This window comes from Manacus vitellinus, unplaced genomic scaffold, assembly GCF_001715985.3.
Source record: "Manacus vitellinus isolate BGI_N305 unplaced genomic scaffold, ASM171598v3 scaffold_0_pilon, whole genome shotgun sequence".
Classification (NCBI taxonomy): Eukaryota; Metazoa; Chordata; class Aves; order Passeriformes; family Pipridae; genus Manacus; species Manacus vitellinus.
Genome location: NW_021938789.1, coordinates 38,673,678 through 38,745,611, shown reverse-complemented (window position 1 = coordinate 38,745,611; position 71,934 = coordinate 38,673,678). Strand labels below are relative to the sequence as shown.

The following is a 71,934-nucleotide window of genomic DNA, read 5'->3' as shown; positions in this document are numbered from 1 at the left end:
GCTGCTCTGCCCAGACCCCACGTCATCTCTGGGCCAGAGGCTGACTGCACTAAAAGCCTTCTGACTGACCACTAGATTTTTCCTGTCTGCTGTTCAGTTTTAATTCTGCCTATTCTTCTCTATCATCTTATGCCTGGTGTTTCTTTGCCCTTTCCTGTTACCTCGTTTACCTGATTTTTCTCTTCCTGTGTATAGAAAATAGATGTTTGAGCTCGCTTGAGTCTCCAAACCTCTCCCTTGTCCCCACTGTGACAACGTAGCAGAGGAGCACTCTCACTCTTCAGAGCTACAGGCAGGTCCCTTCCTCACCAGCTGAAGCTCCACACCTCCATTCCTGCCTAGCTTATGCTTTTTGTCACAAATTGGCATGGAGTGCTTCTGCAGACAGCAGCTTCCTTCACTAACAAGCCCTGCTTTCCCACAGAACAACATTCATACAGTTTCCCACAGAATGACAATGGAGCCCTGTAATAAATATATAAGTAAATATGTAATCAAGTAATTAAACTTTTCATTCCTGGAGCAGACAGGAATCAAGTTTGCATGAATAATATTTTCATTTTGGCAAGGTATTTTTCCGCCCAAGTTTACAAAAACATGTGCAGTTTTTGCCCTCTACAAAGGAAATAGCAACACTATAACTTTCGTATCTGCAGTATGGTTCTCTGTCCCTTGAGCTAAGAGAACAGAGGTCTCTCCCCTCAGACCCTATTCATGTCATGGGGTTACTAGTTCTTATTTCTTGGACCTATTTCTTGCTCTTCTGGCTTTCCATTAATTGTGGTGCTCTCTCTCTGCCAGTTGAATAATAGATTTAGAGATAGTTCAGACGTATCTGGGACACTAATACTGAGTACATAGGAAAAAGTTGGCTGTCTAATCACCATAGATCACTGACAATGGCAGATGCATCACTCAAGAAACAGAAAATCACTACTCTGCCAGCACTGATGATAGTGCCGAGACTGGCTGTGGATTTAATGAAAATGTTACAATTTTTTTATTAGTCACAGATTAAAATGGTTCAGCGCCTAGTCTTTAATGGGAATGTGGTCATGACTGACTGTACTTCAAACGGTAAGGATAAAAATAGGAATTGTACTGCAAATCAATGCATTGGCAGAACTAATCACACTGTCATATGCCAGACTTGAATGACACCACAGAGACAGTTTCAATAAAACTTATTTTAAAAATAAAACATAGAACAGTTTTATTTAAACAGTATTGTTTTCAACATACAATCCAGTGAGAATGCAAAAAACCTTGCCAGAGGTTATTACTGGGCATGAAACAGTGACAGAGCTAGAGAAACAGCGGGCTTTTTGAGCACTCTGCCTAGAGGCTAAAGGGATACCTGCTCTCTGTCTGGATGTATTTTCTTCTCATGGTGTTTTTAATCTTGATGGATTACCATCTGTAGCAGAAGTTGGTATTAAGCTTAATAGCAAAACTGCATTCTGTCATTTTTCTTTATTACACTTTAAATGCATGTATAAGAAAAACTGCACTGAAGTACGTGAACACCACAACTTTGGTAACTAATGAGATGATGATTTGATAACATGAGTTAGCCTGAAGAGAGAGGGCACATGCATTAGGAACAAGCCTACAACAGAATTGTTATTGTAGAGGAAAGCTGTGTTGTACTATGTCACATTTAAAATGCCACAAATAATAAGGTGAAATAACCAAACTGAAGGAGCAAATTCAAATGCTAAACCACCATTTTAAAAATCTGCTTAACTTGCCCATATTTCTGCTAAATTTTATAAGCTTGAAGAGATATTTGAAGACAAAGGGAAGAATAAAGGATTTCTTTGTGTGAGAGAACATGGACCCAAACAACGTTAATGCTGAAGGAGGCCTTCTGTGCAAGGTTTAGTCCATTTTGACTAATGCAATTTAAATTTTAATCCTTACTATTTTAAGACTATTTACCCCAAGTATTTACAGGTAGATATATCCTAATGGCTGGCAGTGCTGTGCATCCCACTGCTTGAAGGAATGAGAATGGAAACTGAGCATTTTCTTGGGCAGATTTTTCAGCTTTTCTAACCTGTCCATACCCAAGGCTCCACATGTCAGAGTTTGGGATGGGAGAGGCAGAAGCCCATGTATTGGGGTCACCAGTGGTGCACATACATGGGGGTCCTGGACTGGGGAGGGTTTCTGAGGCAGGATTGCTGCCTGAGAAAGAGACCCTTTAGCAAGAGAAAGGAGTTACACTAGACACGAAGTCCTGGCTTGCAGCGTAGTGCTTATCCATGTTTCGTATTGTCCCTGCCACACAAAGGCCGGAGCTGTGGGGAAGCTGTGCTGTTGCACTGCAGGTGTAGGAGAAGGCTGGCAATGGAGCAGGGGACACTGGATCAGCAGCTGTCTTAGTCACAGCATGTTCTCCCAGAAATCTCAGGAGCAGACATAAGATAGAAAAATGGGCAAGATAAGCAAGCCACAAGGAAGTAGAGCCATGCTTTTTGTTGTTAGTGAAATATAGATTGGTTCATCTGTCTCAAACTTCATCCTAGGAGCTGCAGTGCTTAGGTTGCACGTGGACTGTCAAAACCTTACTTAATACTAAATCTACCAATTCAGACCACCTGCTGCCTCTTCCTAAATGGTATGAAACATCCTCTCTCTCTGCTTCATGTAAGGATATGGCAGACTTGAAGTAAAGAGCTCCTTTTTTTGATAGGCAATCTTCCGAGCAAAGGCATGGTTAGTTCTGTCTTTACTTCTCAACAAATGAAACTGCTGTCCTAGCTGACCTTGTGCAGGTCATTTTAAATACCCTGCATGATGGAACTGAAACCTTCTCTCTCCCAGCAGCCAGACATTTGGTTCATTTCTCTTTTCTTACTATTATTTTCAAGAATGTTTTTAGAGTCACTGGTAAGGCATAATTCACATTTCTCCCATGGTATTACTGAGTACTATAAAGCTGTGTGTAAGCACATCACACCAAGTTGGACAATGAAATCACAATTGTAGATAAAATCTATTGCATTTAAGCAAAATAGAGAAGCTACAACAGAAGTGACAACGAGAAAACAAGAATGAAAATCTTCTTTCATCTTCATTCCTGTAGGAAACAGGTCTCATGGACATACTAAGCTCAAGCAGAGTTATAATGTAAATACTCTGTTCAAATAAAAGGAACAGATTAAAAAAAAAAAAAAAGAGCTAACCAAGATGTCATCCTCAAGAGCTGTAAAGGTCTAATACTTCCCAGTTGCAGATAAAAAGCCTGGGAAAGAGAGACAAAATTTCCAAGATAGATAAGGCAAATTTCCATGGATGTAGTCAAAGAACTGGAGCCTATTTCCCAAGCCTCCTCCCTGCTTGGGAGACAAAGGGAATAAATTTACTGCAACCAACACTGTTGAAAGCTTAGCCAGACATAACTACAGCAAGGCTAGGATCTGACTGCAAGTAAAGATAAAGGACAATGCTGCCACAGCATCAGCTCAGAAAGCTGATAGCACAGATGATCTCATTAACAGGGAATTTCAGTCTCAAACCTTAGGTCTTGGTGACGACACCATCCTTTGCTATGAACATCTACATACAAGTTTCATAACAGTAATACCATATCAGAGAGGGTTTGTGAGTTATTACCCTGACTCAGGAAAATGGCCTAATTTTTGATACTTACAGAGATTATACAGTGCAAAACTTTTTGGGTTGATTTTTTTCCCTTATTCCATTGCTCCATTTCTGCTCATTTCTATTATAGGTACTGTAATGGTTTTGGCAGGAATAACTTATAAAAGAAGAGAAATAGTACAATCAGTGAGAAGGCTGGCAAAAGATTGTGTATCCAAATATACTAGTTTTAATGACAGAGTTAATTACCTTTGCATGTCTGGCTATAGCTTAATGCAAATATAAATAGTTAAAGCAGGTCTGGCCTAAGTGTGTCACATACTGGTATATTAATTTGCTTTTAATGCAAGAGTGTTGCTGGAGTTTTTCATTAAAGCACTGTTGAACAGTGAATGCAAAATTGTTCTGCTAAAGGACATGGCTTTAAGCAGAAACACTAGGTTTGGTGAAATGTTTGAAACTGAACACCAGTTTGACCTGTGCAACATTGCAGGCTCAATATTTCCAGTCTTAGAAACCTTACAGGCAGGTATTTCACTCCATCCCTACTACTAAAACACATGATAATGCACTCAAGGGAACCAATTTATGAATGTTCTTCAAATCCATACCAAAACACAAAGTTTGTTGGGTCCACCAAGGCCGTGATTACAGCAGAACTAAGCCAGCACTGGAACTAGAATTAACTGTACCCTGGAAAAGTCAAAGCAGACATAGCAAAGGTTATAATGTGCAGATCAATGTATTGGCAAAACTATATCAGGCAGCTTGCCTGAGAGCTCACTATTCGCAAGCTTTGTCAGTCTTTTGCTGCTGTCAGACTTGAAATTCATAGTAATAAAAAGAGAGCTCGGGTATCTAAGAGCAGATACTTTTCTCATAAAAGCAACAGAGGGAAAAAACTCACCCAGGAAAGCATATAGTCCACGCCTCTGGCAAGTACTAGTTTACAAAACATCAGCCTATTTATAGTATTTGTCTAAGTGTGTGCTTGAAGTTGAAAGTGTTAGCAACTTTCTTCTATAACCTATATTTAGCCATGGCAGCCTGACAGTCACAGTAAGCAAAGCAGGTTTGGTAGGAGCAAATCCTAATAAGGTATCCCCCTGTACTGAAAATAACTGAGTCACAGTTGTAATATTTAAACTATTTATAATTCCATTAAACAACAGTTAATAGGAAGCGACCATGGAAACCTGGTGGTAACATGGCTGTTTTCTGCTAGATTGATCTTAGTGCTGAAAAATCCCACTCCATAGGAGAGCTCTTTTTTGGTTTTTTTCAGAAATTTCATCAATTTCTTGTTCATGTCTCCAGAGGTAGGTCTACAAAATTTAAGATTCATTTCTTGACATAAATATGAATACTTACATTTTGTATTTATTTCAAATACTATCTGACACTGTCCTGGTCTCCAGTATAATTAATATTTTGTTCAGCCATCTTCCTTTGGTCATCAACAGCTCCCCCTCAACAGCTGCAGTTTATAAAACAATTATTCAGTACATCAGCTTCTGCAAAAAGGTTTACACAGATGTTAAAAAGACAATCTTAGGGAAAAAAAGGACATTGGACTCATGTACTCAGCTAACTCAGAGAATACTCACTAACTGTAACAGACAACACAAAATTCTCATCAATTAAAGTTTCTGAAGCCATTTATACTTTTGATTTTAATTGTGTGGCTGTAAAATGGGACACTGAAGTTTTAACCAACCACTTGGTCCTCCAAACTAATAGTGTCAGTGGAATGGGGTTAAAGGAACTTTCCCAAAGCATATCTGAGAGAGACAGATCTCAATTTATCTGAATTAGGCTATTAGTACTGCTGTGGAGTGACAGCAGTATCTCATAAAATTCTAGGCTTTGAGTCTTTTCTGCTGTTACATTTTGCAATCAAAAATACTGGCAAATTAATATAAGCCTGGAACTTTATTTTCATTACTTTTCATGCTCTCCAGTTGTTTCCTGTGTTGTTTTCTTTTCCATGGTAGTTAATTCCTACTTCTCCCATATCTAAGCAAATCAAACTCTCCTGTGACTGAATAAAATGCAATCAAGTTTCTGTAGTTGTGCTGCTCCAGAATAAACAGACTTTAATTCAACTGCTTATATTTCAGTAATGATATTTTAATCACATATATACATAGAGAAAGAAAGAGAAAGCAGAAGAGCAACTTTTAAAGTACTTAGCTGTGTACTAGAAAAATCAAGAAATAGCTGTTACACAGAAATGTACAATACATTCTGAAAACTAAAGATTTCACAAGCCATGTGAAAAAGGAATAATCTTGCTCTCTTCATGATGTAATCCAAAATAATAGTTTTGGTTAGCCAGTCACGATGCTACCATTTTTATTTAGCTTCAGCTAGGTCCCTAGGAAGAATGGAAAGACAACAAGGTTTAACATTTTATATTTCCTCAATACTCTTTGAGACATTTTTTCAATAAATTAGCAACAATTTAACAGAAAATTATTAAATTATATAATGAAGAGTGGCTTCTGCATGGTAGGGTTAAAGCTCAGTGCTACACTCTGGTTTTCTCTAGAAAATGCCTTTTCTCATCAAGTAGACCTGTATCACATCAAGTCCAACAGCAACCAAATGCATTAAGAAATAGAGACATTAAGCAGGTAGGGAGTGCTAAACATCAAAAATATCTGCATCCAAGAGCTCAACTACACAGACAGAATTCCCAGACTTGCTTTTCAAAGGCAGAACCAACAGACATTACCTGAGGAACCAAGCAGATAGCTGTGGGTTTGTTCTTCGTAGCACAGCTTTGCTGTAGGCAGGTGACACAAAACTTTCCAGAAGACATTGGTGTAGAGAGCTAAATAGGCTCCTAGGGATGACCCCAGTTTGAGGGAGAAGACAAAAATGATACCATAAATTTGTATTGAATACTTTCTTTTTCCCTGGAAAAAGGAAATCCTGAAGAGAGGTGTTACCACCCTGGCAATTGCTATGATGAGTGATCCTTTCAGGTTATTATCCTTCATCTATCTCACATATACAAGTTAGTAGTGCAGTAAAAAGCCTCTTTCCAGAAGGGAAAAAAGCTAGAGTTCTCCAAGTATCGTCAGGAAAGATGGTCCTGAAATACCAAAAAAACCCCACCAAAAAAACCCACCACAACCATTTTTGATTCCCGAGTGTTTCAGGAGTTATTCTGAGGGTCATCAGCACTGCTTCTGTGAAGGCTATATGACTGAAAGCAGTTCCTTATTAGAAGTAAAAAGTATTTTCAGATGCCTGAGAGGGAAAGCTGAAGGCAATTCCAGGATGTTCAGAGGCAGTCCAACTAAGTCTCTAAAAATTTCCAGCATTCTTATATAGTTAGACCCTTTTACTGACCCTGTTATTATACAAGCAAAATTATTTTTTTTTTAAATTAATGTGTTTATGGGAAGCAAACTATTAGTCTGAGTATCCTCAAATATGGTTCTCATTAGCAAGGTGTTACCACAGCTTTCTTGACTAGTAGCTGGTATTCCTTCGGGTAATATTAACAGCTGCAATCAGAGACTGTTAACTATTACCCAGATTAAATAGCTTGTCGTTCAGATTTATGTAACTGGGGGGAGGAAATAAGGATGAATTCCCTTCTAGCACTCACAGGTCAAATATTTATCGTTGCTTAGCTAGTATAATGGGCTTGAACCACGTCATAAGCTTGAACAAAAGCAAGATAACATAATATCTCTTTTGCAGCTCTGCTCAATTCAAGTTCTTCACTGTTTCTATTAAGCAAAGCAATGAGCCTACACACTATTTTGCAGAATTACCCTTCAGCTGAAGCAATACTAGAAAACAACTTAAAACCAAAAATTCCTCAGCCAGAACATCTTCTCAATTGTCATCTTCACTGGTGCTCAGAAGGCTACTGCCATGCAATAAAACTTCTCCTAATTTAGCAGGAAACATCAAGCCCCTTGTTATTTGTAGAAAAAAATGCCTAAAGTTATAATAGTCAGTCGCATATTAATAGTGCTGAGAGCCTTAATCTAGATAGTTTGCAAACTTTGCAAGTCTTGTTCGGCATTACACTCATCAGGCCTCCCAGGGGCATACTTCAGTGACACAGAACTGAAAATCCTGCTGGAGCTCAGGAAAAAGTCCTACCGGTTCATGACACTGCTTGCAGTGCCTCTGTGCCTCTGTGCACGCTTTTATCAGTAGAATTTGGAATAGAAGGGGTTAGGAAAAACCACAAACTCCCACACACAAGGCTATAGACGAAAAGCAGCACGCTAAAGCCTAGCAGACAGCATCACTGCCTTCCCCTGGGAGTCTGGGCTGCAGCGGGAACTGCTCCTTCAGCCTCTGATTTGGTGTGTTAGTGATGCTGTACACACAGTCTGATGCTCCCTAGTAACTGCTGCTAGACAGGTGTGGCTTTCTGGATTCTTGTTAATGCTGCTGCCACCAATCAAAAACCATGATTTCATTGTCTGATTAACTGCGCTAGCCAACCTGAAAAAGTAAAAACAATCACAGGGGGCTGGCTTTTCACTCAAGGATAGAAGAGTAGTAAAAAATGCTTTGAAATCTCAGACTCTGTTTAGGATCTCTTTATAAAAAGTGAGATCTTTACTAGTTTTGCCCCCTGATTTGGCAGCAGCTTTAGAAACACAGGCTGGGCTTTCCCCCATGTGATTGAAGACGACAAGGCACTGAATGTCGTGCCATAGTTTTGCTGCGTGCCAGCCCTGGGGGCCACTCTCACCTCCCTGCTGCACAGCCCTGTCCCCACCTTGACTGTGATACCAGCTTTTTGTACAGCCTTAATAAAAACCAGATCAGCGATAACCCCTTCTTAGGAGGTTTATTTTGGAGCTCAGTCAGCTGACTGCTCTTATTCTTCTATGACATGGTGATGCTGATGTGCTGAGCTCACCTGAGAACAAGTGGCCGAGGAAGCAGGAACTTGCCAAACCCAGCCCACAGTCGAACCTAGCGTAGGGCAGGTTGTGTTTCATACAGTCTCCCAAAGGCTTCACTTAGTTCTTTTAAATGGTCGTTAAAGCAAACATAAAATAGAGGCTCCTGAGCAGCTGGCAGAAGTCACATTGACCTTACTAGGGCTAGGACTTCACCCATTTAAATAAAAGAGTAATCAAATATGTTGTGGGGTGTCATCATAAACTTACCTGTCCAATGGCTGCCACAAAGCCTTCCAAGCTGGATATATCCTGATCTTCTAATGCAGAAGCTGAAAGACCAGGAACACACATTTCTTAACTTTTACTTTCAGCCAGAAGGAAAATATGAAACTCCTGTTGGTCACTTGGATTTTAAGCATTTGATATTCAGGGCTGAGCCTCTGAGTGGAGCAGGGGGAAGCTTGTGCCATGAAATTCCAGTCTGTTCCATGTCCTTTGTATCTGAGTTTTAGTTTCACCTCCGCTTTCCTTTCAGAGTTCGTATTCCATACACAGTGTTAGCTGCTTTTTTGTTGTTATACTTCCAGGAAAGTCATTGAATATGTTCTGATAAATGCTGAATTATGTACTTACATTTGTGTTTGTGCTTATTTCAGAGATCTGTAGCTGTAGTTCCTAAAAGCTCAACTACACCAACGGCATTGCAGGTACAGCTCTCTGATCCCTGAAGGCATTTACCAAGTCAGAGGGAGAGATTTATAACTCTGACTTCAATGGTACTACACTGATTTACTTCAGCCAAGGAGCCTCTGTGTGCTTTTTAGAGTTATCTGCTTGATGACTTTTCCATCTTCTCATGTGACTCAGCTGTTTTCTGTTCTTGGGCTCTAACCTTCTGCACATTAGTGGGTGTCACGGTAAATGAGAAGCAACCATATTGTAGTAGGTTAGCAAAAAACCCAGAACTGCAGGAGGTTAAAAAGTAACTCGAAGAAATATTTCAGTAATGTTAAAAAAAAAAAGAAGAAGAAAACCCAACAAAAAACCCACAAAACATGAAAGACACTTCAAACTGATCTTTGTGGGTTTTTTGTAAAGTAACCCCGTGGCAGTAAATGAATAGCACAGCTGAAATGTCCAACAGCAATGTGATGGTTCAGTTAGGCATGTTGGCAAGCAGCAGAGTATGGGTTCAAATCTGGGCAGTTTCTTTTGCCTACATAGGAAGGAGGCTAAAGGCAGCAAACTCTGGGAATGTTTAGGTTCATGTTTTGGCAGGTGTTTGTGACCAAAGAAGTAAAGATGATACTTGCCTTTGAACAGCTAGTAGGCAGATAAAATCCTTTTACAGTACTTATTCCCAACAGGAATGTAGGAAGTGCAGTGGGAGCTTGCTGTGGTGTGAGGTTGAGAAGGAGCTGTACGGTGGGATGTGCCACAGTATGACCACAGTATGGGGTGGAGTTTGGTGATGGGGGTTGCCTCAGCAAAGAGAATATCCAGTGGTGTGTGCCGAGGGATTGCAAGTCTGAAAAACACCAATTCAAAAAAAACTGGGCTCGAAATTCAAATCCTCTTAATGTACTGACTTCTAGATAGTCTAAAGATAACTGGAAGACAAGGAATGAACTTGGCCTATAACTCCCAGAGCTTGGACTTTCACCTGTACTCGTATCCTCTGGCCATACCCATGTGTCTTTGAGAAACAGACTTTTTCCATGTGCATAGCAGATGGTGCATCTTCATAACTGCAGGACCTTGGGGATGCTATAAACAATTCTAACCATGTCTCAGCAAACAAATGTCTCTGCGTTAGCCAGCTGCTGAAGGTAATTCAGAGTTCCCAGATCATAGAGGGGAAGTGAGGTTTCTTGAGAAGAAGTGTTAAAATAACAAATGTGTACTGGTCCTAGGTTACTTATCCTTTCTTATTAGAAAATGTTATTCCTGCTTTGCATTTGTCTAGCTCAAGAGTTCATCCATTGAATATTATAATACAGACTATAGATTCAGTAACTCACTATGGCAAAAATCTCCCAGTGTTGACACATATAAAATGCTATATATATAAAATTTCAACTAGAATGTGTCATGTGACAAAACAATACAGAATTATTTTTTAATATATAGATCATTCTTCCCCCGGGCAGATTTGAACTTGGAGAGCTACAGGCCTTGCCTAAAGCACGTATCTGGAAATATCTTTTTCTGATGGTATCCTAACAAAGCACTCTAGAGCTGTAGGCACATTCAACGCTGAAAGAACATTTACAGGTGTGATGAGGGTGAAGAGCTTCTCGCAAGTGCTGTAATCAGAAGCCCTTTTCTCTTTCTCCGTTAGTCACTTATAAACTGGACAATTTGAAATCACTGTGTTGTTCTGGTTTTCTTTCACAATAAAATTAGCAAATGCTCTGCTTATTTTCTTTCTATCAGTCACCAGAAACTACATTCCTGTATATAAAGAAAGCTATCATGATGTGTAGATGTCATCTAATTTCAGTGTCTTTTTTGTGGAATAAGAATTTACTGAGACAGCAGCTGCATTCTTTGGCTCTTGCTTTCCCCATCTCTTTTCTCCTGGGGTCTTTCTTGCACATTGACTTTTGGAAGTGTACTCAGACAGCCTTATCTTCCCACTCATCCCCATCCCAGGATTTCCATTGGGTTAACTGCCAACTGCCTTCAAGAGTACAGGTGGACATATTTGCCTCTACCTAAAGCACATTGGTTTAGTCATGATCTTGGGATTGAGAATGTATATATTTAACTGGAAAAAGAATAACAACCTTGTTGGCTTTATCTTAAAACTAAGGAGCAATACAGGCCTAACCGTGCTTGTGCAATCTGCTTATAAAGATCTTCTTCGGCCACCCTTTGCTTATAGACGTCCGGTGGCTCTGTCTTTCAAATGCTACTGGTGCTGCAATTTTGAAATGCTCTCTCTGCCACTCTTAACTGCTCTATTCAGTGTGAATCCTGTCAGTAATACCCAGCACTGACAGATCAGGCGCTGAAGCTGTTGGGTCGGGTGAGGTGTGTAGCTCTGCTGAGGAAGTTGTGTGACTGCCCACCCTGGCTGCCTAGGAGGGCAGGGGTGCAGCTGGAAAAATCACCACACTGCAGCTGTGGGAGGTGACCCTGCCTTGGAGAAAGGGGCAGTATAATATCTCAATTGCCTTTGTCTCAGAAAAAATGAAGAATTGAATTAACAGATGGGTAGTGGTTTCAGTATCCTTTGTACTGGTGGAGTGAAAGAGCTCTAAGCCATATTTCTGCTTCTTCCCAGTTCAAACCTAGCAGCAGTAAAACTTGGCCCCAGTATAGCCAGGCACAGGCTCCATCTTGTTTTGAGTCTCTGCTGCCAGCAGAGACAGCCAAAACTCCCTGCTGCAGCCCTGTGCTACTGCCCTATGGATAATCTGGGTGCAGAGTGAGGTGAAAGGGGAAGAAAAAGAGAGAAGCAAATTATACCAGGAAGAAAGACTTGCTATATTTACAAGGCAGCTAGGTTGGGGGCCAGGGAGTGAGATACTTATGTGGTAATGGAATAAATTCTATAAATGTAATTTAGAATGAACGGGAGGATGGAAGCAATTAATTTGTTTTATTATTTTTAATTTCATCTTTATTTTCAAGTGTAAAACATTTTATATGCACAAATGCAAGAATATGCAGACTGAAAGTAAAAACAATATATGTGAATTTTTGTATTAATCTGAAAGAGGTTAGAGGTTTATTGCTGGAAGGATCACTAGGGGAAGAGATTTTTTTGAAGCAAAAAGATGCAGGCCATATCTGTCTAGGATCAAGGACTCTGTTAAGAAGGCAGGCAGAGAAACACGGGGGAAACAAATAAGGCACAGAATTGCATGCAAGAAAGCAGCAAACAAAACCATAAATTTGGGGTCCAAGGTAAGACAAGGGTAGAGAGACTAACAGCTACTGGCGATAAAATGCTTATGTGTGTGGATGTGGTCAAAACTCTGAAAAAGACTTCTAGAAGAGAGGAAGAAATCATTAGGCTTTTGTGCTTGGCATTGCATTTTTAATAGACTGGGAGGAGGAAAAACATAGATACTAGGTAAGGCCAAAGAGCTGAAGGCTATAAAACTACAAACTACTTTGAGTCAGCTCTCCAATGTAACATGGAAAAGACCCTAATAATGAAACTGTAGATGTCCAACCAGTGTGTCCCCTGTGGGGACAAACTCCCCACTGCTCCATGCCTTTGTGAGGTTTAATGAATGAGGGCAGGCAGAGAACAGATGCAGTGAGCTGGGCAGGGAGTGTGCCAAGACTTGCTTGTCAAATCATATTTGCTACAGTGCTGCAGGGTTGGAGCCCAAGGGGATCTGGGACTGACTAGGGTGTAGAGGCACTTGCCAAAGCTCCCCAGGCTGCTGAGCCCTTGGAGCAGCCCTGCCTGAGCATGAGGAGGGGACAAGGTGGCTGTTGCTGGGGCACTTCTTGGTGCACAGGGGGACAAATTGACTCCAGAGCTGGCTTAGCTGAAGTGTCAAGTGTCACTGGTTTTAAACCAGTTTTAGTTGATTTGGTTATTTTTGGTGTGGAGTCTGGGTTTTTTGGCTTAGGTTTTCTGTAGCTACACAAGCATAGTTGACTTTCCCAGTTGAGAGTTAATGATGGGGATGGGAGGGAAATGAATCACCAAGACTACAGGAAAATTATTTTCAGGAGAACAATAATTCCATATATCATTTTTTTTTTGTTCTGTCACTTGATAGCTCATTGGCCATAAGGCACCAGCTTGGAATCTTTGTAGACTGAGAGCAATGGCCTGTCTACACCTGAGTTAGTTCAAGATAAAAAAAGGTTTCATGATACTTGTATGGGAGTCATAAAAAGAGTCCTATAGAGATGAATGGTAGCTGGATTGAGGCCAAAACCATCACATGCCTCTTTGTAGTAGTTGCATAAACAGAGGATGAGTAGATAATTTCCTGCTCTCTTCTGCTCTTGTCTAAGATCTTTCTTGTCATAGATAATTATAAATCAAAAATAATGAACTTCCCCTTTAATGCATTTGAAGCTTTGGCATGAAATGGCGTAAACAAGTTCTGAGATCTAGCATATGGGGGCATTAAACTTAATTATTAATAGATAAATAACATAATCAAAAACTGAAGGAGCGGTTTAGGGCTAGTAGTGTTTTATGCTAATATGTATATCCATAAATAGTAATAATTTGAGTGTCCTGTGACTAATTTTGTATTCACAGAATAGATGCACTCTGTGCAAAATGAATAGAACAGAGAGGAGCTAGTTTAGTGTGCTGCCTGCCTGGACCTACGAGTCCTCCCCCAGACCTCGGCTCTTCCTGTGCTCCTGGAATGCACAAGGATAATACTTCAATTCATGCCTCCTTCTGGTTTTTGCTTTCAGTTCAGTGATTTGGCTCAAGCGAGGTAACACAAGGATCTGTCCTTTTTAGACTATGGTCTTTTATGAGTGGACAAGTTCTGCTCTTATATTTTTAAGTTTTCCTACAAATCTGTTTGAACACTGAAAACCGGAAAGAACTATCTATGGCTAAATTAAGTGTTAGCAATATGTTTAACCCGAAGTATTTAAATTAGAGCAAAGAGGCCTTTCATTGTCCATGTGTTTTTTAAAAATAAATCTCTTCTGCAAATCAAACTAATGCATAGCTATACAAATTCCTAGTTTTCCTCTAGGGTTATAAACTCATTATTATATATCCACTTAATTATTTCTCCTTCGTTACCCCTTTTATCTGTGTACTCTGGCAGTCACAGCTCCACAGGCAGTGATGCTCAGTGCGTGTACCCCTATAGCACAGTCATTCAAACACTGGGTGAACCACTCTCAGAAAGATTTCTACTTTGCTGTCTCCATGAGTCCTATTTTTCCTCTGAATAAAGCATTAAACCCTTTGATAGGTCTGACTATATAGTGACTGAAAGAAACAAGGTTTCTTAAATAAATATGCTCATGGAAGTTGCTGAGTGATTTCTTCTCCTTTAACTTTGTATAAGTACACCACACAGTCTAGTGGATATGAAGTATTTATTTTTCCTAAAGAAAATGCTTGTATTTGTTCCAGGGGCAAAAAGGTTTATATGGTTTTGTTCTTTCTTTGACTGCTTCTATTTTTCTACAAAATATTATTAGGATTTATTTAAATTAATTGAATATAGGAAGAAAATAAATGCTGCTGTTAAACAGTCAGAGCCAAACTTGCAGTCTGGACTTGAGAAAAGTCCTGTTTGAGGAAAATGATCAAAATACAAACTCTAAGTATAATTTTCAACGCTTTGACAAAAATATTCTTGTGTAATTTGGACTGGTCTGCATGACTAGCATTGGGTAAGATTGAAAAGGTCAGGTTGAAGATCATATAGCTGTAGTGTGCTGTGGGAGTCAAACCCACATGCTCCCAGGGAAGTTTGGTCTGTGGGTGACCCTCTCTTGGGAAGAGTTTTCCTCTGGCTGTGGCACTGACCGGCACAGCTTCATCCCCTGGGGTGATCACCCTTGCAGCTGCACAGCCCCACAACTGCAGCGAGCCCCCAGGCTGATGGGCAGACGAGGGTCAGTGGTGCTGCCCTCACAGTGCCGGGCACCCCTTTGCTTAGGAGGCCACAGTCAGTTTGTAACCAACCTGGGCCAAAAACTGGGGAGCAAAGCTGATAGGCCAGTGTGTCCTGAGAAAAGAGTATTTCCCCTCTCTTGCCCCTGTGCTGCAGGCACTGCTTCCTAGGCAAACTGCCCCAACCCTGGGCTCCTTCTCTCAGTAGCAGGAGTTACAGCTGATGTAGGATATGCATTATGGGAAAAAGCAGTTCTGCAGCTGCAGGTCAGGATTGCCTCCTGGGGGTGGCAGTCAGAGTATCCTTTTGGACCAGAGCTGGATGCATCCAGGCAGAGAAAAGCGGGTGCCCTAAGCCAGGGTACAGCCACAAGAGATCCCAGCAAACCAAAAATGCTCCCTTACTGACAGCAAGGCTCCAGCCACTGCCTGAGAAGACAACAGTTTTGATTGATTGCAATACTATGCCCAAATATATATAAATAAAGGAAATCTGGACAAGAGCTTTTTGATAATATTATTTCACCTTCTGCATAATTCATCTGTTTCTAATAGTTTACTGGACTTTTTCTCTGCAGTCAGTACTGATAGCTGTATTCTGCAAGAAAAAAATGTAAAGTAGGACAAGCAGTTACTTTAAACTAGAACTTACTTTTGATAGCTACAATCTGACTATGCTAAACTGAATAGTAAAAGTTACAGCTGATTTGTGGCAAATGGTAACCTCAGGGGTCTGAGACGGGTTAATTATTGCTACAGTTACATCTACTGCCTGCAATGCATTTGCTACAGAGGTTGGAGAGACTGTAAAGTTTATTTTTCCAGGTATTATTTGAACCTGTTGCAAAAGAAAAAAAAAGGTTTCCATTGAAATTAAACACTATGTTTATTATTAAAAAAAAAGTGGGGGTGAATCTGCTTGAATTACTTGATTAAGGAATTAACAAAACGGCTTCCGGTGGGGAAACCTGCTAGTTTTGGTGATTTGTTGTACAAATCCCAATGATGGCAGCAGATCGTATACCATTTCCTCTCTATTTTAATTTGTTAATAGAAGAGAATAGAAGTCTGATTACAACAAGCAAATCCCATGAAACCTCTAAAATCTGGTAAACATCAGAGATGATAAAGCAAATCTTCAACTTCTACTCCATGTGTACGCACAGTATACAAATGTATAAATCTCTTCAACTTGTGAAGAAAATAAAAATTGAGATAATGCTGCCTTCCTGGTGCTACACTACTACAGTAGTGTGGGCATCTGCACTGGGTTTCTCTTCCCAAAATTAAATATGTAAATTCAAATGCAGACTTGGGTTTAGTTTTCTGTGCTGGTACTTTAAGCAGTAATATCCTCTCATGTATTTCTGTAGTGATAGGTTTGCTTTCCTATGTTTTTAAAATGATAAGTCTCAAACATTAGCCTCTCCTTTGAAATGAAGTTAGAATAAATGAAATTTGAGTTTATTGGAAATGAGGTGAAGTTAATTGAATTAATGAGTTTTGCTCCACTTCTGGACTTTATGTTAGTCTTCTATATAGAGAAAATACTTCTGTTTCAAACTTTTCTTCCAAAATACATTGAGAAGTCTCTTTTCAGTAACCTTAAAAACTTTGTTGAAGTTGAAAACTACCAAAACATCTATATTTAGAAATGTTCAGGTTTTGAGAAAAGTCATCCTTCTCATGAAAGCAGTTAACCAAAAGATGTCCTGATCCTTCTAGTGAGATATCTTTTTAAAAATCAAAATTAGCTGAATAAGAGCTAGATATATTTTTTGTTCCTCTTTTCTTTGAAGGTTGTAGCACATCTAATATCTTAAAAAATAAGGAAGGAAAAAAACCTTATCTCTGTGCCAAAATGCTCTTAGTGTGTATCAAGTGGCTTCCTGTGTCTTTCAGGTGATCAAATTAGCAATTTTTATTTCTCCAGTTGCCAGAACTAATCTGACAATCCTCAAACTACAGTTAATCGTTGCTGGTAGAAAAATAACCATTGAAAATCTGGCAACAAAAAAGAGGCAATTTAATATACAAACAGAACATGTAGGAGAGTGTACATTGAGCTGTAATAATGCACTTTAATAATCCCCAGCTTATGAGCGTGTCAGTGAGACTGTGGCATTCCACTGCGTTGCTGCTGCTGGAGGGCCTGGCCATGGGGATGAGGTGCAGTCTGATCCCAGAGACATGCTGTCTTCATAGCCTTTCTTCCTTCAGTGTTATATTTCAGGTAAGCTTTTAGCTTTCTCTAGCAGAAAAGGATGAGTTCTCATAGAGCAGATAGTGGCAATAGCACTAACACACTTATAAAATACCCTATGTTTATGACCACTTCTATGATTGCACAAACCAACTTCCCCAGGGCTCTGTTTTGCATTGTGGAGGGGAGTGGTGATGTTGCCTGTTCCCCCATGCCCCCCTCTGCAGTATCTGCTTGCGTGCTTGGAGGTTGTGCAGTAGCAGAGCAGCACTCCCAGTCCTTAGATTGTGGGATCCCACCCAAAATCAGGGCAGAGAACTGATCCAGTACAAAACCAGACCTGAAGCAACCTGATTGGAAGTGCATGGGAGTCTGTAACCAGTGCTGCGCTTTGCTGTCATGTCAGACCATGCTGATACTACTTCTTGTCACTGACATTCACAGAAAGTATGAGTTAAACCATTCTTAAAGCCTAAGCAAATACTAAGTGCTCAGGATGCATTTCCATGTATGTTGCTAATAGTTTTGGTGCAGCATATGTTCTTTGCTCACCCCTCATCTTGTCTTCCTTTGCCAAAGCAGTTCCCCATGACCCCTTCCAGCCTTCTTTTATTGCACATTTGAGGAGCCCCTGATCTGTGGGGCAGCACAATGGTACTAAGGGGCAGAGTGAGATAAGAGCAAGTGCCTGGAGATAGGGGAGTAACTCTGTGGTACTTCCCAAGGTGTAAAAATACTCTCTTGGGCTCTGTAGCCAAGTCCTCTTTTGCACCTCCCTTGAGAACTAGACAAGCATTGTGCCAAAATGCAGATTTTCAAGTCTGTACCTTAGAAAAGTGTCTTGCTGATGTGATGTTTAGGAGAGACAGGTAACTCATTTCTGCCTGGTCACTGCTATGATGCTTTCAAATTGAGGTTGGTTGAACACTAAAAACATCAAATAGAATAAAAACTGACTTGAGCTTTCTGGTTACCCCCAGGCCATTACAATCCTCTCTAATGAAACTATCTGTTGCAAAAATGGATGAAAGTAATGCTCTTCTTTATTAATCTTTTCTAAATCTCTATCTGGAAATACTTGTCTCCTTTTCATCTTTTTTTTTTCTTCCTTTCCCCTTAAATCCACTGACAATTATTTTAGCAGCTCTATCAATTTGGAGACTCCTTTTAGTGTTTAACTGAAATAACCTGAGAAATGATTGATCGTTAAGGAAAGATGGCAACAATCACCCAAGAACAAATCATGGGGGTGTTCATCAGTTTCTGTGGAGTCAGAATCAGTCTATTGATACAGACAATCTGAAACTCCCTAACAAAAACATAATGAAATATAAAGCAGCTTTTTTTTTTTTTTTTTTACATTTAGGTAAAATGAATTTCAAAGCACTTCTGTAATTTGAAAAGACTAGTGCACTAGCCTTTAGGCTTTTTTTGCCTGAATTTTGGAGAACTGATGACAGTAAGATATCTATGTACCACATACAGCTGTGTAGGTCTTCTGAGGCCGGAGTAATCTTGACATCGATAACAAGTAATTAGCACCCATTGACTTGAGTGGATTAGCAGGGTTATGGGAAAAAGAGAACCTAAAAGAGAACACTAAAAACTCTATAAACCTTTATTAGAACAAGTTCTTTAAAATCTCAAACTCTTATATACAATTAAGTAATGTTGTGACTTTCAAATATTTACATTACAAAATAATTTGGAACAGCTATTTGATAAAATAGTTGAATATACAGTAATTTCATACCAGAAAGTTAACCAAAGTTGATTTTATAGCCTTCCAATGGGTTTAGCATTACAAAAAATATTTTTTTAATCTCAGAGCAAGAGTTATCTATGAATCTATAACTTATGACTGCATAGAAACGAAAAAGAATGTTCCTTTTTGCTGAGGTTACTGTTAGGGTTATGTTCTTTACAAGTCCAGGACTCTTATGGAATTAATTAACTGCTGGCAATGTCAGTAACCTTATGTTTGTAATATTATGGAGGAGTTATTTCTATTTTGTTAAGATACCGATTTTTAACATATGTAGGAGAGATGTTGCCTAATTACCCTTCTTATTATCCATGTATTTCTCAAAAAAATCCTCCTTTGGATCTGTAGCTTTTCCGCCTTCTGCAGAACAAAAAGGCCTCACACTGTAAATTAGATGTCAAATTGCCTTGAAGTGCTGGATAAGTACTGAAATAATTGAGGAAAATGGAAGAAGAGGTAACAGTTCCTTAGGGATCATCACATTTGCTAAACACTGTAGAACAATATACAGTGGAAGAGATTTTCTGTTTGCACGTGTTTTCCTAATTTCTACTGAGGGATGATAATTTGAGTTATAAGTTGCCAGTAGATGTTGCAAGAGGATGGGTTGGCTCAGATCAGGCTGACGATGAGGACATTTTAGAGAGGGTAAATGACATACCCTGGATAATCATAGAGCTCTAACTGAGACATAAGTTCTGGGCAAAATTTATTTTAAAGTTTGATATAGAGATTGATTAATCATGAACACCAGAATAAGAATTAATGCTTATTGGCATGAGTTTACAGAATATAATTCACTCAAGGTAAACTTGACTTGGAACTGTGCAGCATTTTATGTGGCAGAAGGACCACCTAGAATTAACATTAATCCCAAACCATCAACATGCACAACACAGGCTCTTATCAAATGCCACAGCAGAGTGAGGTAGTGCACTGTGCTGTCATTGATGTGTGGCTAGGACAGGATGATGGATCATCATCGTGTCAGAACTGAGTTATAACAAACAATGTCACCTTTGGGCGTTGGTTAATTTTCAAAAGCAAAAAAAATAAAATACAAAAGCAAAGACTCCTTTTTGTCCCAGCTGTGCATCAGCTCTCTTCAGGGAGAAGGTGGTGGATGTTGGACATGGGGCTGTGTGGGCTGGAGCAAGGTAGAGTGAGAGTCACAGGTGGACACTGGGGAACTGCTGACTGCCCTCCAACTGACTGCCCTCCCACTGACTGCCCTCCAACCACGCAGCTGGTAATGGTCCCAAAATACATCTTTTTGTCTTGTACCATTAAAGAAATGTTCTCTGTTTTGGGCATCCTCAGGTTACTGCTTTGCAGACTGTAGGAAGGCTGAGCATAACATATTTTTCTGTTGGAAAGAAGTTGCTAACAAAGCTGCTACTGAAAAATATCTACTACTGTTTTTTAAAATTTTCTGAATTTAAATATTCCACTTTTTTCCCCCCTGCATTATTTTAAACCAATATTCTACAGAATGGGTTTGCTGTCAGGAAACAGTGGAAATGTTTGTAAAAGAAAAAAGTTGACTGAGCTTAAAACACTTTTTTCAAAGTTAAAAACCATCCCAGCAGGGAAAATCTATTTACCATTACTCATCAATTAAATCCAATATTTGTAATAAATAGTTTTGGACAATGATGAAGTGAAGTCTTTTATTCTTTGGGGAAATAACTAATCAAGTCATATTCAATAATGAATGAATGTTGTTAGCTGTAAACATTCTTTCCTTCTATATTGTGACACATCCTTTATTATTCACAAAGGTGAACCATCCTCTGTATTTGTCAGCTGTTAGTGACACTTAGAAGCCATCCCAGAGGCTTGGGGCATTTGTTTTCTCTCTTTAACCAAGATATGCATGATAACTTATTAGTGAGTTATTTGCAGGCAAACTAAAACTGATCATATTAAACATGTATTGAGTGGGAAGGCACTCTATATTTAAATAGAAGGTGAGGATAGGTAGGATATGATAGGGTAGGATATAAGATATGGTAGGATGTGAATTCGCTTTTTTAAATAAGGCAAAGGAAGCTTTGCACGGACATGGATCCGCTTTTACGTGTGTTACATATTTAAACTACATCCCTAAGAGACTTGCTTTAGAAAACCAATGGACACAGTTGTAACATTTATATTCCCACCCTGAGGTATCCCAAGAGTCTCATTTTTTTCAGTGTAATTAAAGGTGACCAGGCACACTTAGAAGTCTATGTCTTTCAAATATTGCAAGCTCAATATTCAACAACAGAAGCAGCAGAAAATGTACTGCATCTGAAAACCTTGACGGAGTAGTCACACATAACACATACTCATCTAAACCTATGTTTGGTGTGAGTACTGAACTGTTCCATTTTTCAAGCTCGCTTATTTAAAAAAAAAGTTTTCAAGTTGAATATTCCTGAAGTAGGTGGTTAGAGAACAGCCCTCGGCAGGGAGGAGACTTACATGGAGAGAGCTAGCCCAGGGCGCTCATCTATGGAGATAATGAACTGAAAGGCAATCTCAAAATAATAGTTTTCACTTCTCCAAAGCCTTTAATTTGAAAACCAAAAAACACACTACAGACAGAGTCCATGCCCTTGCCAGGCTGCAGTCACTTCTGGCTATTCCTCTGAGAGGCTTCTCAGCTGCTCTCTCTCTGTCCTCAGAGGTGGTCTGTCAGTCCTAGCCTGGTACCTCCCCAGCAGATGCTCTGTGCAAATCAGTGCACCATTCAGAAAAAGCAAATTGAAAAATAAACATTGCATAGGCATGAGCTTCACATCCACAAAGCCAGGGCTGTCCAGAATTATGGACATGGAAACAAACACCCTCGAAAAACAAAACAAAGAAACCCGCCGAACTTTGAACAGAAGTGGTTTTAAGTGCTGCACAATACAAAACTGCAGAATGAGATAGAATCATGAACTATTTTGAGAACTTGGGGGGGGGTGGGAAGAGGTTTCTCTTGATTTGTGAGGAATGTAATTGCAGAAAGAATTTAAATCAGTCTCTAATCTTGCTACTGTGCTTTTCTTTTTTTCTTTTCTTTTTTTTTTCCTTCCCCTTGGTGATGTTTCCTTTCTGAAGACCATATATAGCAGGACACAACCAAAGCATTTGCTTGTCTGGCCTTTTGAGGTGAATTATATTTAAATCCAGTTCTTCCAATATCTGGGGGATGGTTAGCTTGTGTGCTGCTTCCCTTTGTCCAGTTCTTTGCTGTTCTGACTTCATGATTCACCATCACTGTGAACACACAGGAAAGAAAAAAACACACCAGTGTCATGCTGTTGGGTTAGTTGTCTCAGCAGGAAATAATATGAAAAAGTATCTCTGGAGTCCCCGTGAAGGTGTTACCAGAAAATAAATCTGTCAGTCATGCAACAGATGAACAGACTCCATCTGCAGTGTTGGATGCTGGCAGCAAGGGCTGCTCTGATTTCTCTGATGGTTAGTGGCTGCCCAGCACAGCCTGTCTCCTGCTCCGAGGCCTCTTTCCACAGGTGAGGATAACTTTCTATAAATAGAATTTTTGTATTACATCTGACCTCGTAACAGGTGCATTTTCTCGTTGTCCCACTCGTTTCTGCCCAGCTAGTTTGTTCCCTAGCTCTTTCTTAATAATATTCTTAATTATGTTCATGCCAACATTAAAAATGAGACATCTTTTATCAGCTGACTGGATTTCAGTCAGCATTAACAGCATTAAACCACTTTTGAAGTTAAAGAGCCACTCATAATATTTTACCTGTTTTTTTAAGTCCCTTGTCAAACTGAGGCACATCCTGAGAAGGCAGTACTTCTTTCTGTACTAACTTATTACCCACCCAGAACATCTCTCCATAAGAAAGACTCACCCTTTTCAGACAGAAAGACTAGGAGGGTGCCCAGCAGCACCCAAGGCAAACCAAATCTCTCAGGAGGTGTGATAAAGCGTAAGGGGATTGCTTGTACTCCACATCCTACAGCAATCCATGCTGTGACGGGGACAGGCTGTGCTGATTTTGCTGGGGGAAGTAAAGGTCCCTGGAGTAGAGATTGGTTTTGTACCCTCTTGTGCACCACAGGAGAATCAGCCCTTGCCTGCTGGCCCTGCTTCCACTGCCTGCTCCCTCCTGCATGGACAGGATGGGAGCCCCGGCCCCAAGGAGGCTGGGGATGTTTCTGTGCCCAGGCACAATCAGGATTTTAGCAATAGGTTTCAAAGCCGAGACATATTATTTCAAATATATATTTTGAAAAATGTATATAATTTTTGAAAATGTATACATATATTTGTAACTTAGCTTACATGCAAAGTAGGTGACCTCCACCTACCAAGGAGCCTGAACTGTCATATATTGCCTCCTGTGCACAAATGTGCAGCCTTGATGCTCCTGAGTACAAATTTTATTATAATAATAGCTTTGTTTCATTTTACTTCATAGTCTTTCACTTTCCTTGCTCAAAATAGCTGCTGAAAACATCTATTTATCTGTATGTGGTTCTCTTTCTAACATTATTTATTCATCTAAGCGTTTGATCAGGAAAACCAGCAGATATTGGTCTGATTGGGTTCAATTGCAGGAATAAACAGAAATCAGGTTTTTTTCATTGTTTACCCAGAAATCCCACCACTTCAGATACCTTTTCTCATTGAAATAAAGCATATTTTGAAATTTCTTGTGTAACGAAATTTGCAGAATTAGATCAGACTTAAGGGAAACACTCAACTTAGAAATATTTTACCACCATGGGGTTCTGTTCTTTAAACTTATAAAAACTTTTATATTAAAAAGTCACTTACTCTGAAAGATAGTTTTGGAACAACTTTCATTCTGAAAACATCAAAATGTCACTATTGAAATGGTTAGTCTCATATAGTTTCAAAATTATATCACAATCATTCATAGTTCAAAACATTTTGGTCTTGATGAATTTCCCCCCAGCATCTTTATGAAGCACAGAAACAACATAGCCATCTCTGTTCAGTGAGGCCTTGAGATGTTTCCTGTACTGAAATATCGTCAGTAAAATCTAAAAGAGAAATTACCATAATTTGAGAAGAATTTTGCCCAAACAAAGCAGTTTTTCAGAATCCAAAATTGAATCTAATAATCTCACACTTTATATTCAGCTAATATCCTTTGTCTGAGCAGCTCTGAATGTTTTAGAGATATATTTCCTATTTTTATTTGCATTTTTTTGCCTTTCCACAATTTCTCTATTGTCTGATTCTAAGGTACCAGTCACAAGAAAATATGTGTGTGCCTTTGCTCTGACTGAAGCATATATGTCTGAACAGGGTTGCTTTTTTGCATCAAGGCTTAAGCCTCACTATATTATTCTGAAGTGGCAATAACTCTGTTTGACAGGTTGAAGAACTTGAGGTAAGGTGTAGCCTAAAGATGCCTTTTGACAGCCAAGAGCAAAAACACCTCATTCTGATGGGGTTAATGCAAATCCAGTACAAAAGCACTTTAGCAAGGATGATATTTAAAATGTCAGCTCAAGCTGGTATCTCATGATGATTTTTTTTCTGAAAATGAATTGTTTAAGTTTTGGAAAGTAAACTTAATGCTAAGGTTGGTGTGCCTAAAAAGCCTTGTAGAGTATGACTGACGTTTGCTGGTGTTAGCATATGACTCAAGCATGCTTTGTCCTATACTCCCTGCTATAGTCAGTGGAATGCTCAGCAAATCTGCTTTTAGAGAACCATTGTACAGCTGCCTCTCCTTAACAATTTCCCCCCTCTGAGTTACTGTTTAGAGGCAGGAAGGGAAGACACAGATGGCTAGCAAATCCAGGATCTTTTCCAGCTGCTCAGGGTAAAATTAATGTGCTTGCTTGCATTTGGAACCTAGGATCTAAGTCTTTTTTTAAGCAAAACTAAACTAAAGCAAAAACCTCACAGCACAATGATGATTTCTCTTGCAATAGGTATAGGCAGAAACCTTTTAAATACAAATGGCTGCACTGGACAAGCCCCATCCAAAAGGTCCCCTGAAACTGCAGCTTTGGAGCAACTGAGTTGCAAACTCTCCAGCGGTGGTGATTTAACATCCCTACTATTTCATTCCTGAGCAAGAAAACTCAGGAAAGAGGACTAGGATATTATGAGAGTCCACAGTGGGAGGTGCAGTTCTGCCAGAGAGACATATTCATCTGAATTATCTGGTGCCATGGGGAGCAGAAGACCCAGGTTCCCTTCCTGCCACCTGTCCCTGCTCCTAGCCTTGCCTGATTGCATCACTGCTTCCACTGCACCGGGGATTTTCTTGGCACATAGGATAGTTTACTTGTTTGTTATCATAACCTGGCACAGAGGAGCTGCTTTGCCCACTACCCAAAACGCAGCTGCAACACAAGGGTGAGGGTAAGGGCAATGTACAGCCTCTTGTTTCCAGCTGGAAATAGAATTTTTAATTAGGGAAAATGGGAGTTTGAGAGGGGTTTAGGATTTCTGGCCAAAATACTGAGGAAACCAGCCAGGAAGATTTTAAGTTTACAAGCTGTCAGGATTGCGGTTTTGCATCCCTCTGGGATCTCTGCTTGTACTATGAGCTAGTGCCAGCTTGGGGGGAGTGCTGCACCAGGGCACCGGGAAGGTCCTTTAGGTTTCTCTGGGGTCAGACAAGTCCCTGTCTGGCAAGTCACAGCTCCAGCCAAAACATCTGGCAGTAGTTCTCAGGGACCTCTAGGCACCAGACGGCAGAGGGGAACTGGGTGCCTGCACTGGTGAAGAGTGCCAAGGAAGCTATGCTGAATGCTTGTATTAACACCTTGGGAAACTGTGATTAAAGTCTGATCAGCAAGTGTTGTCTGTCTTGCACCAGTTTACAACTGCAAGATTATTTAGGGTTGCAATTTACTGGCAGAGACCTTTTTAGAAATAAGAGCGTCAAGCCTTTTGTTTAAGTTGAAGTCAAAGTTCCTATATATAAAAACTTTAAAATTTATATAGACCAAAGAATCACTCTGTAATTACATACAAAAAATTGATTATTTTAGAGTGACATTGACTGTATTTCTTCAAATAATATAATGAATTAAAGTACCTTGGGTTGGCAATTGATTCTTTTTCTTCTTCTCTTACAGTAGGCAAACATTCACAGTCAGCTGAAAAAGGATAAGAAACAAGACCATAGTTACTCTTGGCAATTCTTCTACATGTTTCAAAAAAGCATCAATTTTTATCATGCAGTCTCTCTAAAATATAGATCTGTGGATACACTTCTGCACTGTTTTATCTGCACAGACCCCATAGCATAAATGTTACACATTTTAAATCCTCCTTCCTTTTGATAAGTGTTGCCAGAATTTTTTTATTACATATATTTCAGTTATTTATGTACACCTATACAAATTAACTATTTTTGACAACTGCTTCTCCACAAACTGCCATGGGTAGGGTTGTTTGTTAATCTTCCATTGCTTATAGTTGCACCTATGCTTTATAGTAGAGCTGGGAATTTGGGGCTGGAGTTTAGGAAACACTAGCACACACACACACAAGTATGTGAAATATTTGTTCCCTTCTCTCCACAAAATTTTTAAAAATATTTTACAACACTATTGTCCTGTATAGTACACTTAATGTGTCTCTTTCACTATTGCCACTTAGCACATGTTTTCCACTGGAGCTTACAGACCTCAAAGGTCAAAACCCATCACGTGGAGTGCTGTGCTAACGCAAAGAAATGCTCCAAAGAGTTTTATGTCCTGAGAAACAAAGCATCCCTCGTAGGTCAGGCAAATGAGCCATTTGGATATAAGGCAAGGGACAAGGAATGAAAAAAATATCAGTGTTTCAGCATTTCCTAGCCAGTGAAAAGCTGTTCGGGGTTCAAAATCAGGCCTCGGTTAATTCACGCCTTACCAAAGACCCGCATTTTTTGAGAGCCTTGAAGGAGAATGCAGGGCCCTTAAGGATTTTGACTGGGAGATTACAGTCGGGAGGAAAATGAGAGGGAAAATGCAAGATACTTAGAGGGAACTGAGAAGGGAGCTGAAGATGCTGCTGCTGGTAGTTACTGAAGATTCTAATTGCTCCATGTGCTGATAGACTTGCAAGAGAGGGGAAGAATGTATTCATAAGTTCCTGACAGCAGCTTTAAGTAAATGGTGGTCTGAGCTACAAATAAATGCGGATTTCTCCTACAATAACACAATGTGGAGCACAAAACTGTAGAAATTCTGAAGACTGAAAGGACTAGATGCTTCATAGAAATTAATATTTAGCATTAAAAATGTATATTTAAAAATATAAATACCCCTCACAGCTATATGTGTGTTTAATAGAAATGTCTACTGGAAACTGAAAACATTTATGAGATTCCACCACATGTTAAAAATAAACTCCCACACAAACTAAAATACTCCTCTGAAAAATTCTACCCCTGACATTTGTGCAGTTATTTTAGTAGGAGGGAGCCAAGATCACAACTAAAATGTTGTAGGAAAAGCAGTGACGTGCATACAAAACACCTTACATTGATTTTCTACATGTGGGATCTACGTCAGCTAGCAAGAGAGGGAGAATGGAGTAGAGGGGTTACCGTGTACCATTTTTGTTCATGCTGTTCATCCATTTATCAAGCTCTTCCATTTCTATCTCCATAACAGAGGGCGTGTCTTCTTCAAAAATAGGACTTGAAAGAAGAGAGGGGGAAGAAAAGCATTACGCAAAATGTTAATTTGTACAACTTACAATGTAGTGATTTTGTATGACTCTTTCATAATTCCAGACACATGTGTTATCTGTGGAAAGCCATCTGAGGAGATGCCCACCCAATGGGTTTGAACCAAACAGCTGCAAACAGATGCAAGGAGGCAACACTGAGATGCTGGTCCTGGGCAGAGGTAGGGGGGGACTGAGACATAACACGCAGAGGGACTCAGTGCAGCCTGGTGTGTGCCAGAGCACAAGATCACTGCAGCTTCTTGAAAACTGTCCCTGCTGTAAATAGAAAACTAAAAAATAAGATAGTTTGTCTCTGCCCTGCTGGAACACGTGGCAAAAGTCTCATTGCTCCAGTGATAAAATCAAAAGGCCTAATGTTTCATCATAGCTGTGACTGACATTTGCAGTGACTTCGAAAGGAAAGGTCATGAGTAGAGTAACTGCATTTATTTAAATGCCTCCACTTAGCTTCCTTTTTCTTATCATTCCTGGAGTCATAAGATAGAAAAAATACTTTTTAGCAAAAAACCCTTTTTTCTTTCCTAGATCCAATTTATGAACTTTCAGTATTGATTAGCAAAATGGAGCTCAATAAAAGGTAACAATAAAAATTATCACCCTGAAAGAGCCACACAGCTTTTGGCTTGTTTTTCCAGCATCTAAGGCATTGCTCCCATGGCAGCCAGGCAAGCCTTTCTGCCTCACCTCTGAGTGAGAAGACAAACTTGAAAAACAGGGGAGAAAGACACAGAGCTTATTCTGAACAGTGAAAGCCTGTGATGAGTCTGGGAACTGATCCCCTTTGCTCCTGGGGTACCTCGTGTGTCTGGTGGCTGATGGAGCAGGAGGTGCCTCGAGCAGGCGCAGCAGGGGCTGCAGGCTGTGGGTGCCTCAGTCACCGCATCTCCTCCTACTCTAGTCTTACACCTTCAGCCAGGTACTGAAGTCACACTTTAGCCACCTGTAGAGATAGTTAGCTGGTGCAATTGATGGCAAAAAGTAATGGTGTTTAGTGTATGGTAAAATTAAAACAGGTGGCAAAGGCAACAAAAATCATAATATCCTGTTAGAATAAAATTAAAAAAAAATTAAAAAGAGAGATATTCATAAAATTTACCTTTTCACATTTTCACTTCCCAGCTCATCTGGAAAAGAAGAAAGTTGGTGTTCATAGTTCTGCATGATACATACCTCTTCGTATATACAAGGTCCAGACAAGGCAAGCAAGCCTTGGATAGTGTCAGGTAAAACAGGTTGCATTTTCAAAAGGCATGAAAACTAAATTGTAGATGAAAGACAAAATACCTCATCCTGTTTGTAATTTTCAGAGGAACCTATTATTTTTAATCTTGAACACACTAGCAGCTCATTATTAGCTCAGCCATGCTGGGAGGCAGCCAAGTGTCAGTGCTGCAGTGGGTGGGACAGGGCAGATGCACGCTTCCCTGAGCAAAACAGATGTCATGAGGGAAATGGTACCCTGAAAAGGAACCACTTCTGCAAATATACTGTTTACGGGAGGCATTGGGACATTTTTCTACAGATTACACACAGGCAATCCAGCTCTGTCTGGAGACTCTGGGAGGCACTCATGGAGAGAAGAGGGGGTTGGACTTGCATGGCAGATTAAATCTCAGTCAGGCAAATGAAGCTGATGTCAAAAGGGATCTAAAGCTACTTATGATCCCAAGACAAAGTAAAGATGGGGGAGAAAATGGTGTAAGAGATAAATAACTTTCCCTCCAGGAATCGAGTGACTGAAAAGCCTGTCTTAAATTAGCTTATTTTTAATTCATTTTTGCCGATGGGTGCTGATACCTCCCAGTTGTTCCAGTACTCCTGCATTTCCTGACTGCAGGGCCACACAAAAACTACAGAGCCATCTGCCCAAGCCTTGAGGATGCTCCAAGCTCCTAGCTCCAAGCAGTAGACACAGGGCAAGAGAACCCAGGATTGTGTTCCTGAAAGGTGCCACATTTCCTATCTCTCTGAAGAGTGTACCTGCATCTCAGATCATCTAGAAACAGGTAGGCAACTAGATGCCTCGTTGTGAATTCAGTTCTTTAGAGGGAGATGCAGTGATAAGGCAAATGCAGCCTAAAAACACCCTGAAAAATTTACTTAAAATCTGTGTTGAATGTGTTGAACTGCCTGCAGGCTGAGGAGCTTACAGCGGCACTCTGGCTCTGTAGTGACACAGATACAACCATTTCAGGACTTCACTCACCAGATGCATGGTTTTAATATGACACTTCAGTTTGTTTTCTGTGGCTTGACACTCCAAGTTACCACTTTCTTTGCTAAGAGATGAAGGCACCTTCCTGAAGCACTGCTCACCCTACCACAGCACCCAGGGCACTCTGACCATGGGATTCCTAGCTCATTTACTGTGATGTTTTCATAGCAGCCACTATCCTATAGGATTGGGATCCCTTAAAATTGTTCCTTAAAATGGAACAATTGTTCTTATTTTACTGAAGCTCCAAGCAACTTTACCTTGTGGGCAGTATAGGCAATAGAAGCATTAATTTCACTTTGCATTAAGTTATTGAGCATAAAGGGAGAATAAGCATTTGCAGCCACACAGTTACATCCCTAAGTGTTCTCAGCATTGCCAGGAGCTGGAGCTCAGTGCCACGGCTCCCATGGATGTGCAGCATGAGCAGGAGGTGCAAAGAAGGAGAATTAGCTCCTGCCCAAGTAGAGGTGCGTGCCCAGGTACTGCTGCCAAGGAGGATCCTTCTCCTATCTGTCAGACATGCAACTACAGTCAGAGAAGAACATCCTAAATGTGGCATCACGGGCCTCCAAATAACATTTTGTTAATGTTGAGCACATCCTAAAAATATTCTTTTGATGCACAAGAAGACAAATTTACCTTGCTTAGACTTTTTCCTTTTATGATGCATTACGAAAAATGTGATCAATAAAATCAGCAGGACCAGCAGCACGACAGGGACAACATATATCAAGATAGACTGTTCTGCTGCTTCTAGGCTGTCCTCATCATTCACAGCATTCGGTTCACTACTTGAAGTACTTTCTGTTTCAAAGCTGCTTTCAGTAGCGCTTGTCGCGACAAGTACTGTCTCATGGTCATTCACGGTCGAAGAACCCATAGCAGGATGAGATGTTACTGTAACAGTGGGTAATGTCGATGGTCCATCTCCTGATCCATCATTTTCAGGGCCTGTCAAATATAGGAGGACAACAATGTTTTCTGGGTTTCATTAGTATTATCAGTGAGTCACAGTGTACAGCTTTAGTATTTACTTTCTATTTCATGTCTTTAAAAAATTAGCAGATGCCCCATACACACAGATTTGAAGTCTTGGGCATCAGACGTAAAATTAGATCACAAATTTATCACAAAATCTTACCAGTTGTGACCATGTTCTTCAGCTGGCTTTTACTGGGACAAGTCAGCATGCGTGGTCTGTCTGTACAAAGCTGCCTTGCACAAATAGACTTCTTTTCCTGCAGGTTGACATCCGGCCTTGCTCACACATAAAATTATTTTGCTTCTCAGTAAACCACACTAGCCTGTTTCGCTCCTCAGTCTTGGCACATACATCCCTCCCCTTACCAAAGGAGTTAAGTACTCCCTTCAGGGAGACCATTATCCCTGGTTCACTAATTCCTTTGGTTCATGCATCTCCCTGTTTCTGTGCCTTTCTCAAATTTCTTAAGTTTGTCTCACTGTGAAAAACAGAACTGTTGAAAGGAAGTCTGAAGGATGCAGAAGCTGCTGACTTCCACTTATGCCTGGGCTAGAAGAGGTGGTAGTAACATAGGGACGTTACTGGGTACAGATGCAATTAACTGTTCCTCTGTCTGATCCTACAGGCTAGCGGAAGGAGCATATGGTAAAGCATTAGTGCTGATTATTCCTCGTAAATGCTAAGACTGGGGGTTTTGAACCTCAGTTTTGGATTTGGTTTAATTTATCATGCATTTTGCAAGTGGCTAAAATTTGCTATATTGGTAATAGTGAAACAAGTGGGTTTTTGAGGCTAATTAAGAATCTGTATTGACTGTCACAGAGTGTAAAGCTTAAAACAAGTATAGCAAATTATGGGCAGGAATCAGTCCTTAGATATATTACGATAGCATGCCTCCTAATGCAAAGCCTTCCATAATTTTCTTAGCATGAAATTAAATGATGGGGTTTTTGTGTTATCTGCCCTTTCACATACAATGCTGGCACAGTGCAGGTCTCATTTTATGCAATAAAGCAGGATGGGATTTCATGACTTTCGCAATGACATGTTTCTCCTCATTCTTGTAAAGTGCTGGGCAGCCATAGTTTCCACTAGAGTTAGCAAGAGCTTAAGGTTTTCAGCATCTCAATGCTGGCATTTCCAATCTCACAGGACTGGAACCAAAAGTACTTAGCATTTTAAATGCTTTTGTAAACACATTAATCTTCATAATGGCCCTGAGAGATGAGCAGTTATCATCTCCATTTTACAAATGAGAAATCAGGACAGGGATGCTGTCCTTCCAAGGGACGCCAAGTGAGAAAGGAAAACTGGGATTAGAGCGCTATCTCTTGCTTAATCCTCTCTGCAGCATCTCCTCTCTCCCATCAGGTTTGTCTCGAAGAGATGAGTATTTAATGAGACTGTATTTCAGTTTCACATGAATAAAATTATTTGAGTGTGACAGCAGTGTTCTATCTAGATTTTTATGCTGTGCATATCACACAGACACCTGATTGTTTTATTCTTTCCTAAAAACTAGGAAAGAATTTGAATACTTAATAAAGAATACCTAATACTTGTATATAGTGTTTAGTACTGTGAAGGTCACCAGACTACTGCACCACAATAGGACAATGAAAATGATAGCTCTTTAGTCACAAAGCACTTTTTATCTATAGTCTCTCTGTTGCTTTCTTCTATATTTATTATTTCAATCAAGAGCAAAACACTATCTCTGCCTCCCTTGCAGGTAATGACCCCTTATGCGTGTGCTCCTCCACCCCTTTCCATGATCTGCTAGCAGTCCTTAATCCTATCGCAGAGAACAGGAAGGAGAGCTTCTCTCCCTTATTATTTTGGCCATCTGTCTTTTCTTTCCCAAGTTTATAGTTCCTAGTGGCTGCAGTGACTCCATTTGGATTGCTGCTGTGCAGAGCAGACAGGTAGCACTAGAGATATCTGTGCCACAGACTGTGGTGTGATAGACCGTACCACTGGCAGAGCTGATGGCCCACTACGGCCTCACTGAACCTCTTCAATGACCTTGCTCATTTTCTTCCTTTAGCCATCATCCTTGAAACCCATTGCCTGACACATTTGATATATTGAGAGGGACAAGCCTGTTGCTTAAAATAGTATGAATGTGAAAGGGTGTGGAGAACATACTTCGTTTCTCATTTACGCTTAGGGTTAAAATGGATTTTTCAAATGTCTAAAGCATGGTGTGGCTTTAAAGCAAAGCAAACAGTCACACCTCATTAACTGAAGTGCTAAAGCTTCAGCTGCAGAGTATGCTGTGCTTGATTTCCGAGACTTTTCCAGTATCTTTGATATTTTTCCTGTTTTTGAGCTATGAAGCAGACTTAAAATAATTTTTCTCTGTGTGAAATAGAATTACCTTTTCTAGTCTCTAGGCAAAGAAAATGGCAAATCAGAGGGACTGACCTTGCTGCCACGTACTTTTGTTCACTTTGCATAATTCCAGGGACAAAACAGCATCTCTCTGGGAACACCATTTCCTCTTACAGAGATCTTTTCTCTGAGTGAATTAAATATGTCTTTCAGGAGAAGGGCACCCAATTGCAGAATGTTCTTGCAAGGATATTGCTCTTATTTCCTGTTTTACCTGCTGCCTAGACATATCTCTCTCCCCTGTCACCTCTGAGGACCAGAGCTCGGACCAGAGCCCTACCTGTCACATGGCAGTTGCTCTCACTCTCAGGCCACCCATACATCACACTTTTTACACAGTAGGAGAGCACAACCTGCACCAGGGTTGGCCTGGTGGCTTGCACCATGGAAGTATTTGTACCTCCAGTTTGGCAGGCAGAGACAGGCTGAGGCCTCCCGTGCAGCTGCAGGGCTTGCCGCAGCCAACTGCCCAGGCCCCATGAGACCCACGTGGCTGGCCTCAAGAGAGCTGCTGTTTTTCACAGTGTTTCAGTTTGAAGTGCTCAAAATAGCAAGTGGGCTGTGTTGCAGCTGACCCCAGTGGCTGTTTTGTAGGGTGTTGCAAGGTTTGAAGCAGGGCAGAATCGCATCTGAAAGCTGGTGATTTTGTGAGATGCTATTCAAACGTTTTCTCTGTGCCAGATGTGCAGTGGTAATTCATACCATGAACTGTCTTGTTAGCTCTGCTGGGGTTTCATCTTGCAGATATCTATTGCCTCCCTGCAAATGGGAATTTGACCATAACATAACATAACATAACATATCAGGATGGAAAACCAAGGCCAAAGGAGTGCAACGAGCAGCAAGTCACATATGATCAAGTACGTATCTTCTTGACTTTGCAAAGCCCATGCCCTTTCTCTTGCTGAGCTCAGCCTCATGCTGTTGGCTGCAGTCCAACATCCATACTCATCCTTCTGCACATCTTGTCCAAGGAGCATGTGCTCATACAGCAACTGCATCAGCTTCACTTTTGTCTGAACTGCCTGGGGCATAAATGCTGGTGACTTCTTCCCATGTTGAGGGAAGTGGATGGGAACACACCACAGCTTCAGACCAACCTGTATTGTCACTTTCCATGCTTTCAAGGAAGAGGGGCTGGCACGCATCCCACCCTGATGGGGAGGTGGGCACAGCTGGGACTGGAAGCTAAGAAGCTGGAGCCGGAAGTTAAGAAGTCCTCAGGTTTCCACCATCGAGGTATTAGAGGATCTAGTCCTCAAGGGACCAAAATGTCTAAGCAAGCACTAGCAGCATCTCAGAAAAGGTTCAATTAACAGTTCTTAAAAATTTTGAAAAAGCTATGTCCCTATATATAGATACCATGGTATAAGGTGTTATTCAGTATTCTCTACTTCAAAAATATGCTCGGATCACTGATGGTCTTTGCTTGAGTTTTGGAGGTGCTCTCAAACCTGCTTTTTATGGGAGACCGAGAGAGTTGAATGTACCAAGTGGTTTTACAGATTGGAGTCCAAAATAACACATCTCAGTCAAACAAACAACACTTCTGTTGTTGCAGCATTTCTTCCTCTGAGGTTTGTGCTGCAGCACTCAGAGGAGATGATATGAGCTTCCTGATTAAGTAAGCAGGCAAACAGGTTTCTGAATTCAGTTGGATGCAAGGCAAAGGAAAATAGCAAAGGAAAATAGCCATCAGTCAGCACATTTGGTTCTGTTGTAAAACCGAACCTTTCGCCTTACCATCAGACTCAAGGACTGGGGTCTCTGAAGGGAATTTTTCAAATTACACTACAGTATCTACTTACAGAAGAAAAAGGAATGGGGTAGAAAGAAAGCAAGAGCTGTATCACTGGGATAGCCAGGCTTACTAGTTTGAAAGGAAAATTTTTGTCCCATAAGCTATAAAAATGCAGTGAAAGGAATACCCACAAGAAGATGACAGAACAAAAAAAGGCTATAAAGCTGGTATGAAGTTACCTCATCCTATATCTGCTCTACACACACATTCCTTCTGTTGGTATAGTCATACCACTCCACATGATCTGTGTGATCCTCTCCCATACTGCTTGGCTCATCCCTGCACTGTTCCTCTCCCACATTTCAGGTTGCTGTAAGAAGGGCTGTTCCTTGCCATGGCCAGGGCTTGCCCAGATGCCTGTCGAGGCAAGTCTTGCCTGTCAGTCTGGCTGGAAGAGGAATCCTTAAAAGCCTGCAGGCGAGGTGTTGGGTGCATATGCTGTTCTGATGAGGGAGCACAGGCATTTCAGGATGGCTAATCTGTAGACAAGATCCTATTAAAACGAGGTGCTTAGAAAGCGTTATCTAGGTATAACCTGAAAGAGGAAACAACTGTTTAAGCTCATTTATAGATGATGGAAACTGCTTTTCCTCACTGTATTTTCATCCAGCTGAAGTGCTGCACTAACTGCTGATATTGCAAATTCAGGCACGCGTCTTAGTGTCATTTCTCATCCCCAGTACTAAAGGTTTTCCAGACCAATGTATGCATTTAGTTGCTTCTACTTAGTCTCGTGGCCTTCTAGTGCTGCATCTGTGATACCCATGCAACCTCACTGTGATGTAAATCTTTTAGTGCTCCTTGCTCTCAGGAGGACTCTGAAATTAAAGATTCAAAAGCTCCGGAGGCTTTCCAGCTATCATAAAATCTTGTGATGGAAAAGAGACTGGTGCTACTGACTGAAATTTAGTATAGAGTCTTGGTGATGTAAATGAGAGATTTTCTGAAATGCCCCTGAAGCACTTGAATAAAGCACAGTGAATGTTTGTGTATGCGGATAAAAGGGAGGAATGGGAGTAAATATGTAGGAAGAAGTCATGTGTTCGGTAGAAAGGATTTTTCATCTGCTTTTTAAGGACTGCACTTTGGGAAGACAGTATGTAGCAAATCCTCATTTCTTATATTTTTGCTTTTACAGAAAATTTCAACAGGTGACTCTAATGGGTTCAAACCTATTCTTGAGTTCACTACTCTAGGAGGAAATAGGTCAAAACTATCACTGTCTGAGAGATCTTGGCTTTTTAGGGATTTAACCTGAAAGGGAGTTCTCTGCCAAGGTGAGAGTCGCTGCCTGTGCTCATGGTACAAGCTGCTGAATATCTGGACCTTTGATAGCAATGTTTCTTTGAATGACAGCTCAAAACAATAGCACAATAGACACAGTCTTTAACTTGGTGATCTTATGGGTTTTACTGTTCCTCTCTCACACACATTTTCTTGCTCCCCATGTCAGGCTGCGTATGCTGCAATTTCCCATGTGTTTCACTGAACACAGTGGGAGATGGCATACCCTGAGAAATGACTGTAGGGTCAGAGCCTGTTCCTATAAGCTATAGTAAGGGTCTAAATGCTTGTTACTAGGGTCAGCACACATACCTAGGTAGGTGTTTAGGGCTGTTGCAAGGCTGAGCCAGTGAGCACCATCACCTACAGTAGAGAGAGCCACTGTCACCTGTAGGGCTTTCTGGCTGCATTAAAGCCAGGGAAAGAAAACTGGTGCAAATCCTGATGTTCCTTCAGTATGGAGTCATGAGAAGGCCAGCACCCAGAGCTGAGACCTCAGGAATGCGCTTAGAGCTACCGGATTAGAGTAATTGTATAGACAGGAGAAAACCATCCATAAAGCATAATCCAAGTGGCAAGGCTAACAAGGCTCTGGCATGGTATGGGAATAGGATTTATAAAGGTTTTAATCTGTCTATGCTGCAAGATTTAATCATACTCTGCCTATTTTGTAAATGGTATTTAGACAGCAGACCACTTTAAAGGTAAGGACTGTGTCTGGTAAATCGTAAAGTTCCCTTACAATTCCTGCCGTGCTGATCTGTGAACAAGGAGGATTGAAAGCAAAGGATCTCCCTGGGAGGCTGCCCTCAGTGGAGGGGCTCTTGACCCACCAGTGCCTCTGGGGTACCTAAGCCCTACAAAAACTTTTCCCCCACCAGTTCAATTTCCCCCGAAGGCCCAAGTTCACAACTTCCCCCTCCCACCTCCCACCCTTGCAGTCAGAGTACTCCCCCAGTACATTTCGGGGCTGGTTGCATAAGCAAAAGATGCCTTTGTTGGGGAGCAAAGGTGGGTGTTCTCCTCCCCTTCCCCAGCTGATGCAGGCTGGCTCTGGAAAGTCAGGGCTGATGGGGCCTGGGGAGGGTTCTGACAGGACTGACTCACTCCTGAAGAGAAACCATTCCAAAAATAACCAGAATTTAAAGGGGGAAGTACTGATAGGAAGCCTCTGAAGGCAGGCAGGGTGTGGGCTGGGGCACCTGACATCTGCCTAGTGCTTCAAGCAGTCTTTAATGCCCGTGGCAAAGAAGGGCAGGGAGGCTGAGGGGACTGGGGACTAAGGTATCCCTCCACCCTGGGGAGGTGGTGATGAAATAGTATTGATCAGTACCCTGCACATGAGCTAAGGAAGCAGGAGCCTGATCACACTGTGTCTCCTGCATTGTGCTCCTCCTTTTCCCTGAGACCTCTGTTTTTACTCTGCCCATGGCAGGATTTTTATTCCTCTGACTGCTTTGGTTCTGAGCTATATATGTTCAATGCTTGCAGCATATTTTCCTGATGTGTCTGCAATGCAGCAGAGCTGTAGTAACACAATGAAGACCAAACCATTTTATACCTCACTTAGCTCATTCTTACAGCTGAGCAAGACTCCTAAGCGCAAGCAGCTCAGCAGCACACGGGGAATCTGCAGCCCAGCTTAACACCCTGCTTATAGTACTGGTTTTCAGGGGAAAAGTAGCCACACCAAACCACCTTTTCCAGAAATGAATTTTAAAACCTTAAGAGAAGAAGTCCAGTGATGGCTGAGAGGCAGCAAACACTTCTAGTCCATACTGAGGCACTTTGACAGGGATTTGTTTGACACTGAAAGGCTTGTAAGCACCACCTGTCAAGGTTTCACTAAAAGACCTGCCTGTCATGTGCAGTCCCTGGCTGCCAAAATGCCAGTGGAACCAACGAGAGCCTCTACAAGCCCAGCACCACCCAGCATTTTGTCACAAGTGGCTTTTTCACTCGTGGTTCTTCCCTTCAGAAGGTCAGGACCTAAATCCATGCTGCCAGACACTTTGTTCTGCAGCTGAGAATTCAAAATATTTGTCTCCGGAACCGGCTGTTCTTTTGTTAAACCAGTTTCAGTGCACTGGGACTGCGGAAATTGGCAGTCAGCTTTTGAATGGAAGCAGTGCTCTGTCTTTAACTTTACTGTTAAATGCTGGTAGTATTGGGTGTGGAATTTAAAAATTTCAACAAATAACTAAAATTAGAAGCAAAATGCCTGGTGGCTCAACATGGAAACTCCAATTCCCTACACAACTGCAATTTAGGAAACGTAGGAATTGTAGGATTAGGTTGCTGCTGTTTGGGGTTAGGTCTAACAAGAAAAAAATCAAACCTTCAAAGAAGAGAGGCAGCTTTAAGCAGAGAGGGTAAACAAAGCAAAAAGCAGCAGAGAGCAAGTCCCCACAGATCTTCTCCCGGTGCTTAGCTTGGAGGGTGTTGCCCTCCAACTCAGTCCCATCGCTGCAGGCATAAAACGCGGTCCCACCTCAGCAGGCAAAAGACGCTTCTTTACTCACCATTTCCAAAAGATCCTCCAGCCAGCGACAGGGCAGAGAGCAGAGTGATAAAGCTGGGGTTTCGCATGCTGCCCTGGCAGTGCTCCCACCTGAGGGGCGCTCCGTCAGCCTCCCTGCTGCACCCAAACATCTACATTTCCTGCTTCCTGCCGAGGTGCATCTGAGCTGCATTTCTTCAGGAGATGGACTCTCTTTGATGGGTTTTAGGAAGTGATGTAATTCCGTCTGGGCCTGTCAAGCAAGCAATGATTGCAAAAGAAAAAGAAGAAAAAAAAAAACCAGAAGTTGCACTTCAAGCACGAACTTGGCTGAAGCACCTTTATTCTGTAAATGAGAGAGCTCCTGCTCTCCTCCACTCCTTTCACATCCGCGTTTACTACCTTCTGTCTTCATCTACACACAGTACCACAGGGACAGACATCACACAAATACAAATCAGACACAAAATTTCATTGTTGTGAGTTAGTGGGAAGGTTTTATGTCACTTTTCAAGGTGGTTGAGCAAGCAAATTTCAAAAGTGCCTCCTCTCTTGCCTTGCTTTTCAAGCATGGTATGACACTGAGTGCGTTTATGACCCTAAAAAGCAACCCCAAGTGGAGTGTCTCTAGCAAATGAGATGAACTGCTAGCTCTCTTAGCAGCCTGTAACTGGTATTCTGGACTGGTTTGTACCAAGGAACAGGACAAAGCAGAAAACCATATTTTTTTGTTAGGAGCAGGTGGCTTGGCTGGAAAGTGCTTAGACACTGGTGTGACAATGGCTATAGATGACAGGAGAGACAGAAGGTCTCAGGCCCCAGAAGGGTGCACTGCCTGGCATGGGGGTCCACAGTCACAGTAGATGGAGTGGCGAGAGGCAGGTAATCCTGCCTCCCTTCCTTATTCATCTTGATTTTCACTCCCCCTGGCAGTCTCTGTCTGGGTGTGCAGACCATGGGGCACACCTGATGCCCCCCAACAATGCCCTGTCCTCTGTCCCCACAACCCCACCACTGTCCACACACTCAGAAACACATGAGGGCTGACCAGGGGCTTCCACATATTGCCTGTCACTAGGTAGGAGCAATGGACAAGCTCAACACTAAACCCAACATTTTCAACCTTCTTGCTATATGGGGTGGGCCTATCCAGGGCCAGGAACTGGACTCGGATCTAAACCATACTTGTCTTCAAGCAGGGAGGGTGGTTGGACCACAGGTTTGGTTTGCTCCACTGTACAAATAAGTTCTAGGTCTAAAACTCATCCTTCTGAGTCCAGTAGAGTCTGAGCTCCAGAGTTTACTGCATCACAGGTATGAGCCATTTTAAATACTTGCATAAAATTTCCCAGTAATAAACTAAGGAAGAAGGCATAAATGGTGCCTGTGCAGGAGCTTCATGGTACTTCCCCTAGACATCACTCTGTGTCTAAATCTGATTTCTGGTGAATTTGTTGAAGCTGGCATTGGTGAATCTTTCTGTTCAGATTGGTGGGAAGTGACCAATTGCTACTCTGTTTCTCCAGCTAATAATTTTTTTTAACACACTGATGCTTTCATAGGTCATCAGTTATAGTTTTCTTAGCTTGAGTAGCTGAGAAATTGGTCAGTGATTCATTTAATGACCTGTTTGTTGACAGATTTAAAACACTTGAATGAGTTTGTTAACTAACTAGTTGCTTAATATTGGCAATGTACGTTTATGCACTTCATAAAACAGTGTGGGAAAACAGCAAAGTTACAATACTGCAACTACAAGAAGATAAAGAGGAGCTCTGAGTTTTGAAGACACTGACTGACCAATTAAATTTTTCTAGGAGATATTATGTAATATGATGTCAGTCATACCTAATAACACTTACCAGACAGAAGTGTCAGAGGTGAGACTTGCCAACGCTTTTAAGATTTTTCTGTTAAAAAGGGACAGAAACTCCAAGGATTAATAATAATGACTAATTGAGATAGTTTGAATTATGAAAGTCAAGAAATTGAGGCTACCAAGCATCTCCTATGCGCTCATAGGATTTGTCCAGGTGCAATGGATTTGTCTAGCCTGCGATAGGAAAACTGGTAATGGGCCAGTGGCCAGCATGGGCAAAGCCTGTCTGTGTTTTCATGCGCCTAGACTCAGGTTCTAAAGCTGTTACTATTGGTCATCCTCAGCTTTTCTTGAACTTCAGACAATAGGAGACAAAATAATACTTTTTCACAGTATTTTTGCTGCTTTAATGTATAAAGGATGTGCTATACTCCTTTCCATTTTTTCCCCATCTCCTTCCCAGATTTGCCACTTTTGGTCTTTCTAATACCACACGGATTGCAAACATGCTTCCCTGATTTATCCTGCCCTGCATATTTGGCATATTTGCCCCATTCTGTAGACTTAGCCCAGCTCACTCATCCCTTACTAAAACATAAAACCTAGACAGAGAAACTGGAAAAGAGAAAAGGACTTCTGTTTGCTGCATTTTATCTCATATTTCTAGTGCAAAAGACTATATCTTTTCCTCTTTTCCCTTCTAGTCTTTCTACATAGCTTGTAGCATTTTCCGCACAGATTCCCATCAACTATTTTTGACTCACGTTTGGCTAACAACTTCTTGTTGCCCCTTGAGAACAAGATAGACACCCAGTGGTATGTACACCATTATTATTTCTAAGGCAAATATAAGTATGGGAAAGTGACTCTTGGCCACATTACATTTTAATTAAGACTTCAGAGTGATACAGAGGCAGTTTGGCACACATTTGACTATTTTAATTTTAAAAAAATGTAGAGAAAGAGGAATGAGGTATTTTGGATGCTGACAAATCAGACTGTCAAGCAAGGGCAGTTACCATGGTCCATCCCCAGTAGCATCAGAATCATGCTCCCCTGAAGCACTCCCAGCAGGCTCCCTTTTGCCTGCCTGGGAAGTAAGGTTGGCAGCCTTTGCCTTGGTTGCATTCCTCAGCCTCATGCATCTCTCTTAATCACAGAAATGCAGAAACCAAAAACTGTAGTGACAGCCTTGCTGCAAAACTAACTATGTATTTGGAAACCTAGGTGGCTTCAGTCAGCTTATTTTGTAAGAGAGGTAGATTGTATCTGCTAATTTTATAGGCCTTAGTGCATTTACTAGGATTCAAAATGCACTTTAGCAAAAAGGAATGTCTTTTCACAGATCAAACAACTAAGTTTCCTGGGTGCTTTCAATGTGTATTACACAGCTGGAAACATTCTGTGCATGTTTGATGTTACTGTTTCATTGGTTTTTATATTATAAAGGGCATTTCTGAACACCTAGCTAGGCTCTTTGCTAATGTTCATCCCTAATCAGAGAAGGATTTGCATCACTGAGATTACAGGATGTCACTAGCTGGACATTTTCAGAAAAACAGAAATGTACTGTAATGCTGCAGCCACTTGACTCATGCTCTTCTCGTTCCTTTTTCCTATGAAAACAACAACAGCTAAACTTTTGCAACTCATGTGGCAAGTTTGGGGTTAGCTATAGGGCTTATATTACAAACCCCTGCTATTGCAGCTTGTCTGCTGTGGACGTTGGCAGCTAATCCACCTGCTCTGAAGTGCAGGCAAGGGCTAGAGCCAGCCAAGTTCTGCTAGTCCCTTAATGACTTATTTCTGCCTCTGACATACGTTGGGAAAGGACAGATAAATTTTTCCCACAAGTCACTGTGAAAGAATGGGAAATAGAACTGTATTGCAATTCACTGCAACATTAAAATAAATAAATAAACAAATAATCATCAAAGCAAAGGAGAATGTGCAAAGCCCACGGGGATCTGCTCAAGCCAGGCAGAGCCCTGGCTGCAGTGGTGCTTCTGTGGGATGCTGAGCTAAGTAAGATTTGCAGAATTGAGGCTAAAATCCACAACATTCTTGTGTAGAAACCTCATGTGGATTTGGAACCTCATCCATGGTTGTACTTGTTTCAGAGCAAGCATTGCCTGCATGAGTTGCAGAAGATAAAGCTCTCTTTCCAGCAAACTCTCTCAATTCTAGATTATTTGAAAAGACAAGTTACATTGTCTTTCAGCCACAGAGGTGCTTAAGAAAAAGGTTTATATCTCTCTGAAACCAATGCCACCAGTATAAATTAGAACAATGCTTAGAACAATAAGATATAGTCCCTAACTGGGTATCATAAAAATATCTAAAATGAGAGTGACAATAAAAGCATAAAAACAAGTACCTTCCAGCTTTAAGAACCTCTTTGCTTAACTGGACTTGTAATTATCTTCTTTTGCCTTTTTTTTTATTTTCCTCCTTCCACACAATACAGGCTGTTAAATCACGGCTGTAATATTTTGGATACTTCAGTAGGAACAGAAATAAAATACAAAACTATACTTGAAAATATCCAGATGTTTGTATCTAAGTTTCCTTTAACAAAATGAAAAATGGATTCCTAAGAGAGACTTCTAAAATCTCATCTGAAATTAAAAAGAATGCAGAGAGGGTGCTGGCAGACTTATATTGAAGTGCAGTTGGACACTTAATTTCTACTCATTTCTTGGAAAGTGGTATATGGATTATAAATTTTGCACATTGCAGAAGCTTCCTAAGTTATTTGTGACTTGCGTAAAATCCTAAAATAGGTGATGCCTTCATTCTACTGCAGTACTGGCAATGTTTTGAAATATGCCTCCTCCTTGGAGCTTAGCTTTCCTTCAGGCAAAATCCACAGCTGAAACGGCATTTCTGAAAGGATGATGTCTGGTCAGCAAAGTCATCATTTGACCACTGGAGAAACACAGCATTACTGGCTGATGTAGGTAGTCCCCTGCAGTGCCTCCCTCTAGCCTAGTGTGGGCTTTGCCCATAAAATCCTTCACCACAATCTTTCAAGACTCCTACCTTTGAAATTTAGGTGGGACTCCATGAGGTCTTTGTCTCAGTGCAGGCTTGCAATGTATCCCAAACTTGTATTAAGTGTACATTTGATAAAAACAGTCCGAGATAAACTAATTAAAGGAACAAGTGGGTCATCGGGGCACTTCAACGCTGTTGACAGGAGAGGGTCCCCTTCCACTCCCCGTTGGGGAAGACATCTGACCAGAACTGGGCTCCAAAAGCAGAGCTGTGTAATAATCTAGGAGGAATGAGATGCCTCCCAGTGGGACACGAGTGGGTTCAAATGCCTGTTCAGAACAGAAACAGACGGCAGTTTCCAGTATCAGGAATAAAGGTGTTTTGTACAGAAATGGCTGTGCAGGCACAGGAGGTAAGCAAATCTTACAATACAGTCAGATACGTGTCAGACAATACAATTGTAATGCTAAAAGGAGTATCTGTGCAATTTAGAAAAACACTTCAGAGAATGGAAATTCTCTGTGACTGCTCCTGGGAGTGAGAGAAGAAACATCACCTGGGCGTCTAGCACAAGGATCAGAGCCTTGATGGCCACAGGCTTTCATGTGCCAGCACACTTGAGAGACGCACAGTCAGCAACTGAAACAGGGAAAAAAGCTGTCAGCCAGTGAGTTATCTTTGCATGAAATGTCAGTGCTGTGTGTCTTATATGGAGGTGCCTCCTCATTAGTTGTCACTTTCAAGTCAATGTTAGTTTAAGATCTGGCTTGAAAAAATCCACGGTGCTCTATAGAAATTGAAACATTTCTCTTAAAGAGATAACAAAAGTGAGACTGATGAAGTAAAGGACTGAAAACCAAACATGAATCTGGCTCATTTAGTGAAATGAAGAGTAGAGAAACAAGGTACTTGAGAGAAAGTAAGCTAGATTTTTTTAAACCCTTCTTATTTTTATTTCTAGGGTGCTTCAGCTAACTGTCTGAAGATATTTTCTCAGCTGTGAACAATTCATAAGAAGAGAACAAAATCTGAAAAGCACATTCCTTCAGTAATACTAGACCATAAAAAAACCCAGCAGTACATCCAAACTGTAATGTGAGTACTAAGATTTTTCCAGCCACACCTAAAGTATCTAAGATAATATTTGATGTCCTAAAATAATTCTGCTTAAATGTTGCTCGATACTTTTTTAGGCTGTGGCAGCTCTCATTTGATCCTCCCATCTAGATTCCTTTCTCTGTTCTTGAATTAAAATGTTTTCTTCCTTTTCCTTTGCATATTTTCACTGTAATTAGTGAACTTCACAAATAGTTAATATAGAGTCCAGACTCTAAAGAAACATTAAAGATGAGCTTTTTTAAAGCTACTTAGATACCTAAAGATGCAAATGAGCACTAACTACTTTTAAAATTATGGATATCTGATCTGGGCCAAATTTTGTTCCTAGATACTTTGAAAAAGTGTATTCTCTTAGTTTGTTATTTAAATATCTTTAAAGGACCTAACCCAAGTGGCCAGTTCTAGTCTAGCCTTATGAACCGATGTTTAAAATCATGGAAGCAGCCTCCAGTCCTATCTTAGTCCAGCTCTCCAGAAGAACCTGAGCACATACTTAAGCATGTAAATAGTCCCAGTAGAATCAAAGAAACAGCATCCAACTGAAAACCAGACAGATATTAAAGGAAAAAAGTGTGATAGTCTGTAGAGAGTCTGCATGTATAATGTGTATGCAAGCAAGAGGCTAAATTAAGGCTGTTGAGAGGCTTTCAGTCTGCATTTCGAGCATATGCCCTTTTAACTTCAGGCCCCCATATAGAAATGTGTTGGTGCTCTAGAAGGCACTTTGCCTGCTCCTCTATGCCAGTGGAAACTAGGACTGGAGCAATGAATGAAGCAATGGTGATTATCTGAAAATGGAACTACATAAAATTTTGAAACACATCTGTTTTAAAGAAATATTCAATTAAAGCATTTTTTATATGGCACTACATTATTACTACTGGTTTGACCATCACAGATGCTAATATGTGTTACATCCCTTTGTCAGTGTGATTGTATTAAACCCACATACTGCTTACTCAAAAAGTTTTCAACAGTCTTTGCAATGCCAAGGATGCTATTTCAGGAATTCATACACTTTTGTCTAGGATCTGAAATCATTCAGACACCATGTTGAAACCTGGAAAATCACATACCTGCACCTTCATTTTCATATAGCAATGTGAGTATGTCTTACCTACAGTTCTTATTTTTCTGAAAACAGTACCCTGCCCCAACATGTGGTGTATTTAATCACTGACTAGATCTTCATGCAAGTGATAATATTTTTTATGATACTCATCCAAAATACCATTGGTCACAACCCAGAGAGGGATATGCTGAAAGAACTTGTGACAGAAAGCATGCCTTTTCAACACTCTGTGTTTAAATCTAACTTTCAGTTCGGTAAAGCTGACAGTAGTGCTCCAAGACTGCCTGAAAAAAAAAATCATAAATTTTGCCTTATGTCTTTTCTGCTACGTTGTTTTTGTTTCTCTTCCTCTGAGATATACTTTTCTCATTCCCTGTGAGAAACTATACCAGTTTATTATATGGCTAAAGTAAGTTTATGTGTTCATTCACCTCATCTTGTCTGAATATATAGAATGGCTTCCTAGTTAAGTTACAATATAGCTGTCACTCAGTGAAACCTTAAGAATTTGATTAAGTTGTGCAAGTTGTGCTGACCTTACCAAAAGGTCACTGAGTAAAACCTCATAAATTTGTGTAAATTGTAGAAACATTGAGTTTGACAAAATACAAGCAGCCGTGTATGTCCTCTTCCTCCTGCTTGAGCCTGGTATGGGGAGAAATCCTTTCCAAAGAGCTGGGTTAGATATGCTGTAGCTCATTTTCAGGTGGATCCATATTTTGACCAATCTCTGTGATGGCAGTGCAAGATGGCATACCTTCACTATTTTTTTGGTTGCTGTAGAGATCTGTGACACATATTTCAGTATGGGCTAGCAGCCCCATTACATAACCTAATAGCAGTACACAGACTGATACCCCTTAACTCTTATGGCTCCTTTTCTATATATCTATCCATGCCACAGTCACATCCCTGTGCCAAAGTGTGGGTGCACCATGTGGTCTGAAATGAGAAGATCATGGGCCTGACAGGCCGGTACATTGCCTATATCCTGCTATCTGAAACTTAATCTTCTGTCAGAAGGTAGTTTTTATACTTAGGTGTAGCCTAAGTACAGGGCAAGGAATACTAAAATTCTGTGAGAACTGGCATTTGTCCGGTTGCAGGCAGATGCATCAAGAGTAAAAGAGGTCAATGCTAACTAATGGTTAAAGAAACTCCTGATGGAAAGAATTGTAGATATGATCCTATAGGAAACAGAAGCCTCCTGGAAGTGAATGTATAATTCCACTTTTAATCCATTTTGATTTCGAGTACTTAATTGTGAAGTTTTATGTCTTCTACCATGTCTGCAAAGGTCAATTCACATAGCCTGAGTTTACAACCCCCTTGAATGTCAATAAGGGCAGATCTCCACATGCTTTAAATTCTTATCATTGTATCTCCACACAGAGATAAATGTGGTGTTCATTTGAGGTTCACAACTCATTCTTTTCCCAGTAGAAGTGGAAATGCTTTTAGAGAATGCAAGTATCTGATACTCAAAAAAAAAAAAAAAAAGCCTGCCAAATATAGGAGCTATATTTAAAGCCTGTAAGTCAGACGGGTGGATGGCACAGAGCTATCCCAGGTTTCTGAACTGGGGGACCAATCAGATCAGGCAGGAGGCTGACAAAGAATTTTTAATCTCTGAGGAGATGGAATGGCAGACAGGAAGAAGAGTGCAGGATGAATGATTAAAAGCAAACCAGTACCTGCATTACTGCTTTTGGAAGATGTAATCTCACAAATATGTGCCTTGCCTGAGGAGTCAGCATCCTAGTAAGACACTGGCTCAGCCCACTTGGGAGGCAGAGCAGCAGTTAAACCTCCTGCTGGCTGGAGAGTGAGGGCTGTTTTCCACACACTGCAAGATTTCTTCCTAATTGTTGCAGACCAATATGCTGGTGAACACTAGCGGAGCTCCCTGCAAAGAACTGTTCAAAATTATCACTTTTGTGAGGCTACACTAGTGCAAGCAACTGGGTTCTCCCCACTGTGAGATGAAGTGAGAGGATGAAGAAATCCAAAGGAAGTTTTAAGTTCATAAGGCTCCCTAATCCCGATTCTAAATAATCCCTTAGGAAGCTTACATTAATGTAAATTTCATATAATCTCATTGTCCAGGATGCTATCTGCCATCCCAGTATTAGTCCTCAACAGATCATCGCTGAGAATGCAGGCATTTCACAAGGAATTCATGTTGGAGTTGCACATGTGCATTATGGCTGGGTACAGATAATGGTGTGGATATCATTAGGGAATTATTGAGTTATTTTTAAAGGTATTTAACTATGAAATTGCAAAATGATTACTAACCATCCAAGCGTTAAGTTTGCCAAATGCTTTCTTGTTAGCTGTAGTGAGCAAGTTGCTGGCAACAAATTAGATTTTGACAAATCTTTTAAGATCTTGTATGATTTAGGGCACCTAACTCTACATGGGATGAGTGAAGACCAGGTGAGAATGGGACACAAAAAACTACTAGTTTTATTACATATTTACTTCAGCTTTGCCTTTTGTAGTTTGGGTTTCTGCTGCCAACGTGTACATGCTACAAGAGTATGAAGCACAATATTGCCAACTCAGCAGGAAATTATCAAATCTTAAGTCTCTTTCGGTTCATAAGAGAATTTCTGTTGCTTTTTGAAAAAATTATGTTAGTAATGGGACATATAGGGAAAGCCCTTCTGATGAGGCATTGGATGGTTCTTCGTAGTCATTCAACAAACAGAGCCAAGAGCCTGTAGCTCTGTCTGCCTGTACTTGCATTTCTATCTTGCTGTTGCATGTCTACGGTATATGCCACATCTGCTCCTACTTCTCTGCAAACGCTCAACATATAATGCACTGAAGTCTGGTCACCCTCAGCTCTCACAGGGAACTGTCTCTACTAGAATTTGAATTGTTATGTTTGTCTGTGCCATATGTTGAATGTATGTGTAATGCTGATAGTAATTTTTTTCTCAGAGCAGTAAAATTTATATCTGTCCAGCTGGCTTTTCAAAAATAGTTCAAAAGTTGTTGGGAACAGCACACAAAAAGTGTTTCTAATTCATATCCCAAATCTGTACTACAAAGTGTCTCTCAGTTAATTTCTGAAAAGCCATGCCAATTTTTAAGCTCATCTGACTCCTACCGCAACTTCTAGACTCAACATTTCTTACATAGAAATGCTGTTTCAGCCTTGCCTTGTCTCTAGGCAAATGTCTGTTTGCTTACTGAACATTGGTGAGCCCTGAGCAGTGCAGTGACAGTTTACAGAGATCATGTCTCATTTTGCTCTAGGAGAAAAAAAACCCAAAAAACTTGTGTCAATTAATGTTGAAGTGGAGCTGAATTATGGGTGGCCATTTCTTGCCATCTGAAATTCAGAGAACCTGTGGTGTTACCTCTTGTAACAATTTCTGAGGCTAATTTGTGTATGAATATGGATTTACAAAGGACTCTGGATATTGATTTTGAATAATAAGTTCTGCTTAACCTGACTTACAAGTTCTCCCAGAGTTCCTGCAGGGAAATTTCAATAGACTTTGCTTTTTAACTTCTCCTTTTTTGTGATCTACCTGCCTTTCTCCATGATCTCAGGCCATATGGGCTGGCTACAAAGCTAAACAGGGCACAAACATCTCGAGTCTCACAAACAACTATTAAAATAGAAAAGCGTTGAAATAAACAACAGAAAATGTAAGTTCAAATAAAAGACCTTGATAGAAATTAGCTAATATCTGAGCTGGCTTTCAGTCTGACTTATTTTATGCGACACTGTAACACAGTTAGCTATGTAAACAAACAGCCCCAAACTCCATCTTTGTGCAGGTTTTGTTTGTGGGTTTGTTTTTTTACAAGCTTAAAAATAATAAATAAAATTCATGCTGGTGATCAGGAGTGTAAAAGTAAGGTTCAAACAAAGTAAAGACTTGAAATGACCAAGAATAAAAAATAGGAGAAAAAATAAAATGCAAAGAGGTAAAATTAGGGAAAACCCCCATACTTTTAATCATTACATAATCTTTGATGTAAGGGTAACATGAAGACATGCCAAATCAAATGGAAAGTAAAAAACTGGGGTGTCTCCAGAAAGAGTTAAATATTTGTTTTTGGAGAAGAGAACTGGACACCAAATCATGGAAAGGAGGAAAAGGGATTTTGAAATGTAGTTTAAATATTAGTTGGGGCCAGTAAAAGAGAAAGGAAGAAAGATCTAAAGAGCTAAGGGTAAGGGTATGATATTTAGAAATGTAAATGTAAAAGTGAACTGTGGCAAGGATGTTGTATGGGCTGACAGGGGTAAGAGATGAAAGAGAAAAAGGAAAGTTTTAAACAAAGATACTAAATGTCAAATTGAGAATCTCAAACAAACAAACAGGTCAGAAGTGACCACTGACAGAAAGAAAAAATGGAAACATCTGAAAGGAGAGAAAGATGCGTGTTTTGTTACTAGTTCTCTCAGACATCCTGGGAGACTGCAAGAAAAAGCACTGCTCATACTCCTCTACAAAAGGAAGAGACAAAAAAAAAGTAAGGACATACTCAATGTTCTTAGCTAAATGAAGCAAGGATTCGGGAAGGCCACTAAATACAGCAATGGAGAAATTAGGGCCTGAGATCACGAGGATGTGTACCAAGAGGGTGATACTGGCTGTCACATGAGATGATTCAAAAATACCACCTGCAAAGATAATATTAGAAATAGGGAGAGTAAGGAGGAAAGCAGCTTGCCAGAAGGTTGGGCCAACAATCCTAACATTAACACTAGAATTAGCAGGATATAAATGAATATCAAATGATAGAAGGCAATGGATAAAAAAGGGCGGAAGGGGAAAAAAATAGCAAAATATTATCTTGCATCATTTATACAGGTTAGAAGTATGAGGCACCAATGTTGCCAGAAGCAGTGCTTTCAGTAGGTTGTCTCCTTCTATGGACGATACAGTGGCAGCCCCACACTACATCTCTCAAGAGAAGTGGATGACTTCAGATGAGAAATCCAGCATCTAGTTAACACACGTTGAAGTGATTCTTGATTAGCGAGTGTTTTGTAAGAACAGCTCCAGAGAGTAGAGCTCTTTGAGCTTCGCTACTGAGCAGAGGCCAGGAGAGCTGAGACCACTTGCTGCCCTCCTCAGCAATCCCAGGTCTCACCGTTTTCAAAGAACAGATTATGGGTTATTTCATTTGGCATTTGGGGTGAGGTTGCACCATCCCATCAGACCACAACTTTCTCAGACAGGTGAGTCACTGCCCCAGTGATTATAACTAAGCCTTACACAGGCACACAAAGCAGCACAAGTGCAGAAGCAGAGGATGCAAACCAGCTCTGGAGCTCACCCCCACAATGATACAGCCAATGGATGACCTGTGTGCAGGCTGACAATTCACATGGATTGTAGCTACGTGTCTGGTGAAGTGTAAAAACTTGTTAAATAATTTCCTTTTACCATTAGAGGTGGGCAACCTTCCTTTCAGTAACAGTTTAAAAAGAAGATGTAGTTTTATAGATCTGAAAGGTATTCAGAACAGCAAACACAAAAAAAAATCACAGTGTAATATTTATTAAAATTTGCAAATAAAGATGTATTTTTTAAGAATATACTTAATTTTACATATTATTTGTCTCAAGAATGAATCTGAGGATGCTTTTGATTATATCAAACATACCTTCCAAATATTTTTTCTATTTTGGCCTTGTCTAGAAGTCAGTTATGTTTTTAAAACTTCCTATGTTCAGTTCATACTTCTAGAATTCACTTTGGGTTACTGAAAGCAACCTCACTGACTTGATGCTGAAGAGCATAATCACAGTCTAACCATGGCATAAGCAAAAAAGCTACAGAAAAAAGCATGCAGTTGTCCACACTAATACCTGAATTATTATAGCAAATGACAGCCTTAGTAACCTGCCTTTTGTAGAAAAGGTTCTTCTTTTAAAATATGGTGTAGTCTAGAGCAATATTCTTCCTCTCCCTCCAAACAAAACCACTACAGACACAAAAAGCCAGTGTCCTGGTGGTTTACCCAGACAACGCAAAAAAATCTCTAGCTCAAACTGTGTACACTAAATTGATTAACATTTACATAGCTAAATTGATTAACATTTACATAGCACACCACTTCCTTTTTTGCCGTTAGCATTTCAGATCTGAGTCCGCATTTCCCTGTGACAGACACCCAAAACAGCAACAAGCTTCAGAATGGTTTTCATGTTCTCTGACTATCAGTGTGACCAAAATCCAAGTGAAGAAAAATATTTGGGCTCCTAAATAATTTTGAAAGCTATATAAAGTGTGTGACCTACAAAATCAGTTTCAGTGAGTGCATTTTAACTTAGTTTCTCAGAATGAACTAGGAGGCTAGGGAAAAGTCGTATATTCTCTAAAGATACAGGATTTTGACGGGTTGTATGTTTTTTAAAGCAAGTTCCACAACTCACTTTCAAAGTCCAGGTCAAACAGTAAATCCTTCCTGTTGTTTATGTGTCATGAGTATGACAGCACTCAGTAATTTACTTCCTTCATTACCAGCTAACAACGTTATTTCCCATCTCCTGATTTCCTAAGCTGCTTCTTGTGAAGATTACACTTCCTGTAGGTTGAACTCTTGGTTAACCAAGATTTGCTGCTTATATACACAAGTCTTTCTCATTCAGATCCAACATTTTCACAGTCTTCACTCTCTCAGAAGGAAACAGAGGGTCTCTTTATCTGGGACTTGGGCCAATAAGGGCCACAGGGAGTCACATCGTAATAAATATACATACTTACTGTATGGATAATAGAAACTTTTTCCTAAACTTGCTTTTAGCTGGAGAAGCTGTTGCAAAGAAACATATTTTAAATCAAAGGATTACTATAGGAAAATTATCTGCAGGTCTCAAATAAGCTTAGACAAAATAGAAAGTACATTCACAAGTTTGTTCTGAAGTATTTAAGTAAGCAAAATGTCACACAGCTTTATAATTTAAAAGACTTTGCATCTGTATTTGAAAAGAATAAAATAATAAATAGTTAAAAGAGCTAATTCAGAGGGATCTTTCACGGAATCTATAAATCTCCATGGAGGACTTTACTTATTGGGATTTCAACAGAAATTTCCTATTTAATCAGAATATCCTTTGGAAGGAATTCACATCAGATATTTCACAAAAAAACCCCAGAAGTTTGCGTGGGTTTTTTTTGTAGGGGTTCTAGTAAAACATTCATACAGTTTAGCCATATGCATTTTCTCACCAAACCACCCTGGTATTTTCACAGTCTTCCAACAATTTTCTCAAATGCTTTCACAAACTGATAAAATGTCCTACACCAGAAAAAAGGGTAAACAAAGCTTTAGCCAAACTATTTATTGAAAAGTGAAGAATCAAATAAGCATGAGATTTTTTTCCATGGTTTAATTATAGGCACCATAATATGATCGTTATTGCACAGCCTTCCTAAAGGGCTTCCATAAAATATTTTATTCTTCCTCTAAATTAGAACAATTATATCTAAGTTCTGAAAAAAAATTTAACTGATAGATACAGAAAAGATTTAAAACAGGTTTTGAAAAAAGCCACAAGCAGGGCATTTCATATAGACTCTGTTTTTTGGCTCTGCTATGATTACATTGCCTGAAACACATACTCAAAGACATGTAAATGTACAATAATTTACTCAACTTCATACTGCACTTGTGCAAACAGCACTCTTGTTAATGGGACTTAAAATGACAAACCACATTAGTGCATTGAATCCTACAGCAAAGTCTTCAAGTATTGTAAATAAAACGAGTTCAGTGAGGGTTTTAGTGCAGATGCTGCAAAAACTGATTCTTTTTTTCTGTATTTACTGTACAAATACATGGAGTTGCAGAGGAAGACTTACATCAAATCCATGTACCGAAAAGTCTGAAAGGGAGAGAATGACCTTCCTTTTTGACCTCTTCACAGCCCAAGTAAAGCTTTGTTTGTCTTTTGACTCTTGGATAAATGATTATGCCATTCGTGTGTATCCACATGTGAACAGTTTTAAGAAAACAAAACAAAACAACACATCCAAAGCTGTGGTAACTTTCCGCTCTTCATCACTTGCTGCAAGAATAAATGATGGCCAGAATTCTTGACTAAGGACAAAACTGTTTATTTTAAAAAACCCTTACTTCTCAGAATTTAGGCATGTATTTTCCGTGTTATCCAATTTCTTGTTTATGTATCAAAAGCACCGAGCTGATAAATATTTACTACTGCACCATCAAAAAACCAAAGACACCAGTGGAATTATTAATGCATAGAAGTGCTAATCTCTTCCTGAAGAAAGAATTCCAAGCGGTCATGAGTTTATCCTGAGTGCACCAAACTTCTTTTTTCTCCACTATACTTACTACAGTTATCAGTTTCAGGATTTGGCTCACTCCAAATTTGTGTCATCTGTTCCTAATTTTGTGTAAAATTTCGGTTTCAGCCCTTTTCCATCATTTCAAATTTCTTTTGTTATGTACATCTAGTCACCTGAGCAAAACACACCAGAGAACATTTCAGCAATCCTTGTTATTAAACTGCCTTTGTTTACTTACATAATCTCATTTTTTTCTAAGTACATACTTTCCCACTTTTCTAAAATATTTATTTACTTGCTACATGTTGAATAAAATTCTCCAAGTCAACTAGGGAATCATAAAGACAATCATCTGTGTCTTGACTTCTGAGAAACTTCCGAAGGGTATCTAAAGCACTCAAAGCCTCATTTTTGGATGGCAAAACCTGTTCAGCTCCCTGAAATGGATCACCTTCATTCTCATCCTCATCTTCATCTTCATCACCGAAAAATGTCCCAGCTTTATCTGACACACTTTCTTTGGCACACATCATTCCATTATTTATGTGCACTTCATAAGTTAGCAAGTCATCATCTAGAGCTGCATATTCCTCCAAAGATAAGCCTTCTGGAAACTCCACTCCAGCTGCTTGTGCGTGAGCAATCAAATCAAGATCACTTTCAATCTCTTTGTTGTTACCATTTGTCTCAGTTTCTAATTTGAATTCTTCTCCATTATAACTTTTTACAATAGTCTGTGGTGTTACTTCCCTCCAGCACAGGTACAACATCTCAATTGCATCAAGAAGGGTCAGCATAAACTCTTTATTACCTTCTACACAATCAACAAACCTCTTGATAAGACAATGCCTGTATTTAAGCTTCAGACTTCTGATAACCCCTTGTTTCACAGCTATACATGAAGAGGAGTCTGAAGGAAAGAAAACTAATTTGACAGACTTCAGGTTCTTTACCTCTGTGTGAGCTGGGAGAGAATCAGCAAGAATAACCACTCGGCGCTGCTGTGCTTGAAATCTGCCGTCGAGTTTATGCATCCACTGTTCAAACACTTCTGGAGTCATCCATGCCCTGTCATTTGCTTCATAATCCACAGGAAGCGACTTCACATCTTTGAAAGACCGTGGACTTTTGTTTTTTCCTATAACAAGCAGTGGAAGTTTCTCGGAGCCATCCATATTTGTCCCCACCACTACAGTTATTCTCTCTTTGCTTAGTTTACCTACAGAACAAGTTTCCCCTTTAAATGCAAAGGTGTTATGTGGTAACATCTGATACAACAATCCAGTCTCCTGTATATGAAACACATTTTTTGGCTGATACTCATTTAAATAATAAGGAAGCACGTTCTGGTACCAAAGGGTTGGAGCATCTGCTGTAGCAGTTGCAGCTGCTTCTACAGGCTGAGCTCTGAAAACTAAACCATATCTCGACTTGAAACGATCGAGCCAGCCATTGCTGCACCTAAAATCACTGTGTCCGAGCTTCTGGGCAAAATCATTCGCCTTGAGGCGCAGCATGGGACCGTTCACCGGCACCTTCAGGCACTGCGCGATCCTGTACCACTTCATCAGTGCCTCCTCCAGGTCGGCATAAAAAGCCGTCCTCAGCCTTTTCCTTTTGGGATCAAACCGCAAAGTTTCAAAGGCTTCCAAAACTTTTTCCTTATTCTTCATAATCGAAGACAGGGAGTTCTTCTTTATGCCATACTTGGCTGCAATGTCCGCCTTTTTCTTGCCACTCTCCACGGCGCTTATGATGTCGATTTTCTCCTCGATAGATATGCTTCTTTTCCTCCTCACTATGTGTTCGGGCAGCGCCTCTGCCATGGCACCGAGGTCCGCTCATCCACATCCACACGCGGGCACGCGCCCTCCTGCTCTGCCGGCTGGCTTTCCCGGACGGCGCTCGGATCCCAGGGGCACGGCACTTGGCGAGCCTGGAGCCGCCTCCTCGGCTGCGCTGCCCCCGGTTGCCATGGCCGCGACCATAGACACGGCAGCCCAGAGCGGCCATCGCCCGCCTCCCCTTCCGGCACGGCGCTTCCGGCTCACTGCTGCCACCAGGAGAAGGAAGAAAATAAAAGCCGGAGAGGGGCTGCCGGCGCCGCCCTGCCCGGCTGCTTCTTGCCCCTCTCCTGTCTCCGTCCACCCTGCCGTCCCCCGCAGCACGACGCCCCCGGGCCGCGGCGCCGCGCAGGTGAGGGCCGGGCCGGGGCAGCCGCTGGGCCCGCGTTCGGGGCGGCGGGGAGGGCCGGGCCGCGCCTCCCGCTCCGGCCCGTCCGACGTGTCATCTCCGCGGGGCCCCGGGAGGAGGGGGACGGGCGGGCAGGGGTCTGCCCATCTCGTACGGCCCCGCTCCGGGGGGCACTGGGCGCCCGGACAGGGAGGGCAGAGCCTGAGCTTGGTTCGCGAGAGAGAGAGGGAAGCTGTGTGAATTTCGTGCCCCCGAGACTTTCTCCACACCCTGGCAATTACTGTTTTAAGTGTGCCAATTTGTCTTTTGCTTGCTGCTCTTCAAGCATGGGAACGCTGTGGTGTTGTGTGACAAGCAGGTGTTGTGTGTGGTGTTTGTTTACAAACTAGACGCAGTTTTTCCAGTGTTTCTTATAGTAAATCTCTAATATGCCATTTTTAACTGGCACCACCTCGTAGCCTTTCATCTCGTATGAAGAGCTCTAAGGGGGATCATCCTGAACGTCCAGTTCAGAATGTAGTTTCAGTGTCTAATGTGTGCTTTCTTATGCTTGGTGGCACCAGTAGCAAGGAGTTATCACTTTGCAGTCGGTGGCTGTAAGTGTTGACTCTCTAGAAAAGATAACAGAAGGGTTCTTTTGCAGGGCTGGAAAAGGACATTACTTGATCGGTGCAGCTCCAAAAATGTCTGAATCATGTATATGTTTATGTGTATATGTGTGTACACACACACAGTTAAAACGTAAAGATTAAGTAACACAGAAGAACATATTGGAAGCATTAGGAAGCTGAGGCAGTATCTTGATTCACTGTTTCTTTCTGTTTTGGTAGAAGTTGAAATCATAATGGGAGCCTGTGGTTTACCTAATCTGGAGACAAGCAGAACATTAAGGCATTCAGGGGCAGGTTGACCCATCATGGGGTTGTGGAAGTTAGTAGCAGCCTTGTTGTCCGGTCTTTATCTCCATCATGTCTTCTAACTCTCAGTCATAATTAGATCTTGTAAGTGGAGCAGCCAGGGAATTCAAGAGCATTAAGAAGAAACTATGGTGTGATTGCAGCAGAAACTGTTTAATGCAGTTCTTTACAGTCTTTTTAAAAAAGCAGTTGATCTTTATCTTGACAAGAATTAGTGAAAGTATTCTTAGTTAGAAATCAAAATTAAGAAAATATGTGTAAAATCATTATTTTTCCACTAGTGGATTTTCTACAGTGTTACAAAAACTTGTATTGCTTATCTATGCCTTGGAGTAATAAGACAGCAATAAAAGTGTGTAGTAACTTAATTTGGACAGAAGCTATCTTGCTTTTGCCTTATTGGCAATTAATTAAAAAAAACAAGCAAAGGAGCCAGTGCATCCTGCTTAGAAAAGGAGATTTGGTTCTTGAGAATCCCATGGTTCTCATTTCTGAAACCAGAAGTCATTTACCTAAGTGATGTAACTATGTGAAGAATAAACTCCTTATTCAAAACTAATTTATTGTTGATGACATTTAATTCATATTTACATGAATAAGCAAATATGAATTTGCCTTTTTTATTAAAGGTTCATAAGTGTACTCTTCTAACCACTAATTATAATTGGTTAAATGTCTCTGAAGTCTTTATCCTAGAGTAAGCTTATTATGTTGTTTATAAGTTTTTGCTTTGCTATGCTTTTTAGTTTGCCAGATGAAGAAGTGATATATAAATCCCCAGGAATCAGAAATTGTGTGGTTTTATTTACGGTGAGCAAAACTTAAAATGACTGAACCTGTAATCTAATGTGCATTAAGGTAGCTTCACCATGGGGGGCTTGATTTTAGTCTATGTCCTCTCTTCTACTCTGGTGCAGAATTTGTGTGGATTTGCAGAACTGGTCTAGTGGGGGGAAAATGAAGATCCAGAAGGGCGGGAGTGATGCAGACAGGGTTTCAGGCTTAAATTCATGTCAGGATATGGATCAAGCATATTTTTCCCAAGTAGAACATCTCTGAGTTGTTGTAATTGCAACTAATAGTAGTAAATGTTCTAGTACACCAGTCAGTCACCTAACATGTTCCAAAGTTGGGGCTGCTTTAGTGGGAAAAAACCCCCAACAACTAGATAATGCAGAATTCATGCTGTCCAGAGGGTCAGCAACCTCTGATAAAGAACAGCACTTTGGCACCTGCAAGAACTATGGAGATGCAAAAGTCTGTAGGCATTTCTGTAATGGAACCTTAAATATAAATGATAAATGTATGTAGATGCCATCATTGCTGCAATTTCACATAAATGTCTTCACTTCTGAATCTTGGTGAAGATGTAGAAAGTTTTCATCCTTGCATACAGCATTCAGTGTTTATTTCCCTATTTTTTTGCTGTGCAAGCAGTCATCAGGAAATTCTGTAGTTAAATTAGAATGTGCAATTGAACTTTTTATGAAAGCCACCTTTAATCTACATTTTTTCCTCTTCTCATGTTTTAAAGGTGGTCAGTGTGGTCGTGCAGAGCTGGATCATAGAGCTGGCAAGTGTTGGCAGTACTTGCAGGAAAAGAATATTGTACAACAAAATTGGTGAATTAACACAAATAGTGAATTAATTTGGATTTTAAAAAATGAATTGTCTTTATGCACTGTCTTCTCCATGGGTTTGTGAGATGGTTCATGCCTCTAGATTAGGTTATTAAAAGTTCTTAAGTCTATCAAAATTATTTTTACTGCTTATAGCACTTAATAGTTTTAAACAGCGTTACTGTGGTATGTAAGTTTGTATATGATATAAAAATATAACTCTAGGAACACAAACGTGGTAAAACTGAGGAACAGATTGCCTTAACAAAGACTGCACTACAACATGGATTTAGCTTCTTGTTTAACCAGCAGAGTGTGGAAATCTCACGTATTCTTCTAATCCATAATGGACTTTTTTTAGCTACTCAGAAATAAGCTGTTAAGCACAGAGGTTGTTTTCAACCACAAGCATAGTTTGGACAGGACTGTGGGAAAACAGGACCTCTGCCATATGGTCTTTCATATACAAAAGAAATTTGAAAAATTAAGAAAAATATGTGAAGGAATTTTGTATTGATAGTAGAAAAATCCAACTTCATTCAGTGATATCTCTGAATGAATTGTTTTTCTGGAGAAAGTGTCTTATTTTACGTTTGATTTTTCAAAGTAAAGGTTATTCAATGTAATATGATCTGGATGATTTAGGTGATTCAGTTTCTCAGACTTTGGTCATGTGAGCTGCTTACCTTATTAATTATTTGCTTTAATTAGAATTTTTTATAGCTTAGGCATTTGAAATACAATATAAATACAAATAGTGATCTCTTTATAATTTTTCTTAATCTGGTATTTGTCTGAACATGTATAAAATGGTGCAGTACTTAATGAACTGAAGTCATGCGTGATTATACTCAATACTGACAGACTGTTTAATTTTTAATGATGGGTTGTCTGCTCCTCTCAAACAGCTAGGTGAGTTGTGGTGTCACCTGTAAGTACCAGCTATTTGAAATTGAATTTAGATACTTTTCTTATTTAAGCTATATTAGGTGTGTAATTCATCTTCCATGATCACTACACTGACTGAGCTGATTTCTTGTGCATGTGCTCAGTGTCATTGCCTTTCTTTGCCTCTGTAGCTGAGATCTTTTTGAGACTAAAATGAAAGGGATTCTGTTTCTAGTAGGCTTAACAGACTGAGCAGCTTAGGTTTCAGTGGCTTAGCATCAATATAAACTTGCAATATTTGGATAAGTTTTGTGTAAACAAAGTAGTGATCTTTGCAATGGTAGTCAAGTGTATTGTTGCAGGTGACAGTATACATCAGCTGAAGAACCTTGTTTGACTTCCTAGGTTTTATGTTGCAAGCTTAGTCGTCTGTGGGGGAAGGTTGCTTTGGCAGTGGAAACTTATAGAAGATTGTATTCCTAGTCTCTGTTAGATTTGTGGAGAGCTGAAGGCATCAAAGGGAGGAGGTTTCACTTTGGTTTAGCAGAACCTGTAAAAGAAGTGTTTTCTGAAAGCCTGCCTCAGTTTCTGTGAGGTTCAGCGCCCAGCTCCTTTCACATCAATTAATGCATGCCAAACCTATTTGGTTTTCAGGTATGTCAGAACACAGCAGCGAATCCACAACACTTGATGAGTCTCACCCTGCTGCAGAAGAGGTCCAGTCTGGCTCTGAGGTGATTGGGTGATAGTTATATTAGTGTAAAATCAACCACTCCTAACAACAGTTTCAGACTATCAAAAATTCTACATAGCACAGCGGTATTAATATGGGACTACGAGCTCACGCACAGCACCTTGAGTGGGTGGGTTGGTTTTGAGACACTATTAAGAACATTCTGATTAATTCATAGTGAAGGATTGCTTCAGCCAGTAGTCTGTTGCTGTGCTGTAGTATTTGTTTTGTAAGTTGAATAGATTTAGGCAGGGATTCTGAAATGTGTAAGTACTGCAGGGAAAAGGATTGGTATTTGAAAGGCAACAATCTGTGTAATCTCACTACAACAAGGTATTCTATCTACTGCTGAAGTAGTGAATCTTTTTTTTTCTTGGGAGCAGAGACAGCTTGCTCCTTCTTTATGGAGAAGTCTGTGACATTTTGAAATTATGAACAAATTCCTAAGGTTCCTAATATTATTTAGCTGATCAGAATGTGTTTGGGAGGCTGTTTCAGAAAAATAAACATTTTTGTGACTGTTCTAGAGTAAAAATGAAAAAACTAATGCTGATTTTATCACTATTAGAGTTTCAATGCCAGTTAATTGTTTTTAAACTTTTAGAAAAACAGTATAGTGATTCCACAGCTATTTAGCATATCTCCAAATCTGATATTTGTAAACAGATACGTGCAAAGAAAATACTGATTGTTACTGAAGGATGATTCTATTTTTTTCTAAATAAAAAGTCCATCTGAAGCGTCATGTTTTTCTGTAATGCTTGTGTCATTCATGCTTAATACATCAATACAAATTTAGGAACTTATTAAGATTTACTTCAGGCTGTTTCTACATATGATAATTTTTCTTCTGAGGATTCGATTTCTTTGTATGCTTAGTTTAAGCCAGCTGTGGGTTACACTTGCCAAAGGGGCACTTGATTCAGCAATCATACTCACTGTTTCAACAGAAGTACTGTTGTGGTTTGATGCTTTAGTTTTCTCTCAGATCAGTAAGCTCACCATGATTGTGTGAGGTTACAGGAACACACATGCAGAGGTAAAGAGAAATGACTGCTTGTTTTTGGTAGTAGCCTACAGTTGAGTAAGTATTTTGAGGTATTGCACTGCTAAAGTAAGCTGATGCTGTGGCCAAGAGCAGTCCTTCATTCTCAATATATTCTTATTGCATTATTACCCCCTCAGTTTCATAGGTGCAAGTGTAGGACCCATGTGATGAACTGTTTTGGGGAACTGATATGAGTGGAAAAATTATCCATCCTCTTTTTGAGCACAGGTCACCTTCTTTTAACCTGCAGTGTTTCTGGAATCTTGTTTGCTGCACAAATACATTGCTCTGGCTCAGGGAAGAGGTGAAGGAATGGTGAAAGCTGAGAGGAGGAAGAGTTGGGGAAAAGGGCAAGGACTTTTTTTGACAACAGTGTTAGCTTAAACTGTTGACTAAAATGCAGGCAGTGGTTTCTTGTTATGTCTGAGTCAAATTAGCAGCTTATCCCACTTCCCCTTTTCAGCTGCTCGTTTCACGTCTTTGGTACTTGTCTTACCTCACTGCAAACTGATTCAACTCACTGACACTGGAAAATGAACCTGGTGAAAAGGTCCATTGCCAGGTTAGTGAGTTGTGTGTGGTGACTGCAGTCAGGTAAGTGGTTCAGTGGTGGGACACTGTGTGGCTCACAGTAGGGACTGGAAAAGTAGAGTGGTGAAATGTCCTCCTTTCAGCAAAGGAAAATTATATTACAGTTCAAACATAGTGTGAAACTGAAGTTAGCAAGTAATTTTTTGCTTTTTCTGAACTACATACATAGTTTGACTCAAGTAGGAATGCCCAAAAAAATAGGTGAATTGCTTCTAGGTTGTAGTGATTTCAAAAGTTTTCCAGAGAAGCTGATGAATTTGATTTTTTAATATATGTATTTGCTAGAGATGTGCGTATGCCTGAGTGTGTATATCTTTGAATAAATGTATAAAAATATATCAATGTCAATATTTGCAAGGTGATTTGAGACTCTTGATGAAAAGCACCGAAGCCAAGTATTTGTTTTGCCTTTAGTTAAATTTAGAGGTGCATTTTTGTTTGTGATCCCTGCCAAACAAAACGTATTCTCTGACAGTACAGGAGTTCCCCTTTGCACTGTGTTCTCTGATAATTTGCAGAAAGAAGACCAAAAGTATCTGTGTTAGCCTATGCCAATGTTTCCGTATTGTGCAGGTAGCTGTGACAGGCCAAGCATTTGAACAATACCACACTTGACCGTGTCAAGTAGAAGTGTGGTTCCTAGCAGTCTTACAGCTTAAACAGATGTGAGATTCAGAGCAAGCTTAAGAAGCTTGATCTGTTGGGCAGATTTCCTAAATCAAAATCTAATATGATACATAACTAGAACATTTGATCTGATGGTGTTGTGTAGCAATTCCCTGTGAAGAGTAGGGAGTTGGACTTGATGATCCTTACAGGTCCTTTCCAACTTGAGATATTCTGTATTTTATGAAATTAAACAAATTAGTGTTTTAGAAGTACTTATAAAGTAAGCATAGACCTTTTGGTGTGCTCCAGTATCTTCATTTACTTAAAGGCTACAAGGTTTGAGTTTATTCAGTTGTATTAAGAATGACCTAAAAAAAAAGTTCTGTGCTCCAGTTGTGGGTGAAGACTGGGCTGTGTGGAGAATTTGGTGTGCTAGGCCAATGTGAATATATGGCATAGGAGGTATTCCTTGCCAGTGCTGAAAGAAGATACTTGCTGGATCTTAAATGAGAGAGATTGATGGGATAAGTTAGTGTGTTATGAAGTCACCATTTCCTTGAATTTATAGCACACTTTTTCTTAAATTATTTGAAAATTCTTTTCTCTGTATTTAGAATTTTTTTTAACAAGCCGTGCCTAAATGTTTAGCTGCTTATTTTAGGGAAAGGTTTCATAAAGCACTATTTTTGAAAGGGTAGCATTCAATTCAGTTCTGCTAAGTTAGTTGTAGAGAGTATTTATCCTCAAAGGGGGGAAATGTATCATCTCAGGTGGTATTTTTTGGGTGTACTTAGACAACTTGTAATTGATATGCAGGGTTCTTAGAGTGGCTTGTCACAGAACCACAGAATCAACCAGGTTGGAAAAGACCTCTGAGATCATCTAGTCCAACCCATGACCCAACACGACCCTGTCAATTAGACCATGGCACTCAGTGCCACATCCAGTCTCTTCTTAAATACCTCCAGGGATGGTGACTCCACCAAGTCCCTGGGCAGCCCATTTCAATATCTGATCACTCTCTCTGTGCCCTCTTGACCTTCTTCTGGTTGCCTGGGAGAAGAGACCACTGCCCACCCTGCTCCAACCTTCATTCAGGTAGTTGTAGAGAGTGATAAAGTCTTCCCTGAGCCTCCTCTTCTCCAGGCTGAACAACCCCAGCTCCGTCAGCTTCTCCTCATAGGACTTGTGCTCGAGTCCTATCCCAGCCTCGTTGCCCTTCTTTGGACACTCTCCAGCCCCTCAGTGTCCTTCCTAAACTGAAGGACCCAGAACAAACACAGTACTCCAGGTGCGGCCTAACCAGTGCTGAGTACAGGGGCGGAATCACTGCCCTGGTCCTGCTGACCACACTGTTCCTGATCCAGGCCAGGATGCCATTGACCTTCTTGTCCACCTGGGCACACTGCTGGCTCATGTTCAGCTTTCTGTTCATTAGAACCCCCAGGTCCCTTTCTGCCTGGTCGCTCTCCAGCCGCTCTGTGCCCAGCCTGTAGCGCTGCAGGGGGTTGTTGCGGCCAAAGTGCAGGACCCGGCACTTGGTCTTGTTAAACATGGTACCACTGGATTCAACTCATTTATCCAGCCTGTCCAGGTCCCTCTGCAGAGCCCTCCTACCCTCCAGCAGATTGACACTCTCCCCCAACTTGGTGTCATCTGCAGACTTGTTGATGGTGGACTCAATCCCCTTGTCCAGATCATCAGTAAAGATATTAAACAGGACTGGTCCAACACTGATCCCTGGGGGACACCACTAGTGACCGGCCACCAACTGGATGCAGCACCGTTCCCCACTACTCTCTGGGCCCATCCCTCCAACCAATTCTTAACTCAGCACAGAGTACACCTGGACTGCCAGCTTTTCCAGGAGTATGCTGTGGGAGACTGTGTCAAAGGCTTTGCTGAAGTCCGGGTAGACCACATCCCCAGCCTTCCCTTCATCCACCAGGTGGGTCACCTGATCATAAAAGGGAGATCAGGTTGGTCAGACAGGACCTGCACTTCCTAAACCTGTGCTGGCTGGGTCTGATCCCCTCTCTGTCCTGTAGGTGCTGTGTGATCGCACTTAGGATGATCTGTTCCATAACCTTGCCAGGCACCAAGGCCAGGCTGACAGGCCCAGGTCTTCCTTCTGGCCCTTCTTGTGGATGGGTGTCACATTAGCCACCTTCCAATCATCTGGGACCTCCCTGGTGAGCCAGGACTGGTGATAAATGATAGAGAGCAGCTTGGCGAGCTCTTCCGCCAGTTCTTCATCACCCTAGGATGGATCCCATCTGATCCCATCGGCTTCTGAGAATCCAGGTGGCTCAGCAGGTTACTAACTTCTTCCTCCTGGATTACAGGGGGGCTATTCAGCTCCCAGTTGCTGTCTACCAGCCCAGGAAGCCAGTTGTCCTGAGGACAACCTGTTGTCTTGTTGAAAACTGAGGCAAAGAACATGTTCAGTACCTCAGCCTTATCCTCATCTTTGCAACTATGTTCCCCCCTGTGTCCAACAAAGAATGGAGGTTTTCCTTACCCCTCCTTTTCCTACTGATGTATTTAAAAAAACACTTTTTGTTGTTCTTAACCGAAGTGACCAGATTAAGTTCAAATTGTGCTTTTACCTCTCAAATTTTCTTTCTACATGACCTACCTACATTCTTAAACACTACATGAGTTGCCTGCCCTTTTTTCCAAAGGCAGTAGACTGTCTTTTTTTCCCTAATTTCCTGTAAAATCTCTCTGTTCAGGCAGGCCGATCTTCCCCACTGGCTTGCCTTTCAGCACATAGGGCTGGCCTGCTCCTGCGCCTTCAAGATTTCTTTTTTGAGGTGTGTCCATCCTTCCTGGTCCCCTTTGTTTTTAGGGCTGTTTCCCAAGGTACTCTCCTTGTTCTTTCTCTTCTCTGCATGGGTAAAAGGCAGTGTTCATTCAGAACTTGGTGGATGTTTTTATGCTGCCAATTGAAGAAGCTTATTACATGTTCAGATTTTGTCATAGATACCAAAGGAAGTTTGAGTTGTGACCTCTGCTTCAAAAGACCAGCTGAGGTGAAGTCTCAGTAATTTACATTTTTTGGAAGAAGTTATGGTAGCAAAGCTTTGAAAGCTATCTGGAGTTGGAGAAGCACGTTTATTGGAGCTCACAGACAGTGCCTAGTTAGAAAAAAGCTGAGAGGCCTCAAAACTTACTGAGGAAATCAATCTCACTAATGTAAATGAAGTGTTGACACATGAAAATGGAGGAAATATTAGCAATGGGATATGACTGAAGATGTTGCCAAATTAGAATGATGCAGGTGATGCTCAGTAAGTACCAGTAAAATCTTTGTGTTACATTGTTATCCTGTAAAGCTTCATGTGTGGTTGGAGAAGCTGCTGGTACTTCAGCCTTGTCTCAGGCTGGTTCTCTTCCTGACCCTTAGACTGAAAAGAACTAGTTTGGTTTGATGATTTAGGAGCTTTAAGGGAAGAAAGGTGCCTATTCTCAAGTACCTGTTGATGGTATACCTTGTCTTGCCAGTCTTGCACAAGTGCATGGGCTGGTTTGAAGACTTCAGACAACTTTTATGTAAGTAATTGAACAAACACTGCCTTGGTTGTGTGTTGATTTTTCTACTGTTTACACTTTAGATGACTAATGAAACTGCCTTGCAGAGGTAGGAGTAGCTTTTTGAAAGGGAAATTTTCAGTTTCTCTTCATTTCGGAGAGTGTTAGGGTGCCATTCTCTCTTCAGGTGCTTGTAAATGATGTGTGGTTCTCCTGGGAATGGCTCTTCTAGGTTATACCTTAGGTCATTTTTGAAATCAGTAGTTTCACAGCTGCTGCTACTGTTCATGATGCAACTGCATTTGAAGGTAACTTTGATTCCTGAATTCCGTTGGTGCTTTTGAGTTCTTTCAGTGCTTCTGCATTTCACTTCCAAGTGTGCTGCTGTTGACTGCATAAGAGTTGCATACCAACACTTTAGTCAGAAGGTGGCACTATGTTATGGCTAAATAAGAAGCAACTTAAACTATTTTAAGGTTTGGAATCATAGCTTTTCTTGTAACACATGAACTCATTGCACTTTTCTAGTATTTATTGCTGTTTACAGCTAGTACCATTTTTTTAGCTAAGCTCACCTTTTTTATAGTTTGAGACACAGAAACTAAGGCTCAAGTGTGCATAGAAAACATTTGTCTGGCCCCACGCCTCATTTGTGTCTTGCTCCCCCAATATCAATGGGCTAAATTTTAGTGTCTCTTTTCTCTTAGATCTCTAAGTTACTTCTGACTGAGCTGTACTAATGTGTAACTGTGATTTGGGGATGTGATTAAACAAATGTATGCAGACCGAGTATATCAGAATATTTCCAATAGGAGTTTGAAATAAAGTCAACTGTTTTCATAGGGATTACTCATTGGAAATTTAAGACAAATCACCTGTTTCTTCTTATACTGTAGGAAAGTGCAATGGCTCAGGAGTCTCCCAAAAATTCAGCAGCAGAAATTCCTGTGACTAGCAATGGACAGCTGGAAGATTCTCATGAGCACAGCTTTAACAGGGTAAGAATTTTCTTCGCTGTCTGCCAAGTATCATTATCAGAAATGCTGAAGTTACAATGCAGGGCACAGCAGACTTCACTTGAGGTTTTCTGGAGGTTTAATGGAAAAACTCCTTTGAAGCTCATAGATCATTGTTAAAGTTGACATAGCACAGTGTCATCACACATTGTAATAATCTTTTTTGTATAAAAGACATGTTAACCGTGGCAAATTTTGATTCCTTCCCCTAACCTTGATTCATATGGCTCAGTTTCCCTTGCGTTCAGACATCCAGCAGAGAGCGCCATGGTACAGCTTATGGAATTTGGGGTTGGGTTTCTTTTCTTTTTACTTTGATTTTCATTTGGAAATACGAAGACTAGTTAATTGTCCACGTTTATTTGACATCTGCTGAGACTTAGATTTTAAGGAAATCTCTGAGTTTTAACAGTCCCATGCTGACTTGCACTGCAGGATTATTTCTAAAATGAATACTTAGAAGAACTTCAACATTTTATTCTGTCCTACTAAAATGCTGATTAGAGGGGAGAACCTTTATAAGTTCAAAAACAAATTACATATACATGCCGAATATTGATACAATAAGAATTTGCCTAATTTTGTCTTCTATTTTTACTTTAATGTAAAAAGTCCTTCAAAGATGATAAATTATTGTTAAAGTTGACTAAAAAAAAAACAAAGCACATACTGCACATTGCAGTGCAAGGTATATTAGTAATGATTTTTTTTTTCCTGAATGCTAAATGGTGTAAAGTACTGGGTACTCTGTAATATGCAATCAAGTGTATGCATTTCTAATTATTGATTCTGAGCCTTGAGAGTACTGATTTTTAATCCAGGAATTTTATTCATAAGACAGAAAAATGGCATTTAAATATATTTACTAAAATTATGGTTTAAAACATGTATAATTTTAATTATAAATATTCTATTTAAATGTGTATAAATGTGTATTTTAAGAAATAAAAAAATAAAGTATATTGTGAAAACAAGATCTGAGACCATTTGACTATGATTGTAGGGTAGCTGTATAGTGAGCATGGCTGTAAAAAAAAGTGTAAAACTTCATGAGATGGAAATGCATTCATATTAAAAATACTGCACTTGTTACTGGGCATTTTTTCTGCTTCTGATGTATGGGGATTTTTTTTATGAATAGCACTGCAATGAGGGAAGGGTTAGGTTTCTTAAGATTTGTCATTCAACTAAGCTCTATCAGTAACATAATGTAAAAATTAGGACAGTATCTAATGAAATAAAGTTAAAACTACATTTCTATAAAGATGTACATATGCCTAAGTGGACAACATTAGGAAATGTATCTTGAGGTAGTAATGAATTTGGGTTCACCTCGAAGTAGAGAAACAGATTTACTATTTTTAAGCTGCTGCTGCTGTGACTTGACTGCTGTAAAAGTTACCTTTTCCTTACATTATGGTTGCTTCTTCAGTGTAGTGCATGCAGTACTTATGTACAGCAAGTGGAACCTGCACTCCTGTTCAGTCGAAATGTAAAGGGGAAATTTTAAGGTAGTTTCTGTCTACGACCATATATATACATATATATATAAAACTTGGAATAGGTTTTTGCTCGCATGCTAATGATTTTGCTGGCTTGAAGTCAACTATATTTTGAAACTTCTACTTCCACAAAAGTGGGTCAAATATTTGGTCAAATTGCAGAAAACTTACACTATGCAAGCACAGTTGAACTTGTTGCTGTAATTATTTCTCAGTGCTTATTCTGAGATCAATGAAGAAGTGCACTTCAGTTATTTTTTTGAACTGTCTTATACAAGTTAACACCCGCATGTGTGACCTAAACTCAGAATATGTGATAAACAGGGCTTCTTATAAACAAAACAAAGAAAACAAACTTCTTGGAATTAACATCTAGGTCTGTTTACTAATCTGGTAGTCTTGAATTCTGGTATTTAGTCTTCTATTCATCTTGATTCATGTTTGTTATTTCTAATGCTTAATGCCGTGCTTTCTCTTTTTTTCCTTGCCAGATAATTTTTTTTTTAACTTAAAGCAATATATGCATTGCACCACAAAATTTCTCTGCTGAGTTTTCAGGGGTCATTTTTCCTATCAACTTACAGAAATGACAAGCCAAGTACTGATTTTTATGAGATTGCTTAAGAAAGGGGCAGGAAACCACGACTATTTTAATTTGAATTGTTATCACAGTGCTTGGTAAGAGTATGTGACCACAGTAGAGTTTAGAGCACTCAAATTCCAATATACTGATTTTGATTGCACCTTCTTTAGGAGCTGGAGAACAAGGTTATTTTGGCTTCCTGCTTTTTTATTTTTATAATCAGGTACATGTTCATCTAGGTGTTTTACAATTCAGATGTAAACAATAAAATACTATTTATTCTGTATTTTTTTGTCTTCTACAGCTATTTTGCGATGAAGACTTGAGCAGCTTAGATTGTATGTTTTTGATAGACTGAGTAAAGAGGTAGTTGTACAATGTTTTTCTTAGATTTCTTTAATGACAACACTACACTTTCCTCTAGACTCGTGTTCTGTTTAGCACTTCCATCTGACCTCAGACTGCTCAGGCTTGAAAATGCACATTTATTTTTCAGCAAATGCAGTATTAGTATGCACTCAAGCGTGAGAAGTATTTAATTTTGCAAGGCAGTGCAGTGTTGCTCCTCCTTTGAAGAAAAAACTCCTCCTTTAGTTTTGCAGAACATCAGACAGCATAGATTGTCATAATGTCATTTCAGAAGGAAGCATGTTAGTTCCAATCTTGTGGGAATGCGATATAGCACAAATTGATGCATCTTCTTGGTATAAAGCATACATACAAGGTAACTTAAATAGATGTTTTCCTACCTGTAAAATCTCATTCAGAAATATGCTGCTACATTCTAATTCTATAATAAAACATGCCCGTGGAATTCCAACAAGTTTTGTCCTGCCTGTATGATGGATGGAAACTCTTTAACTAAAAAAAGCTGTAGCTTCAGTCATCATTGGATCAAATATCTAATGTTCTTTCATTAAGAAAAAGCTTGACCCAGTGCTTTCCAGCTCTCAGAGCTCTGTTGGAACTCACTTAAGCTTTAAGAACTTGGTGTATAGAACGGTTTGCGAATATTTGAGTATTGCTGGTTCATATAATTCACGTTTTTGTTTCACTTATCCCTGACTTCTAGTTTTCCTGCCATGCTATTATAATTATGTGATTAGCACAGTGGTGTTTTAATGTCACTGCGGGGATTGAGAGCTGAGATCTGTAGGAAGGAGTGAGGAAGTATATTATTTCTATTTTCTATTTCTATATTCAATAACATGCCATACAGTGTGAAAGCTGCATAGGATTAAATTTAATTTTTCAGAAAACTGTTTGGTCTGCCTGTAAAGATACTCAAGCAGCTTTAAGTGATTTGTTACCTTTAAACTATTGTACAAAATCTATATAACATTCATATCAGTTTGAGTCTCTGAATTGGTTGTTTCAATTGTTTCCTTTTAACTTCAGTATAGACTCTTTTTCATGGATCTTACTGTACTCTTATGGGAACAAAATCATTGTTAAACATGTATATAATACCAGTAATAAACTTCAGGCTGCAAAAGATAAATCAACTGTATTGTGTCTTCAATTTATCTTATTAGAATTATGAAATAAGCTCTGGAATCTGATGAATCTGAATGCCTGTGTTCAGTATCTTGTTCTGTAATTTTATTGCCAGACTGCACAAATAGACAAGGTCAATTCTTTTTTGTCTTTTCCCTTCTGAAAAAAAGACACCAGCCTTGTCACTCACATTCTGCCTGCAACATCTGAGTTCATCTCTTAGGTTTTACTATGTTCACTGACATGGTCGGATTTTGGTAATTATAGTTTAATTAATGTAGGCTGATTTAAAATTCATTTCTGTGTGTCAGTTCTAGAAAACTGTTTTCAGGAAATAAAACAAAAAAGTCAAGTGGTCTTCGTACAGTCTGAAAAACCAAAAATATGCAGGTTAATGATGAGAGTAGAAGGGAAACTAATTTAAAACTGGATTGCAGTGTTATGTTAGGTGAATCAAAAAGGATATGGTAGAAGGGGTCTTTTGAGTGAAGAGCAATGTATTGGAGAATACATGTATTTATGCTTGAATTTAAACTGATTGGAGGATCTAGTGGCTTAATGGAAAATAGGAACTGAGTGATGTAATAGGGCGAAGAGAAGAAGAAAATGCTGAATATGTACAAGGAGCTGTACTTGTACATGACTTTGGATAAGAAGTTAAAGTTCAGAGCCCATCTATCTTACTGGATAGATGTTATGTGTATCTACACAACTTTCTGTATCATTGGACTTTAAACTGTGAACTTTACAATAAGATGGGTTGCAAAGTTTTCCTGAAGGCAACTGGAGTCATCCATCATTAAAAAATTTCCAAATCAAATTACATATAGTGGCCTGAGTTTAAAAAATAAACAAGGATATGATTGGTCCTGGTTTAGTTGCTCCACATATATTTATTGAATGAGCTAGTGATGTGGGGTTTTAAAAACAAGGTAGTAAAGGCAAGTAAAACCATATCTGTTAAACCTACTGCTGGTACTAAGGAGAAGATAATGCTTAGT

The 71,934-nt window shown here is 40.2% G+C and overlaps 3 protein-coding genes across 5 annotated transcripts in view; 1 reads left to right on the top strand and 2 right to left on the bottom strand.

The window, feature by feature from the left end:
* Window positions 1–22,171: 22,171 nt before the first annotated feature.
* On the bottom strand, window positions 22,172–39,075 carry TMEM154 (transmembrane protein 154). Its single transcript, XM_018081685.1, has 6 exons — window positions 38,928–39,075; window positions 30,584–30,895; window positions 28,823–28,850; window positions 27,588–27,673; window positions 26,081–26,141; window positions 22,172–22,289 (listed from the first exon to the last, which is right to left on the bottom strand). Exons 1-6 carry the CDS (start codon window positions 39,055–39,057, stop codon window positions 22,274–22,276), a joined length of 633 nt encoding a protein of 210 aa, XP_017937174.1. The 5' UTR covers window positions 39,058–39,075; the 3' UTR covers window positions 22,172–22,273.
* A 14,381-nt stretch (window positions 39,076–53,456) lies between these two features.
* Window positions 53,457–56,144, bottom strand: TIGD4 (tigger transposable element derived 4). The gene has a single exon (XM_008933234.3). It carries the CDS (start codon window positions 56,027–56,029, stop codon window positions 54,491–54,493), a length of 1,539 nt encoding a protein of 512 aa, XP_008931482.3. The 5' UTR covers window positions 56,030–56,144; the 3' UTR covers window positions 53,457–54,490.
* Window positions 56,145–60,446: 4,302 nt separating this feature from the next.
* ARFIP1 (ADP ribosylation factor interacting protein 1) overlaps window positions 60,447–71,934 on the top strand; it is a 36,765-nt gene continuing 25,277 nt past the window's right edge. For 2 of the 3 annotated variants that reach the window (XM_018071721.2, XM_008933163.3), the window contains exons 1-2: window positions 60,478–60,554; window positions 67,232–67,333. In XM_018071721.2, the coding sequence (XP_017927210.1) occupies window positions 67,241–67,333 (93 nt within the window). In that variant the 5' untranslated portion in view covers window positions 60,478–60,554; window positions 67,232–67,240. Of the gene's footprint in view, window positions 60,555–67,231; window positions 67,334–71,934 lie in introns of all 3 variants that reach the window. The other variant, XM_008933161.3, reaches the window with a different exon arrangement.

What these genes read in the sequence shown, in the direction of transcription:
- TMEM154 (XM_018081685.1), bottom strand. Translation starts at nt 39,057, where the DNA reads ATGTTTGGGTGCAGCAGGGAGGCTGACGGAGCGCCCCTCAGGTGGGAG. An exon ending in TGGAGGATCTTTTGGAAATG is followed by an intron (nt 30,896 to 38,927) that starts GTGAGTAAAGAA and finishes TATATTTGACAG; the next exon opens with GCCCTGAAAATGATGGATCA. An exon ending in GAACAGCATGAACAAAAATG is followed by an intron (nt 26,142 to 27,587) that starts GTACACGGTAAC and finishes ATCCTTTTTCAG; the next exon opens with CTGACTGTGAATGTTTGCCT.
- TIGD4 (XM_008933234.3), bottom strand. Translation starts at nt 56,029, where the DNA reads ATGGCAGAGGCGCTGCCCGAACACATAGTGAGGAGGAAAAGAAGCATA.